The 72,089-nt window shown below is 41.7% G+C and overlaps 1 protein-coding gene and 1 long non-coding RNA gene across 2 annotated transcripts; one reads left to right on the top strand and one right to left on the bottom strand.

Moving 5' to 3' along the window:
- The first annotated feature begins 34,762 nt into the window (after positions 1 to 34,762).
- ccnj (cyclin J) lies at positions 34,763 to 58,828 on the top strand. Its single transcript, XM_034185520.1, has 6 exons — positions 34,763 to 34,970; positions 36,290 to 36,382; positions 39,474 to 39,684; positions 39,772 to 40,071; positions 46,925 to 47,084; positions 57,856 to 58,828. Exons 2-6 carry the CDS (start codon positions 36,314 to 36,316, stop codon positions 58,178 to 58,180), a joined length of 1,065 nt encoding a protein of 354 aa, XP_034041411.1. The 5' UTR covers positions 34,763 to 34,970; positions 36,290 to 36,313; the 3' UTR covers positions 58,181 to 58,828.
- LOC117523899 lies at positions 45,978 to 59,371 on the bottom strand. The gene is made up of 3 exons (XR_004564638.1): positions 59,250 to 59,371; positions 47,425 to 47,430; positions 45,978 to 45,988 (listed from the first exon to the last, which is right to left on the bottom strand). It is a non-coding gene; the product is annotated as an uncharacterized LOC117523899 (long non-coding RNA).
- Positions 59,372 to 72,089: the final 12,718 nt, after the last annotated feature.

Below are 72,089 nucleotides of genomic sequence, written 5' to 3'. Positions count from 1 at the left end.
CCCTCCGTAAAGCTAGGACATCTTTCTACTCATCACTAATTGAAGAAAATAAGAACCCCAGGTTTCTTTTCAGCACTGTAGCCAGGCTGACAAAGAGTCAGAGCTCTATTGAGCTGAGTATTCCATTAACTTTAGCTAGTAATGACTTCATAACTTTCTTTGCTAACAAAATTTTAACTATTAGAGAAAAAATTACTCATAACCATCCCAAAGACGTATCGTTATCTTTGGCTGCTTTCAGTGATGCTGGTATTTGGTTAGACTCTTTCTCTCCGATTGTTCTGTCTGAGTTATTTTCATTAGTTACTTCATCCAAACCATCAACATGTTTATTAGACCCCATTCCTACCAGGCTGCTCAAGGAAGCCCTACCATTATTTAATGCTTCGATCTTAAATATGATCAATCTATCTTTGTTAGTTGGCTATGTACCACAGGCTTTTAAGGTGGCAGTAATTAAACCATTACTTAAAGCCATCACTTGACCCAGCTATCTTAGCTAATTATAGGGCAATCTCCAACCTTCCTTTTCTCTCAAAAATTCTTGAAAGGGTAGTTGTAAAACAGCTAACTGATCATCTGCAGAGGAATGGTCTATTTGAAGAGTTTCAGTCAGGTTTTAGAATTCATCATAGTACAGAAACAGCATTAGTGAAGGTTACAAATGATCTTACGGCCTCGGACAGTGGACTCATCTCTGTGCTTGTTCTGTTAGACCTCAGTGCTGCTTTTGATACTGTTGACCATAAAATTATTACAGAGATTAGAGCATGCCATAGGTATTAAAGGCACTGCGCTGGTTTGAATCATATTTGTCTAATAGATTACAATTTGTTCATGTAAATGGGGAATCTTCTTGACAGACTAAAGTTAATTATGGAGTTCCACAAGGTTCTGTGCTAGGACCAATTTTATTCACTTTATACATGCTTCCCTTAGGTAGTATTATTAGACGGTATTGCTTAAATTTTCATTGTTACGCAGATGATACCCAGCTTTATCTATCCATGAAGCCAGAGGACACACACCAATTAGCTAAACTGCAGGATTGTCTTACAGACAAAGACATGGATGACCTCTAATTTCCTGCTTTTAAACTCAGATAAAACTGAAGTTATTGTACTTGGCCCCACAAATCTTAGAAACATGGTGTCTAACCAGATCCTTACTCTGGATGGCATTACCCTGACCTCTAGTAATACTGTGAGAAATCTTGGAGTCATTTTTGATCAGGATATGTCATTCAAAGCGCATATTAAACAAATATGTAGGACTGCTTTTTTGCATTTACGCAATATCTCTAAAATCAGAAAGGTCTTGTCTCAGAGTGATGCTGAAAAACTAATTCATGCATTTATTTCCTCTAGGCTGGACTATTGTAATTCATTATTATCAGGTTGTTCTAAAAGTTCCCTAAAAAGCCTTCAGTTAATTCAAAATGCTGCAGCTAGAGTACTGATGGGGACTAGAAGGAGAGAGCATATCTCACCCATATTGGCCTCTCTTCATTGGCTTCCTGTTAATTCTAGAATAGAATTTAAAATTCTTCTTCTTATAAGGTTTTGAATAATCAGGTCCCATCTTATCTTAGGGACCTCGTAGTACCATATCACCCCAATAGAGCGCTTCTCTCTCAACTGCAGGCTTACTTGTAGTTCCTAGGGTTTGTAAGAGTAGAATGGGAGGCAGAGCCTTCAGCTTTCAGGCTCCTCTCCTGTGGAACCAGCTCCCAATTCAGATCAGGGAGACAGACACCCTCTCTACTTTTAAGATTAGGCTTAAAACTTTCCTTTTTGCTAAAGCTTATAGTTAGGGCTGGATCAGGTGACCCTGAACCATCCCTTAGTTATGCTGCTATAGACGTAGACTGCTGGGGGGTTCCCATGATGCACTGTTTCTTTCTCTTTTTGCTCTGTATGCACCACTCTGCATTTAATCATTAATGATCGATCTCTGCTCCCCTCCACAGCATGTCTTTTTCCTGGTTCTCTCCCTCAGCCCCAACCAGTCCCAGCAGAAGACTGCCCCTCCCTGAGCCTGGTTCTGCTGGAGGTTTCTTCCTGTTAAAAGGGAGTTTTTCCTTCCCACTGTAGCCAAGTGCTTGCTCACAGGGGGTCGTTTTGACCGTTGGGGTTTTACATAATTATTGTATGGCCTTGCCTTACAATATAAAGCGCCTTGGGGCAACTGTTTGTTGTGATTTGGCGCTATATAAAAAAAATGGATTGATTGACCGACAGCTCCAGTCTACATGACAACTATTACGTTGTTGTAAAAACTTCTGTTACTACATTTTAATGCTAAACACAAACCTCAAAGTGAAAGAATATCATGTACTTACCAATCCAGCGATACTGGGGGTCCCGATGTTTTCAACATTATGGTACTGATGAATCCAACCAAAGCGTTTAAGGAAGCGCTCATTCTCCACCATCATCTGGACCGAGCTGCTTCGTCGGCCAACTTTATCTCGCTGAGATAAAATCGAAAAAGGAGTGCTACGTGGGTCCACAAATTGCGGATCAAAAATATTTTAAAAATCTTAATACACACATACTCAATTGGAGGTGGGGGTGCTATACAATACTCAAAAAACTCACGTTTTCGTCTTCAAATGATGAAAAAAGAGAACTGCTCAGTGTGAGAGCCTCAAGAAGGCTTTTTAATTTAATTTTCACAGAGTGCCTTAGAGCTTTGTTCTTCTTGAGGCTTTCACACTGAGCAGTTCTTTCATTTTTTTATCTCGCTGAGTTTTAAACCAGGTCTGCAGACAGACCTGATTCATCACTGAGGCCCTCCACCCCCAAGTCCCTGGCCTTTTGGACGTATAACTGCTTTTTCGCCTCCCGGTTACTGAAGTCAGAGGATCTGTCATACAACATGACGTGAAGCTGAACCCACTCCAGTTTGGTTTGACTTCTTCTCTTCTGGGGTTTGGATGCAGCTGCTGCCTGTTCGGAGAGCGGCGGTGATGTCTCCACATCACTGGAGGCAGAAGATGTGGGCTTGCTTGTTCTCTGGATTTTTTCAAAATAAAAAATAAGGCAGTCCAGAAGGACAAAAGACACCTCAGAAAAATAAAAAGCAGCCCAGGGGAAAAAAAAAAAGGGGGGGGGGGGGGATCGGCAGCAATGGCGTCTGGTGGAACAACAATCCTCAAAGAGTTTGGTGGGATAAAAACAGCTTCCAAAGCACAGTTGAACAGTCCTCATATGCAATGAATCGAGCAGGATAAAGTGAAGCAACAAACCTTCAGGATTTATAGCTCCAGACTAACAATGGAGCCCAGCGGGATGCATGAAATGGCGTCCAGTAGCGTGGTGCAGCGTAGACGTGCTTACATAAAAGCTTCATGCCTTCAGTGGTCTACGCCAAAAAAAATTTAACATTTAATTTATTACATTTTCTGCATGTAACCCTCAGCATACTGCTCAACGGGAGCAAAAACTCAGCGTAGAGCTGCTTAAAGTGGGCATAAGGCTGCTTAACTCAGCGTAGACGGTACGCTACAATACGTTTGCACCGGTGTGAAAGGGGATTTACTCAAAGCTGACTTCAGTTTGAAAAACAGCCTAAAATTTGGCTGGTTTTCAGCTGCAGGCTGGGACAGAAGAGACGGGCCTTCTCTGCACATCACAGCGCAGTTTTGTTCATCTGAACAGTCTCCAGACGTTTTCCCCATCACACACACGTGTGACACAAACACTGGGAAACATCCGTACCCACGAAGCCCCGCCCACTCAACAACCACCAGCTGCAAGACAGCACGTGCGCTGTCACTCAGAACAACTCACTACAGTTCATTAAAATAACCACATTAAAAAAATAAAAATAATACAGCTCACCACGCAGAGGCGCCGGCAGCGGCAGTGCAAACAGCAGCAAACACCCTGCCCACGGCCACGAGCCGCCTTTTATGAAGCCGCCGCTCACATCAAACACCTGGCGGCTGGGGGCGGGGCTAAAGCCGTCAACCCAACCAACGGTCAACTTCAACCAAAAACATTAAATTAAAAAAACAAAAATAACTTTTTTTCTTATGTGCGGTATAACATTTATGTTATTATTGCACTTTAACAAATAAAAATCTGGAGTAATATTAAAGAGCATAGTTAAATTTTACAAAAATGATAATATCATTATTAATAATTATGGTAAATTTAGCTAAAGGACGCTTTAAAGCAACAAACTGCTGAATAAAAAACTGCTGCAATGAAAACAATCAACATACACAAAGAATAAATTAAAACATTTACATTGAGAACAGTCTGAGATTGTTCATGAAAAGCAGAAATTATGGTATTAATATAATAATATATCCAGGTAAGTGGCATATTCACAGATTTGTTACATATCCACTTTGTAAAGTTTTAATGACTGAAAATGACATATATGAGTAAGATTTACTGCTAATAAATGATGAACATGATAAACTTATTTTCAGATTTCTATGTTCACCAAACATATTTTATTTTTGAGATTGGACATCTTTCAATATTTTAAAAATAATTCTAATACACTGATGAAACCTTTTTCATTAAAGCATTAAACATCCTCATGACCAAAAAGGGCACTCAGAGAGCACACACCTCCTCCAAGGTCAAACAGGTCTCTTTTCACGTGGTCTCTGACATTTTCCATCTTTTATTCCTGCTCCAACCCAGAACACTGGGCTTCGATCCTCTTCACTGCCCCTTTGATCCTGGTCACTCATCTTTCATTCTGATCTGGGATCCTGAGTTGCAATCCTGATGGCCGATCTTTAATCTTGAAACACTCATCTTTGATCTTGATCCTGAAGTGACAGTCTCACATTGACTTTGAGCAATGCACCCTGAACAAGGAGTGAAAATGTCTGTGCAGAAGATGAGACAGAAAACACAGACTTGTGATTGTCAAACTGAAGTGATATTTTCGCGTCACAGGATTGTGTTTGTGTGCCATCATTCTGTGCACAAGCTGCAAGTCCTTTGTCAGGTTCACTGGCTGCCTCTCATTTATGTGCTGTGATAGATGTCAGTGACAAACATCTACTTCAGCATTTTTAGAACGAGAGACGTCTGGGAAGACCTCATGAAGTCATGACATCACTGAACAGAGGAGTTTGGTGGTACTGATACCTTTCCAGGAGAATGAAGGTCAAATTGTTGAAGGTCCTGGTGCTTGCTGTATGACTGTATGGTTGTGAGAGTCACACGCTAACCAGCGACCGAAGGCGACTGTTGTGTGTTGGGGGGTTTGGCTGGATGTTTTGGTGTTCTTTTCTTTTCTTTGCTCTCCAGGTGGTATGCAAACTGATTTATTGTCTGTGGAGAAGGTGCTGGCAGAAGAGTCCTTCACCCTCATCAACATGATGAGCAGCACCTGTGGATGGTGCTCACGTGCAACCTTAAAGACTTTCAGCTGAAGCAGATAATGAGATGGCGTTCTGCATTTAAGTCATGTGTGATTCAAGCAGAATTGCCGGGAACTCGACCTTGTGATGTTCGTTTGTGAGACGCTGAGGACCGCGCCTGGGTTTGACACATCGTGCCTGTGAAGGAGGAAGGGTGAGGACACATGCTGTCAGCACACATCAGAGGTGATTAATTGTTTGACTAATTGTTAATAGTAACCTGGTATTTTGTTACGCAGTATATTTGAACTTTGATGAGAATTGTGCAGCTTGCTTCTCACTGCCGTGGCGTGCGGACTGATGATCCTCCACCTGTTGTGAGAAGCTGCTCATTTACATAAAGCTTAAATACAGACCTGAATGTGTTGCTGATAGTGTGTGCCTTTTGAAGGATATTAGTTGTAGCTGCTGACTTACCTCACCTTTTCTATCCTTCGCAGAGAGTCGGTTTGTCGTGTCCACCTGGGGGGTGTTTGGCGGTAAACGTGGGTCCAGAAGCGCCGGGCTTCGATCCTTTTGGGCACTGGAGAGCGTGCCATCCTTCACTCCGCCAGACTGACGCAGCTTTTGTTTGTACACGTTGTTATGCACCAAAGGGTGAAAAAATAAATTGTTTTGTTATTGGAACCGCTTTCTGGTTATTTTAGCGCTGGGTTCCGTCAGACGCAGGTCCGCTCCTCAACCCGCGTTGACACATAACAGTGACGACTGGATCATGTGTTTGGTTCTCAGTCTCTTTGGAGTGTTCTTGGGTCCAGCTGGAATTATGTTGTGTGAAAAGAACGGCTACTTTGGGAGTCGCAGATGAGGAGTATCGCTAGTACTGTATGGGAACAGACAGGTTCATAAGTATTTGGACAGGTGGGGGGTAGAGACTTTTCCCAGTGAAAACAGGTGTTTGTCAGTGATGTTTTCTGGCTGCTACAATGTTCAGCTTCAAGGTTTTATTATGTCCCTGAAGGTAAATCATGTGTAAGTAACATTTTAATTAGCTCACAGAAAATCATGCAGAAAAAGAGAAGTTAGCTGGATGACCATCACTGATTTCCATGAAATTTTCCAGAAGTGAAGAACAATCATAAAAACTTGGACCCATAACATTTTTTTCACTCCATAAAACGTTCTGAACAACTTTAGACAATTTGTAAAATGATCCACATTGAAAAAAAAAATGCTACTTTGGATCAACTTAAAAAAAATGATGTAATTTGTTACAGCTAATTTTGTGTGAATCTCATATGTGAAAATGCCGTTCATAGACTTCAGTTCTGCATTCAACACCATAATACCACAACAACGAATCTGCAAACTCGACAAACTGGACTCAGCACCTCCCTCTGCAACTGGCTTCTGGACTTCCTTAGTCAGAGGCCTCAAGTAGTATGTGTTGGCAACAACATCTCAAGCAGCATCACACTGAGCACAGGGGGCCCCCAAGGATGCGTGCTCAGCCCCCTGCTCTTCACCCTCCTGAGACATGATTGCACGACAACCTACAGCAACAATCACATTGTGAAGTTTGCTGTAGGGAAACGAAGCCTTGTGAGGCTTTTGAATCTTCTTCCTGATTGTATCACAAATAGGTTAGAGGCATCAAAGCATCAGGGACAACTGGCGTCATCTGGTGGTTTGTTGAAATTACAACAGGCAAAAAAAAAAAAAAAAAAAAAAAACCCTAATGAAACAGTATTGACACATCCGTAGAAATGCAACTTATCTCAACTTGAGAATAAAATGTTATGACCGGGAGAATTCATTGTCTTACTTGATTATTAAAGAAATTGAATCTGTTTACCTGATTGTTTGTTGTTTATCATTTCTTTTATGTGTACTAATTGCAGAAAGAAGGCAATTTCTCTACCTATAGCGTAGAAATGGCCTATAGATTAGGGTTGAAACTATAGCTGACAAATTCCACATAGATGGTGTTGTCATGATGGGAATGAGTTCAGGGTGGGGAGTGCACTTTTAGCCAGTGGGCTAAATATTCACTATAGGTGGCTTGTGGAAAAGTACTTGTGCTATATACAGTAAAGTGCTATACGAATTTATCAGTGTGGGGGAAGTGTGGAATGTGCTTGTGCAACAAAGGGTGATATTGGGGTAATGTGTTTACTGGGGAGTGTTTTGTGGAACAGGGTTACATTTTTCCAAATGTTTATTTAAGAAAAGTATTTGTTCCACAACAGTGGATTTTAAACGGTTTGTCTGTTTACAATTTCCCCAGCCTTGGAGAAAATCCTCTCACAAGGGAAAGAGGTGCTTTTTCCTGGGGGAATGGAACACAGTTAGTAGACAATAGTAGGCTACTGTAGTGTACTATGATTATAATAATTAAAAAGAAAAGAGAAGAAAACAAAGATGAACTTCGATCAGCATTGACATTGAGTCGACTTAGTTCAGGAGCACTGGAGGTTGATGTGGAAGCAGCAGCACCATCCCCATGTTTGGCACATAGGTGCCGCTATAAGATCATTCTTGTGGGCACTGCAAACATCAAACCTTAAAATAATGGGATAGGCTATTGTGATAATTTATAGCCCATATGAAACCTTATTAAAAGCAAAACACTGGGCTATATATGCTTTTAAAATATGACGTGAGCCAACCTAGGCTACAAGCTGCGTATCGGATGTTTAGTATATAACCTCCAATGCATAATAACATGACAGCAGTAGCCTAACATTTTTACCTTACTGGGGGTAATTAGGTTGAAATGTTCCCACACTCGTGATCTTTTCTTGATTTCAGCGTTGTCCATATTAATTACAAAAGCTTAGCTATGAGACGATGTGGCAAGAAAATTTTTTGTGTCTTTTTATCCATTGGGACAGCGGCATGTTTCGGACCTCTCCCAGTGTACCAGTGATGTACGAAGCTCCTCAAGTCATTAGTCACGTGGTGGACACAAGCTCCAACACATTGTGTTGGACCATATTGCTTTGAAAGGAGTGATACAAGCTTCAGTGCATCAGTACAATTGTCACATCCTTAGTTTGCTGATGACACAACCCTGGTGGGTCTCATCACCAAGGGTGACAAGACTCAATATAGGAAGGAGGTCAAACTTCTGACCACATGGTGTGCAAACAACAACCTCCTGCTGAATGTCAGCAAGACCAAGGAGACTGCTGTTGACTTCCAGAGAGAGGTCACACCCAACACCTGCCACTGACCATTGATGGGGCTGCGGTGGAGAGAGTGAGCAACACTGAATTCCTGGGGGTGCACATCAGTGAAGACCTCTCCTGGACCACCAACACTGCATCACTGGTGAAGAAACTCCACCGGCGCCTCTACTTCCTACAAAAACTCCAGCGGGGAAGTGCTCCACCACCCTTCGTGAGCACATTCTACTGAGGCACCACTGAGAGCATCCTCACCAGCTGCATCACTGTGTGTGTGTGGGGGGGGGAAGCTGCACTGACTACAACAGGAAAACCCTGCAGCACATAGTAAACACAGCTGGAAGGATCATTGGTGCCCCACTCCCCTCCCTGAAAGACATATACATCACCCGCCTCACCCGCAGGACGACCACAGTTGTCAGTGATGTAAGCCACCCCGCTCACAATTTGTTCAACCTCCTGCCCTCTGGGAAGAGGTCCTGTACTCTGCACTCCCGCACCATCAGACTCACCAACAGCTTTTTCCACCAGGCTGTTAGGAGGCTAAACTCACTCCCCTCTCCACCCCCAGCTACATAACATCCTGGACTTTTAAACCCTCTGACCCACACAATGACTGTCTTGCACTATTATGCCACTTCAACACTTTGTTAAAAACAGGAAGCACTTCTGCTGCTATTACCTGACTGACTGTCACTTGCACACTTTGGTCAACAGAAATACGTCAGCTGTCACTATTTGCCTTGACTGTCTCTGCACCCTTTTAAGTTCTCTGCCACTTATCACAGTGAACAGTGTGCTCTTAGTTCTTCATTGCAAAAAAAAAAAAACACTTTTTTTTGTCTTCATTTTGTGTCTTCATCACCTCTTTTTTATTGTTTACTTGAATGCGAGTTATGTCTGTCTTATTGACTACCTTACTGTTGTATGGCTGGGGGGCCTGGCTGCCTTTTTGTTTCTGTCTTTTGTTTTTCCTTCCAGGTGGCTTGCATTTGGGACTGAGTGGCTGTGTTGCTGAGGTTATCAGGACCTCACCCTGATCACCTGCGGCTCGTCAGGACTCACAGCTGTGGTGCATCTATATGGATTGGAACATGGTGGCATTTAAGACTGGAGTATACAGTGTGTATTGGCCAGAGACTCGACCTTGTGACCAGACGGGTGAGATCGTCGTCTCGGGAGCCATCTCATCATCAGTGGATGCAGAGAACGTACAGGGTTTGATGCACGGTCTGTGAAAGAGGAGGGGGTGAGGTCTCACGCTCGTCAGCACACTTCCTGAGGTACGTTAGATTTTGTGACTAACATTTATACAGTCAGTAAATGTGGTGTCCCTCACACCTTTATTATATTGAGCTGTATGTTAGTCATGTATCGGCTTCCACTGCAGTGGAGTTTTGTGAACTGGATGTTCCATGCCTGCAGGTTGGGAAGCTGATTAGTAATCAAGCCAGGAAGTGTTTGCTGTTTGTACACCTTTGAGTGTTCTCTCTGTGTGTAGAGTGTGGACTCACATAATGGTTCCTTCTTTCACAGACTCGGTTTGTTGCGGCCACCTGGGGGGTGTCGGCGGGGTCCTTGGGTCCGAACAGCTTCTGGCTCCGGACCGTTAGCGCTGCTGGGAGCGCACCACGCCAGACCGCACTTTCTGTTATTTTTGTATCACTGTTATGTATTAAATTCAGTTAGCCTTTGTACCGTGCTCTGCTTATTTCATACTGGGTCCTTCAAACGCTGGTCGGTTCTCCGAGCTGCGTCCGACACATAACACCTTACTGTCAGTAACATTTCACCGTGGGATGGTGGGAAACGTAATTTCGATTACTTTGTGTGTCTGGTACATGTGAAGAATTGACAATAAAGCTGACTTTGACTTTATAGTAAAAAAGCCAATTTTGAAAGTGAATGTTCTCAATTCTCGATGCCTGTATTGCTGTTCTCTGTGTACCAGAATTTAGGAAATATATTTTTCTGAATGCTTTTGTGTCTGTAGCATAGTGACCTTTCTAAGGGAATGTCAAATTCCCTACTTACTGTCTTTAACGAGCTGTGGGGGTGGTTGGATGACCAACTCTGATTTTGATAAAAATTTTCACCATATACCCTTCAAACAGTTTGATTGGGAATGGAAAAGTTAGTTTTTCCAATCAGGCAAAACTTTACTTCAATTTTGGTCAGTTCACAATATGATGTCAAAATAGCCTCAGATTATGTTACATTAAAATATAGTAAAAATGCCCAACTTTGACATATCAGTTCTCAATTATCGAGAGGTAGATAGAAAAACTGAGTGTGACTCCTCATACGGGGTAGCAGTGACCTTCAAAACCACTGTTTGTTCTGTGGCATATTTCCTTACATTTCTGTAACTGGCACTTTTTTAATCCAGTAGTGCAGCAGTTAAGAGAATATTTAGAGTGGAATCCTGCAAATGGTGATACAAACATCAAATGTGGCACAAATACTCCTTAGACATTACTCTTTTAAAATAACCAATTAGCCACCTGAATTTTCAATAGGCAGCCAGGTAGGGGTCAATTGAAGAAGTACACAAGGGTCAAACTTTTAAAATGCTCCAAGCATGTTGAAAACTATATCTCATTATTTGTCTTATCATAACAATTCCAAAAAGGTATAGTTTGGACTATCTATGGCTGAATTCTAGAGCCCGACCGAAATATATCGGCAACAAAAGACTGGGAAAGTTGATGAATGCTCAAAGAACACCTAATTGGAAACAGGTGAGTGTCATGACTGGATATAAAAGGAGCATCCCCAAAAGTCTCAGCCATTCACAAGCAAAGATGGGGTGAGGATCACCACTTTGTGAACAACTGCGTGGAAAAATAGTCCAGCAGTTTAAGAACAATGTTTCTCAACGTTCAGTTGCAAGGAATTTAGGGATTCCATCATTTATAGTCCATAATATAATCAGAAGATTCAGAGACTCTCGAGAACTTTCTACACGTAAGCGGCAAGGGCGAAAACCAACATCAAATGCCCGTGACCTTCGATCCCTCAGTCGGCACTGCATTAAAAACCAACATCATTGTGTAAAGGATCTTACTGCATGGGCTCAGAAACACTTTGGAAAACCATTGTCAGTTAACACAGTTTGTCGCTACATCTACAAGTGCAACTTAAATCTCTACCATGCAAAGCAAAAGTCATACATGAACAACATCTAGAAACACGGCCGCCTTCTCTGGGCCCGAGCTCATTTGAAATGGACAGAGGCAAAGTGGAAAAGTGTGCTGTGGTCTGAGTCCACATTTCACATTGTTTTTGGAAATCATGGACATCGTGTCCTCTGGACAAAAGAGGAAAAATACCATCCAGATTGTTACCAGCGCAAAGTTCAAAAGCCAGCATCTGTGATAGTATGGGGGGGGGGGGGGGGGTGTTAGTGCCCATGGCATGGGCAACTTACAAACCTGTGATGGCACCATCAATGTTGAAAGGTACATCCAGGTTTTGAAGCAACACATGCTGCCATCCAAGCAATGTCTTTTTCAGGGACGTCCCTGCTTATTTCAGCAAGACAATGCCAAGACAATGCCAAACCACATTCTGCACGTGTTACAACAGCGTGGCTTTGTAGTAAAAGAGTGCGGGCACTAGGCTGGCCTGCCTGTAGTCCAGACCTGTCACCCACTGAAAATGTGTGGCGCATTATTAAGTGCAAATTGCAACAACTGAGACCCCGGACTGTTGAACAACTGAAGTCATACATCAAGAAAGAATGGGAAAGAATTCCACCTACAAACCTTCAACAATTAGTGTCCTCAGTTCCCAAACACTTACTGAGTGTTGCTAGAAGGAAAGGTGATGTAACACAGTGGTAAACATACCACTGTCCCAGCTTTTTTGAAAGATGTTGCAGGCATCGATTTCAAAATGATCAAATATTTGCACAAAAACTAGTTTAACAGTTTAAACACTAAATATCTTGTCTTTGTGGTGTATTCAGTTGAATATAGGTTGAAGAGATTTGCAAACCATTGTATTCTGTTTTTATTTACATTTCACACAACAGCCCAACTTCATTGGAATTGGGGTTGTACACAGTTTTAAGTATCTTCGCATTCCGTGAGGTTATCAAATCGAGCATTCTAAACGCAGAAGAAGTTGATGAAAAACTTGTGATAAATTTTTTATACCAATATACAGTACATTTACCATAAGATATGTCACATGTGTAATCAGAATAGTGCAGTGTTACCTGAGGCCAAGACCTTGTATCTGGGGGTTTGTCTAATTTGTGCATTGTGCTGAGTATCTCTCATTTTGAAATGTCAGGGCCATTTAATTTACAGTCTGAAATCTTGAGATGTATAGTTTGGTAAAGACTGAGGAAATCATTATTTATGAGTTGACTTAGTTCAAGAGGTTGACAAAATTTTGGACTGAGAGGTCACGTTGTTCTTGTCCTGTTCATACCACCATGTTTGTGTGGGGCTTAGACAACCATTTCTTTGTACAGAGCACCAATAGCTACCTATCAAAAACAGAAAGGGAGATGTATCAGTACAAATATAATTTCTAATTAACATGCATTCTTTGGTTTCATAGATATATGTCATTACCTTGGTAAACTGACACAAAATGTATACTAGCTTCAACAGTTTTAAGAGAAAAAATATCTGGAGACTGAATGTAAACTTCTACTTTTACATTTTTGAGTTTGTAAACTTTGCATATCATGGTATGAGTGGAGAAAATACCTCTTTGTAATAAATGTATGTTGGTATAAAAATTAACACAAGTTTTTCATCAACTTCTTCTGTGTTTAGAATGCTCGATTTGATAACCTCACAGAATGCGATGATGCTTAAAACTGTGCATCAATTAACTTTATGCTGACAATATGTTCTGACAGACTGGCGTCCTGTCCTGGGTGTACCCTGCCTCACTCACACTCTATGACTGCTGGGATACGCTCCAGCACCCCGCAACCCTAAATTGGACTAAGCGGTTGAAGATGAGTGTGTGTGTGTGTGTGTGTGTGTGTGTGTGTGTGTGTGTGTGTGTGTGTGTGTGTGTGTGTGTGTGTGTGTGTGTGTGTGTGTGTGTGTGTGTGTGTGTAACAATATGTTCTATCAATTGATGGTGACACAAACTAAATTATATCATTTCAGGTGCTAAAATGTCGTGTTAAGCACAAAAGATGTGAAAAATTGCTAAATTTCAGAATGACCTTGACCTTTATCAATGATTTTGACCTCTAATCACCAAAATAACTGTATTATATCAATTCTGCCTACTGGAAAACACAGGAAAGCACATCTTATTTGCTGAAATAAACAGAATATTGACTGATTTATAAGAAATTTCACATTTCCCGCTTGCCCAGATTTGGCCCTGAAAGTGCTCACCTATAGGATTCAAAAAGTGTCAATTACAGAAATATAAGGAAATATGCCACAGAACGAACAGTGGTTTTTGAAGGTCACTGGCACCCTGTATGAGGAATCACACTCACTTTTTCTGTCTACCCGTCGAGAATTGAGAAGGGGTTTGTCAAATTTTGCCATTTTGTACGACATTTTTAATGTAACAATCTGAGGCCATTTTGACATCAAATTTTGAACTGACCAAACTTCAAGTAAAATTTTGCCTGATGTAAAAACTAACTTTGTCGTTCCTAATCCATCTACTTGAAGGGTATATGGTGAAAATTTCAGCAAAATTGGAGTCGGTCATCCAGCCACTCCCACATGATTTTCTCTGAGACAGCTCGTTAAATACACACACATCCATCCAACTGGAAAACATCTTAAAACAAAATAAAACTTACATAAGAGCTCATTTAAAAAAAAAAAAATCAATGACTGGATGGACAGGGTGTTGGGTATTGTTGTGGAAACCAGCAACGTAGGTGCTTTTGTTGGCGAAGAAAGGTTTACTGACCTTGACTTCACAGATGATGCTGTGATCTATGAGGAATCGATGGTTACTCTGACTGCAGCACTTGAGAAGCCGAGTGAGAAATGTCTGGGTGTGAATGTCCTGGATCAACACAAAGATCCAGGCTTTTAATGACTTCCTGGGCTCAACGATCAGAACAGCATCTGGATGTGGTGAAAGTGTTGAACTTATAGAGACACTGACTTTGCTCAGCAGTGACATACATGTCTGCAGGTCCTCAGCCTTTGACACTGAGAGATGTTTGGGGAGAGCTTGCTGCACAGAGGTGATTGGTGATGTCTTTAGGGTCCTGGTTAGCCAGGCAGCCAGGCAGCAGGAACTGGGAGTCACTAAGCCAGTCACAGTTCCTGCTGCTGAAAAACAGCCCCACAGCATGATGCTGTCACCACCATATTTCACTGTAGGGATGGTGCCTGGTTTCCTCCAAACATGATGGCTGACTTTCACACAGAAGAGTTCAATCTTTGTCTCATCAGACCAGAGAATTTTGTTTTTTCATGGTCTGAGAATCTTCAGGTGCCTTTTTGCAAACTCCAGGTGGGCTGCCATGTGCCTTTTACTCAGGAGTGGCTTTCATCTGACCACTGTACCATACAGGCCTGATTGGTGGATTGTTGCTGAGATCATTGTCCTTCTGCAAGGTTCTACTCTCTCCCCAGAGTAATGCTGGAGCTCTGACAGAGTTACCATTGGGTTCTTGGTCACCTCCCTGACTAAGGCCCTTCTCCCCTAATCACTCATTTTAGACAGGCGGTCAGCTCTAGGAAGAGTCCTGGTGGATCTCAGCTTCTTCCATTTACAGATGATGGAGGCCGCTGTGCTCATTGGGACCTCCAAAGCAGCAGAAACGTTTCTGTACCCTTCCAAAGATTTGTGCCTCATGATGATGGTGTCTCAGAGGTCTACAGTCAATTCCTTTGACTTCATGCTTGGTTTGTACTCTGATGCACTGTCAACTGTGGGACCTTATATGTAGACAGGTGTGTGTTTTTCCAAATCATGTCCAGTCAGCTGAATTTACCACAGCTGGGCTCCAATTAAGCTGCAGAAACATCTCTAGGATGATCAGTGGAAACAGGATGCACCTGAGCTCAATTTTGAGATTCACGGCAAAGGATGTGAATACTTAGGTAGGTGTGATTTCTTAGTTTTTAAATAAATTTGTAAAAAAAACAAAAAACAAAAAAAAAAAACAATTTTTGTTCAATATGGCGTACTGTGTGTGGAATTTTAGGAAAAAAATGAATTTCATCCATTTTGGAATAAGGCTGTAACATACACAAAATGCAGAAAAATTGAAGTGGTGTGAATATGTACTGTAATTATGAGACTTGGATTCTAACCAGTGTCCTGAAGCGAGACTAAGATGAGGCGTGTCACTGACATTGTGAGGGAGCGCCACCTTTGACATTTTGGACATGTATCACATTTCTCTGTGAGTGGCTGGAGGAGACCAATCAGATGCCAACACTTCACCTGGCTGCAGCAGATAGATGGTTATTTGAGAAATGTGGGAATGGACCTGTTGTCTGCCTGGGTAGTTGCCATCCAGGAACCTCAGGGATTCTGTGGTGTCATGGATACAGTGACGTGCAGCACCAGTGCCTGCTCCCAGGCTTTACTTGACTTTAACGATTATCTTTTATTAAAAACATCACTTTTGCAGCCATTTCTCTTGAGAGAAATCAGGGGATGGAAACACAAACATTTTGAAGTATGGATTTATTTTTTTACTCATTGCAGGTTTTCTGCTTTGAATTGTTTTATTATACCATAAAAGTCTAGTTCAGCATATACTGTATTATACCACCTATCTATGTATCTATCAATCACTGATGTACTGGTTTTTAGGGGAAAACATTGACTGCAATGAAACATTTTATTTTGTAAAGATAATTTATTATTGTGACAATATAAAAAAATCAAACACAAAGTGCACGTGCATGCTGTTTTTTGCTGACTGTCAACATCAGGATGTTCTCTCACTTCCAGCCTGCACAAAAAAAAGGAAGAACAAAAACATTCAGACTTTCTACATGATGTCAGCTGCTAAAAACAAGAGCCACGTGTGAGTGACGTCAACATACAACATGTGTGATCTGAGTGTTTCTCACCTTCCTGACGGCCAACCCGTGACCCAGACGGTAGAACACATGTCTTTCCTGGACGGTCAGAGAATCCCACTACAGACAGACAACAAACAGCACACCATCAGTTAACACGCTCACTGACACAACGACAAGATTGTGCACGTGCAGGAGCGTGCACACTCACCATCTGCTCCATCTTTTTGTGGTGGTCGTTTTGGAAGGAGTCTTGCTCGGGTGCACGGCTGCGCTGTTCCTCCCAAAACGCACAGAAGCTTTTCGTGGGGATCCTGACTGAGATCTGAACAGTGTGGCAGTCGTCGTCGTCATCTTTCCTCTTTGTCTCTTCTGTCTGCTTCCTTTTCTTACGTTGTTTCTTTGGTTCTGCAACACAAACAACAAGAACATTAATAATCTCACATCGTTTCACTATTTTATTAAAACTACATTTATTAATTTAAATATGAAAAGACTTTAATTTGAAAAGGCTGCTGTGTTTCTTTAAAGTCTTTTGGGGAAATCTTCTCACCTTCAGTCCGGGTCTGGCCGTCTGCCTTTCTCTTTGTGGACTGCAAAAAAAAAAAAAAAGACACTTGAGACTTTCTACATGGATGAACTGATAAAAAACACATCTGACATTTATCACTGACAACATGTTCGATCTGTTTACTCACAGTGGGCATCCAGTCTGGGTGGAGCTCATAATGTCGCTCGCTCAACTCTTTCTGCTGTCTGCGATATTTTTCTTTTTCGATTTCAGAAAGTGATTTCCACTGCAAACAGACGAAAACACACCGTTAGTCAACACTGACACAACGACAAGATTGTGCACGTGCAGGAGTGTGCACACAACACTCACCATCTGTCCCAGAATTTTGTTGATGGCGGCACAGTCGGTGATATTATTCTGTGCCGCCACAAGGGGGCGCTGCTCCTGGCGAAACAGCATAAATGAGTTTGGCGGTTTTTTAATGTGAGGTCTGGGTGGGGAAGGAGTGCGGGGACGGACTGGTGGAGAAGCGTCGGTGATGGTGGGGATGAAGGATGGTGGCAGAGGAGGATTGGGAGGAGGGGCCTCACAGGTGGGAGGAGTGTCAGTGATGGTGGGGATGAAGGATGGTGGCAGAGGAGGATTGGGAGGAGGGGCCTCACAGGTGGGAGGAGTGTCAGTGATGGCGGGGATGAAAGATGGTGACACAGGATTGGGAGGAGGGGACTCGCAGGTGGGAGGAGCATTGGTGTAGGGAGGGACCACTGGAGGAACGCTGTAGGTGGGAAGGAGAGGAGAGTCTGGAGGGACTTCCAGAGGCCCATCTGTGTCCTCAGGACAGACAAAGTCCGGGATGAAGGAATCATACAAATCCTGGAGAAACAAGCAAACACAACCAGTTATGACAAAATGTCCTCTGTCCATGTTTGTCCTAAATCTGCCTCTCCTTTAATTAAAACTGTTCATTACAACAGCTGCTTCTTTCATTTACAAAATAAAGTATCATTAGGAGCTGTGACACTCTGGCCTCCTGTCCAGGGTGAAGCCCACCTCACGCCCTGTGACTGCTGGGATAGGCTCCAGCCCCCTGTGACCCTTAATTGGGCAGCGCAGTCTCGTTTGAGGGCGGGCGCTAAAGGGTTAAAATATGACACATATGATGTAATAATCCTACATCCTGGGACAGCCCTCTCTGTGTTTGTGGGCAAATTACACAGCAAACAAGTGAAAATACAAAGAAAAAGTGACGATGTGGTGGAAAGTGGACATGTTTTGTGGTTTGTTTATGACCCGGAGCTCAAATGTGTCGAGGCGGTTGTACATGTGAGAGAACGCAACTACTCTGGTTAGCTCTGTAGGCTAACACCTACCGACACGACCTCTCCATGTGTCTCGTCTTCCCTTGGAACCGAAAAAAACCTGCACTTTTTGCGACTACTTCGTTGACTGCAGCCAAAAACAAAACAGTACACATTTACCCGTGTGAAGTTATGCTGTGTTTGTATTGTGCAATGGGAGGCTGTCCCCACAAGTGGTCAAATCCCACGATATCACACAGGGGTTCAAACGAGACTGTGCTGCCCTATTGGAGTGAGCGGTTGAAGATGAGTGAGTGAATATCATTAGGAGTACTGAGAAGTATTTGTACTCATAAGTTTTTTCTCCTGTGGCTGATCTTCTGTCAAACCTACATTCATGTTTTATGTGTCACTGAAATAATTGTTTTTATGTGTTGCTTTCGATTAAACTGAAGACAAACTTACTTTCGATTAAACTGAAGACAAATTTCCTGCTTTTATGACATTTTAAAGTGCTGCTTCATTTGAAAGAATAAACCTTCATGAATGATGTAATAAGGTAACACTCCTGCTGACAGCGCATTCTGTCCAGCCTCACCTGTGCCTCCTCAGGAGGTGCAGGAGAAGATTCCTGGTCCAGATATCTCTGGAACCAGTCCTCCAACGTGGTGTCAACATAAGGGTCCTCTAATACTGAATTCTTCATGAATTCAGCCTCTTCCTTCATTTGAATGAATCCAAGGAGAATGTCGTCCAACATGTTTGCTGTAACATGGAGAAATTAAAAATAATAATCACTAAATTAATAGAAAGTTACAAAGTGCTTTACACGATAAAAGCATCAAACAGAAAGATTAGAAATCAAAACAATTGTTTCCACGAGTGATGTTTCTAAATATAACAGCACTAAGAATCGCTCTCTGGTGTTACTGGCAGCAAAGTTAAATAAGATCATGTCTCCAACAACACTTCAAATAAAAGTTTGAAAACCAAAATCCTGTAGAAGACTTTTACTGTGAAAGTCACAGCGTCATTGTTCAATAACACTGATTCAAACTTGACAGCACCAAGAAGACGTTAGCTAAAATTACCTGTTTTTTTTTTTGTTTTGTTTTTTTGTGCTAAAAATCTGTTCTTTTACTAAAAACGACCAGCAGTGACAATCCGAAGCTTGTATCAAGTTTCAGTAAGTAGTTCAGCTTAAAGAAATCTTAACTTTGTTGTCAGGTCCACTCACACTTTACTGTTTGAAATATTCTAAATGTTCTGTTTAACATCTCAGTCCCTCCAAATAATCTGTATACTATGAATTATTTTTATTTTTTAAAACAAAAACAGCAACAGACTTTAGACGGTTTTTACAAACAAACCTACAATTTACACAAAATACACTTTGAAATTAACAGTAATATGCATATATATTTTTAAAAACACTTAAATGTAAAGAATCTCACCTCTGTGGTTTGTAAACAAGTTAAAATTTCTGCTCCTGTTTTTCTGTCTTCTCTCCTTGGGGTGATGGCAGAACTGATTCCACAGTTAATCAGTTAATAAGTCAAGAGATGACGTTGGAGCGTTAAGCCCCGCCCACTTCTTGGCGGGCGGGGTTTCATGTTTCACAGATGGCAAAAAAACGTTAGTAACAATCACTGATCTGTTTATTTTACTGTGTGGCTCATTGGTCCACAGACTCCATACTATCCGATGAAGCAAACTGGCAGTCATCTTGCTACTCCCAACTTATGCAGACAGCACATAGACAGTTTATTAGAACATCAACAAGTTCAAGTAATAACTGAGCTGATTCTCTCATTTACTTATTTTTGTTCTTTGCAGATTGATCCCTCCTAATCTATGTCTGCCACAATTAGTTATTTAGTTATTATTATTATTATTATTATTATTATTATATTTGCCTATATTCTGGAATAAGGGATAGAACTCTTCAAATCGTTGTTCATTACAACCTGGTCTCATGGCAAGTCGTAATTCAGCAGCACAATATACGATAATCTATTGGTTCATGATATTGTCACGAAAAGCGCCTCATTTTCGTCACAGCAGCATGAATTCTTTCTAATTCATCCCATGATGGCTGCACGAAATTAAAAGTGAATTGGGGGTAGGGGGTCCGTGTGGTTATGGTTAGGGTTGGAGGAAGGAGTAGGATTAGGTTATGGTTAAGGTTACGGTTGGGGGTAGGAGTCGGGATAGTAATAGTGAATAAAAAAAACCCTGTCATGAAAATTTGATTCATTTCGTGAGGGAAACATGAAAAAAAAAAAAAACGAGAGACTGGGCTGTTCATTACTTCCCATTTCAATCATACTCATAGGTGAAATGTTTGTCCACAGCCTTTGATCTGGCGATTTGCGCAAGTTATAGGTGCACATGAAGGTATTTTTTTCACAAAATTACACAGAATAAAGTTGCATGCACCTCATTAAAGAGCAATAGAAAAGAGCGATCAGGAGCGGAACATCGGAGTGGTAATATGGTGGCTGGTTTGCTTCAAAAATATTGGCCAATCAATCATTTTTGAGACAATAAATTTTAATTAACATGAGAGTCAGTTTAAATGGGGAAAAAATAAAAGCTGAAACAATTTAACTTTTATGACTAACATTTTATGAAATAAAGAGAAAATTTATCAAAGTTCAATTGATTCCCTTAGTTCTGTTTGGTTTATGAAAAGAACTTGTTGGGAAAGTGTCGTTACATGGACCCACAACAGGGGGCGCAAAGGAACGGACAATGGAGTAGGTCAAATAACAACACTTTACTGTTGTGAATGTGCACAACAAATACAACAGATTACAACAATAGATCAGAATCAATCCACAAATGTGTCGTGTGGGCAGGCTCGAAGATAGGAGACACCTGTCCAAAGCAGAACCGGAACCACACGATTTCCTCCGCCACCAGACCCCGGGAATACGGGAGCCGCCAAGTCCCGAACTCCCAGGTGGCCACTGCCTCCGCGTGTCGGACCTGGTACTGCTGGCGAGGAACAAAAACACAATTAAAGGTGGGCGCGTTTGCACCCAGTAATCCACACGGCAGGAAAGCTACCTCCACCTCTCGTTGGAAAAAAGGTCTGTTATCACTCACAAAAGTCACAAAAGGTTACTGTCAAGCAGTCAGCTGAGAATATTACCTTCCAGGTAGAACGATATCTCGGCAAAGAGGTGGAGACGTTGTCCTGCTGATGTACCCCTGCTGATTGGTAACAGCTGTTGCAGGTGATGCGTGACAGCTGTCACCTTAGCTGCTCCTGTGAGGCGGCTGCGCCCTCTGGTGCCTGGAGCCCGCACTCCAGGCAGGGCGCCCTCTGGTGGTGGGCCAGCAGTACCTCCTCTTCTGGCGGCCCACACAACAGAACTCAACGGTTGAATGATATATTTAGAAAATTCATGAAAATCAGGCTGATAATAAACTAAATTTTCCTGTTTTTATGTCTGTTTTCCATGTGTTTATTTTTAATATTTAATCATTTTATAACCTCTGATCCTAAAAATTGGTTTATAAATCAGCGATTATGATGAGCAGATTAATCTGATGTCCTTAAAACATTTGATTCAAATGATTTTTCACAAACAAACCCAGAAATTACACAAAATGCACATTACAGTGCAACAACTTCATTATCATTTTGCAGTAATATTTTGTCTGTATATTTTATTTTGTAACATTGTTAAATGTAAAGAGTCTCACCTCGGTGGAGTGTTCGCAGTTTTAAATTTATAATCTTGTGTTTCTGACTTCTCTCTTTGAGGTTTGTAGCAGAAATGATTCCAGAATTCATGAGAGCTTAAATTAATATGATGTGTATGTGTTAAGCCCCGCACACATTACGGTCATGAGGTGGACATCACAGCTTCATGTTACAAAGAGGGTGACACAAAATCTTCAAGTCATAAAAGATCATTTTTGATTAAATAAATTCAGTTCCAGTGGAGCAAATAAAAACATAAGAGATAAAAGTGTAAATGACTCATTTAGTTCTACTTGATTCATGAAGAGAACAGAGAAGATTCATGATCTATTGTGAAAATTCATTAAATCTGGAAGAGCACTCAGACAGCACATACTGTAATATACCAGATAATAACAAACCAACTTTTATTCTGCTTTTATGTGTCTGTATTCTGTTTTCAATGTTTTTAATTCTTACTCACTTTATGACCTCTGATGCTGAAAAATAAACCTTTATGATGAGCAGATTAATCTGATGTCCTTAAAGCATATGATTGGATTAAACTGTTGAGGTCCAGTCAGACTGGAGGTTACCGGTGGTCACAACCCGGTTATGATCTCCCTGACACAGGTTCAGTCAAAATGTTACAGGTGTGCACCCCTGAGCAAGCTGTTTCAAACTACTTTCCACCATTTTGGTTGATTTTGTTCAAGTGAGATGCAAGCTGACATCATGCTGCCTTTCTTTATTCTGATTGGCAGTCACCGTGTTCTTCCCAGCATCCTCGCGGTGATCAGTGGGAGCTGCCATGGGATCTCTGGCATCACCACCAAATGTAAATCATGGTGTCTTATTGCTTGAATTTCTCTCCTTCAGGGATCGAAATTTGACATTGTTCCAAAACAGCGTGAAGAAAGGAAATAAAATGTTGTTGTTGTCAGTTTGGCTGCTCCCGTTAATGTTCAGGGTCGCCACAGCAATACAGCCAGATCCGCATTGGTATTTGGCACAGGTTTTCTGCCGGATACCCTTCCTGACGCAACTCCAGTTTCATCAGAAACACACACAGCTGCTGGTGTTCCGAAGAGGTCCCTCACCCAAGTACGAACCAGATGCTACACTGCTTAGTTTCTGAAATCTGATGGGATCAGTCTTACACAAAGCAGACCAGCTGCGAAGAAAGGAAATAAAATAAAGGAATAAAATTATAGTGGTGCCAAAGAAAATTTTTTTCATGACTTAAATAACAGAAGAATGAAAATCCAAGTTTTGAAGGTCCTGCTCCTTCTTGTCTCATTGTACAGTTGTCAGACTTGGGTGATAACCAGTGACTTAAGATGACAACTCATTGTCCTTGGTACAAGATCCTTGGGTACTGCTGGAGTGATGATGCATCAGTCGAGCAGTTACTGATAGAGACTCAGATGAGAAGCATCACTGACATCAAGAGGGAACATCAGCTACAACATTTTAGCCACGTGGCACTTTTCTCTGAATATAAAGCATCAAACAGGTACCTCAGTGTTGAAGACCCAGCGATGAGAAGACAATGGACACGCCCACATGTCACCTCACATGCAGTTTCCCAACCCTTTGGACCCAAAGTACTGCACATTTTGCATTTCTCCCTGTCATCACTCCATAAAATTAGACAAATCAGGAATATTCCATTGTTCAGCCACCTGGTGATTGGCTGAACACACCTTGGTGAGCTGGTCTGAGTAGATCGGGGACAAGTGGAAAAACATGCAGTACTCTGGGTCCTGAGAACCAGTACTGGAAACACCTCTTAAGAGAAGTGGGAAATGACCAGTTCTCTGCCTGGGTGGTTGCGATCCAGGGCTTAGGATGGCCCTGCAGTCTGATGATGTGGTGGCATGTGGCACCAGTGCATGCTTCCAGACCTGACCCAATTAAAATTAAAAGAAAAAGAGCATCACAGGATGTGGACAGGGTGAAACGTGCTTTCTGTAAGTCACAATTTGAAAAATAATCTTCATATGGGATCTTTGGTCTTTCTCTGCAACATAAGATGAACTGTTTCTCCACAAAGAGTGAGACAGCACAATTGATGCAACTTGTGATGGACGTGGACCAGTGCACGCTCGTAGACAACATTTGTACTGGACCATGGATCAGGATAGAATCAAGCAGCAGGATCACAGTAACTGAAGCTTTTATTTGAAAATGTGCAGAAAGGTGAAACGGGTCATTCTTCCCATTGGTTGAGTTCAGTTTAGCAGTTTGTGGAGTTGGAGGCCACACTCTCACGAGCGCCTCTAACGTAGCTTATGGCAAGCTAAAAGTGGACACCGTCGTTTTGGCCGAACTTCTAGCCAGTTTCTGGGTATTCTGTGTTAATACGCGCCCGTGGCCGACGTGCTTGATGAATTCCTGCGCAAAAAGTAGTTCCCAGATGATTGTGATATATTCCTGTGAGATAATGGGGGAGGTGATGGTCTTGTGGTTAAGGTGTTGGGCTTGAGACCAGAAGATCCTTGGTTCAAATTCAAATCCTCGCCTGACTGGAAAATCACTAAGAGCCCTTGGGCAAGGTCTTTAATCCCCTATTGCTCCCGGTGTGTCGTGAGCGCCATGTATGGCAGCACCCTGACATCGGGGTGAATGTGAGGCATAATTGTAAAGCGCTTTGAGCATCTGATGCAGATGGAAAAGCGCTATGTAAATGCAATCCATTTAATGAGTATATCTCATCTAAATCAATTCTAAAATTTGCCAGTCATAAAATTATAAAGATAACTGAAGTTTTAAGCGTGGCTGTAATAAATATTTAAGAAACTTAAAGTTTATGAGCACCTTCACCTGTTATTGCTCAAGCACATTGTAAACGTTGACACGATGGAGTTTGATGCGGAAGAGTTCAAAAAGATACAATTGGAATGGTTTGATTACCATTTACAGTTGGCGATGAAAGACTTGGGTGTTAACTTCGTGTAAAATTCAGAACAAGAAGCTGCACTGAAAGATATTTATCTGGGAAGAGACACATTCTGTATGCTGTCGCTCCAATGAGAGCGGCACTCTGAGCACGGTGGCGAAAGTAGTCCGGCGAGCTCAATCTGTAGGTGCGAGATGTCCCACAATTCCAAAATAGCAGAGATGTCAGTCCAATGAGAGCGGCACTCTGAGCAGGGTGTTTGGAGGCTTCTGAAGCTGAATCCTGGGGACCCAGTCCATGTGGAGCACATGGGTCGGCTGTACAGGAAGTCGTCTGACTGCAGGATTTTCAAACAGAAGGACAGAAAAAAACAACATTTTTGGTCACATCTTTGAGAGTGATTGAATGGCATCACACAAAATAACATGGTCAATGCTTAGACCATGAAAAGTAGCAGAAATGTTTGGGGAGGATCCTGTTTATAATCTTGCTTTTTAACATATGATTTTTTTAATGTGTTAAACAAAAAAATTGTTAAAAATAAACTTTTACTAGAGATGTAGTTCGAACAGTCGACTAGAACAGTTGTTGAGCAAAAATTCTGTATGAATCCATCCATCTTCTACCGCTTAGTCCAATTAAGGGTCGCAGGGGGCTGGAGCCTATCCCAGCAGTCATAGAGCGCGAGGCGGGGTACACCCAGGACAGGACGCTAGTCTGTCGCAGGGCCACAAATAGACAAACAAACACAGACACACCCACACACACACCTACGGACAACTTTAAAGATTCCAATCCACCTAACCCGCATGTCTTTGGATGTGGGAGGAAACCGGAGCACCCGGAGGAAACCCATGCAAACACGGGGAGAACATGCAAACTCCACACAGAAAGGCCACGGGAATTGAACCCACAGCCTTCTCGCTGTGAGGCAACAGTGCTAACCACTAAGCCACCGTGCTGCCCTCTGTATGAATCAAGCTGATATGTTACTCGATCAATAACATAATTCAGTCTTGCAGTGTATTAAAAGTTTAATATAATGGGATATATTAAATAGCATTATCAAAAATGGTAATAAAAAACAGAGTTACCCTCAGTATTTCATTGATAATAATGTCAAGAAGGAAAATAAGGATGAGGTAGTCAACGGTTTTAATAATTTTTTTGTAAATATTGGACCAAGCTTGGCAGAAAAAATTCCCGATTCCTAACCTGAGGATTGGGATAATAATCTCATAGAAAGAAATCCCTGTTCAATGTTCCTCACAGCAGTGGATGGAAATGAAATTATAGACATTGTGAATAATTGTAAATATAAAACATCTACCGATTTAAATGAAATTGATATGGTGGTGGTAAAACAGGTCATTGAATGGATTGTAGAACCATTAACATACATCTGTAACTTATCATTTCAAACCGGTAAATTTCCCAATCAAATGAAAATAGCTAAGGTTGTGCCGCTGTATAAGACTGGGGATAGACACTACTTCACAAATTATAGACCTGTTTCTTTGCTTCCACAATTTTCCAAATTATTAGAAAAGTTATTCAATAATAGATTAGACAAATTCATAAATAAACATAAATTACTTACTGATAGTCAATATGGATTCAGAGCACATAGTTCAACATCACTTGCATTAATAGAATCAGTTGAGGAGATTACAAACGCCATAGACCACAAATTACATTCAGTTGGAATATTTATAGACCTTAAAAAGGCTTTTGATACAATTAATCATGACATATTAATCAATAAACTTGAACAGTATGGGATTAGGGGGTTGGTGTTGCACTGGGTGAGAAGCTACTTAAGTAACAGAAAACAGTTTGTGAAGTTGGGGGAATATACATCATCATGCTTGGACAATGCTTGTGGCGTCCCACAGGGGTCAGTATTGGGTCCAAAACTGTTTCTAATTTATATAAATGATATTGTCAATGTTTCCAAAATATTAAAATTAGTATTATTTGCAGATGACACAAGCATTTTTTGTTCAGGGGGGGATTTGCAGGAGTTACTGAGGAGGATCAGTATAGAAATGGGAAAATTGAAAATATGGTTTGACAGAAACAAATTATCATTAAACTTAAGTAAAACAAAATACATGTTATTTGGCTATTGTAATACAGAAATACAGGTTCAGTTACAAGTCGAGGGGGTAGATATTGAAAGGGTACATGAAAATAAGTTTCTGGGGGTGATAATAGATGATAAGATAAACTGGAAGACTCATATAAAACATATACAAAGTAAACTGTCAAGAAGCATTTCAGTTCTAAACAAAGCGAAACATATTCTGGACCACAACTCACTCCGCATTCTTTACTGCTCACTGGTTTTACCATATTTACAGTACTGTGCAGAGGTATGGGGTAATACTTATAAAGGTACAACACAATCACTATCAGTAATGCAGAAAAGAGCTATAAGAATTATTCATAATACTGGCTATAGAGATCATACAAATCCACTATTTTTACAATCCAAATTCTTAAAATTCACAGACTTGGTTCATTTTCAAACAGTACAAATTGTGTATAAAGCAATAAACAATTTACTTCCAGCAAATATTAAAAATATGTTTTTTAACAGATCAGGGGATTACAGTCTGAGGGGGAAATTTAATTTAAAGCATCAGTGGGCACGAACAACATTAAAAGGTTTCTGTATTTCTGTCTGTGGGGTGAGGATGTGGAACAGATTGGGAGTGGGGCTCAAGCAATGTCCAAGCATGAACCAGTTCAAACAGCGGTACAAAAATATGTTTTTTTCTGGGTATAGGGAGGAGGAAGGGTAATGAGGGTTAGGGTGTTTTTGTTTTTTGCTTCGGCTTGTAAATATATAGTATTTTGTATGTAAGTAGGTATGTGTAGGTGTATATTTATGTTTGTGTATATATGTGTATATATGTATATGTGTATATATGTGTATGTATATGTGTATGTATGTTGATGTGTGTATGTATATATGTATGTGTATATGTGGCAAAGGGTATTACTGGTTGTGGGGAAGAAGGGGTAGGGATAAATAAGCTGATGCTTCACCCTACTCCTTTTCAGACATGTTGGGTACACAGTAGGAACTTTTTTGTTGTTGTCTTTACTGATCTATCTTGTAATTGTTGTTGTATCAAATGTTCGAAATAAACAGTTTTCATTTTCGTTTTCATTCATTTTCATTCATTATAATTGCATGCCTAAAAATAACAGCCACATGGGGTGTGCAGCCAGTACATTCTGAGTGCCGGTGTCACTGACGGAATGGTCTCTCCTAAAAACTGGTCCACCCTGCCTGCACTGCGCATGTTTCATCAGCCGCGGTTCACAGATTATCACCTTGTTTCTGCTTCAAACTGCACTCCAGTCATCATCTATCTCAGTGACAGATATCTGAAGCTTTTGGGCAACAATTATTTCCACATAAATTCAGCATCATTTCATCAGAAAAGACAGAGGAAGCGATCAGAGGGCCACAGCTACATGAGCTGCTTGGTGATGCGTTCACTGCGCGTCAGTCATTTCAAAGCGTCACCAAGTATCGCCTTGTTTCTGCTTAAAATGGCCTCGTTTCTGTTTAAAACTGCCTTTAAAATGATTTAAGAGGTTTTACTGGTGAAAAAAGTATTGGTGGGGCTGCTGTGCCAATAGATTTCCTTGCCTTGGCTAGTACAGGCATTAAAATGAACGGTCAAAAAATTCAGACAATAACCACAATAATCATTTCATGTCCTCCCTTACCAAAAAATAGTACTTATAAGTATATAAAAAGTAAACTAGAAGTATACTTGAAACATACTTGCATATACTACTTTTTGGTAAGGGCTTCTCAAAATCAGCAGTTTCACAGATAATGTTAACCATTTGCAGCTATATTAGGCCTCATTTATATTTGGAGAGGAACAGTATCAAATACAATACCACACTCAAGTTCTTGAGCAAGGAACATTTCACCATTTGACACCAATTACACACACATTACACCAAACTGTACCACACTGCCATTATCTTCAGCCAAACACATGGGTTTCACAATGACACCCTTTAACAGAATAGAAAATATCACCAAATTTAGACTTTCAAAATATGGAAAAAAAATCATTAATTGACAAAAGAACATTATGCACATACTACAATGTTTAAACAACCTTCAGAGAGAGAGAGAGAAAGAGGGAGAGAGAGAGAGAGAGAGAGAGAGAGAGAGAGAGAGAGAGAGAGAGAGAGAGAGAGAGAGAGAATTAAGGTAACATTTTGCATGAACATTACTGAGTGGAATGGAGGAAAAATAAAGAAGCTTGAATAACATAAAGAATTTGGCTAACTAACAAAACCAAAATCTTTAAATTAAATAGTTTAAAATTAATTAACAGTGTAGAGGACAAAACAAATTAACTATACAAAACCAGATAATTAAATGCTTTGCTAAACTTGAGTTAGTCTGACTATAAGTGTCTTGTGTGTACTCAGTGGCTGAGTTAGAATTTCTTTAAAAAAAAAAACATGCAAATTGCTATTTTAGGGGGGGGGGGTTTAAACTGAGCAAATCATTCGTTTTAGACTGTAGAATACTCCAAAGAATATTGCACTTCTGTGGGCTGATCCTCATCAGGTAGAAACTGAAATCAAAATGCCAGCATGGCTGCTGCTTTGAACACTGTTACAAACAGAACCCGGCCTCCCCTAACTGGTCCGCTGTACCAATAAAGATCACAGCTTTGACCCCCTAAAACAAACAAAAAACATCACTCATCCGTTTTATCTTAAGTTTTCATCCTCATTTCCACACCAGGAGCAACATTCGGGAATAAATCCTAACAGCTCGTCAGTTCACCTGAGCTGAAGTGCGATCCAAAGGCGAGTCAGTCCGCAGCTGAAAACCTCTGCCATGATCTTATAAGTCTTCCAATTGAAATGACATAGAGTGAGTAGAAACTGCTAAAAATGTTATACTTTGATGCACCAGATCGAAAGAAAAAAGTAAATTTGCTTATTGAGTACACCATACCTGTACATTACCTGGATATGTCTGGGCTTGTTGCAAGGAATGAATGATCTTAGAATCACATTCATTCATATTCTCTACCTGCTTCCAATCAAGGGTCACGGTGGTGCTGGAGCCTATCCCAGCAGTCATAGAGCAAGAGGCAGGGTACACCCTGGGCAGGACACCAGTGCATCGCAGGGCCACATTCAGACAAACACGTTCACACCTATGGTCAGTTTAAATTCACCGAACCTGCATGAAAAAGTCTCCCATTTTGAAAGTTAACTGCTTAAGTTAAAGTGTTCTGCAGTGTTTAAAACAACCTGTTTTAAAATTTTCTTCCAAAAATTATGCAGTAGCTCACATTAGATACCTTATGATACCTTGTGATGATTCTGGGTGCAGGTCAAGCCTCAATGCCCAGATCTTCTTAGTTGGGGTTGCCCCTCATACCTCTGCCTCAATCATATCAATGTGAGTGGTCCTTCCCGAGTTTATCTAGTCTATTTTTGAAAGCGTTCAAGCTGCGGGGTTATCATCACTTCTTCTGGGAGACTGATCCACGTGTTGTCTACACGATACTTGAATGCTGGTGTAGCCTGAGCCGGGCATGCTGCTTCTCCAACTTGAAACAGTATCCTCCAGTAGATGTCCCACCAGCTACCTTGAGTAAGGGATCTACCTGGTCATCATACACTCATTAAAACGTTTATACACTTCTATCATGTCCCCCCCCCCCCTCAGTCTGTGGAAGCATAAGTTAGGCAGCTCCAATTTAGGAGAGTCCTTTCAGGGATGGGATCTGATGTGTTCCTCTTCTCTGGACATTCTCGAATATTGCTACATCTTTTTTATATACTGGCATCCACACTGGTGCAGCATACTCGAAGATGGGGGCGGACAAGGCCTTTGTAAAGCAATTTTAAATTCTTCTCGTCTAAATATTTGTATGATCTTTGTACAGTTCCCATGATCTGGTTACTCTTGTTGACTCTTACACAGATGTCAACCCTGAACTGCAGGTTCTCATCTACTATAACTCCAAGATATTTCTCTTTGTCTGTGGTTTTCAGTTCTTGTTTGCTTTCACTGGAGTTGAAGTAGAATCTGTCACTATTTCCTCTCTCAAGCTTCATTACCTTGCATTTGTTGGGATGAAACTTGAATAACCATCTTTCAGACCATTCAACTAGTCTGTCCAAATCTTGCTGGAATGTCCTCTGGGTTATTTACCTTATGGAACAGTTTTGTGTCATCCGCAATTAAATAAACATCTGAGTTCACACTGTCCGGCAGATCGTTAATGTATATGGCAAACAGCAGTGGTCCAAGGGCTGAGCCTTGTGGCATGCCACTTGTGACATCTCTCCATGTTGATTTTGCTCCATTTACCATTGTTCTCTGTTGTCGATCAATCAAGAAGGACTCAATCCACTGGAGAATACCCCCTTGTATGCCATGAGACCTTACTTTGGATACCAATCTGCGGTGAGGCACTTTGTCGAACGCTTTCATGAAGTCCCTATATACTACATTCAAGCTTTCACCATTATCAATTAATTCGGTCCATTTGTGCAAGACATAGAAGCTGTAGTGTTGTGGACCTTCCACCTAAGAACCCAAACTGACGGTTGCTGAAAATGTGTTGATTTTTCATATGCTCCATGATTTCACTCCTTATGATGGACTCAAGCAATTTGCATGTGATACGAGTTAAGCTTACTGGCCAGTAGTTTCCAGTGTCTTTCTTGTCACTTTTTTGAAGATAGTGGCAACGTTTCCTTCTTTCCACACCTGTGGTAGAATATGTGAGTTGACTGACCGACTGAATATGAGAGATAATGGGACACACAGGGTGTCCGCCAACTCTTTCATTTGGCTCGGATGGAGATTATCGGGTCCACAGGATTTCTTCACATTGAGTGCTTTTAATTTCTTTTTTACCGTATCTGGAGTTTTGTCAATATGCTGAAGCAGACCATCCTTAGAGGTAGCTCCTGGATGTGATCTATGGGCTCCTCAGTGAATACGCTAGTGAAGAAATTTGCCAGCACTTCGGCCTTTTCTTCATCAGTCTGGGTAGTCTCCTTCAGGTCATTTTTGTACAACTCTAATATTCTTTCTTTTATTTTTGATTTTGTTGTTGCATAGTGAAGTTGGCCCAGTGTAAAACTATACATTTTGTCTGGATTATATTGTAACTGCTGGTACTCTTCCTCCCAGTTTATTTCTGCCAGGGAATTTGCTGTTTTTGTAAACTCCGCCTTTTCCTAAAGGAACTTCTTTCTCGGTTGAATTGATTTATCCTTCTGGCATTTAAATGTACATTTCACACATGCATGGTCACTTTTCCTATCGGGCTTTCTATCTGAATGTCATCAACAATGTTCTCTTCATTGGATATGATCAAATCTAGTGTTGTTGGTTGCTGATCAGCTCTTGCTCTGGTCAGGGTTATCACATACTGGAACATGAATGAGTCTCGTAGGCCCTCAATAAACTTGTAAGCAGCTGATGATTTGCCTTCTGGGGTGTTTTCCAATCTATGTCTCGATAATTGAAGTCTCCCATGATTATGTTATGTGACATTTGCAGGTCCCCAACTTCTCTTATCAGCTTATTCAGATTTTCAGTATTGACGATAGGTGAACTCAGACTGCGGTGCACTGCCCCAACAAAGAACTTCTCTAGATTTTACAGACTGATCTGGCCATAAACAGCTTCCTCAAAATCTGTGTTCAAACTGAATGGCTCTTAGTCAAGGTCTGTATTGATGTAGATAATTATGCCTCCACCATGCTCACTTGTGACATTTGTTTGAAAGATCTGAAATCCATCCAAAACAAACTCGGCTAGTGTTGGTTTATACCTACAATATTTTGGTTTCACTTCTGTCACAACTATGATGTTGGGTTTCTCCGCAGCGCTTGAGATTGGCACAATAAATTCTGTCATCTTACTCAGGGAATCTGCATTTGCTACTAGGCATCTTAGATTTTTCGATTGAAATCTCTAGATTCTCATTTGATGTTGTTTGATTGCTGTTACTGTGATTTAGACTCACTTCCTTTTCACTTGTCCATTTCACTTGTCTTGTTTCCGTTTTGTGTTTGCTTTTATTGTTATAGCTTATTTTCTTCGTGTCACTTGTTATTTTCTGTGTTACGCAGCCATATGCAACTAATTCTTGTTGGTCATAATCTACTGCCAATACTTCTAACGGAGTGGCTATACACCCAACCATTGGATCAGTAAAGTAAATTCGCCAGCATATACGCCCAACCACAACTGACCAATGAGCGCGCTTGTAAGCTCACTTCCGGTTTCAATGCGGGAGGGAAAAAAGGCGGATATTTTGTCGCCGGCTGTGGGCGGATTTGCAGCCCGCGGAGGAGCTGTGATCTAAAGCGGTTCTGTTTGGCTCATCTCACCCAGGGAACAGTGTCAAACTACCACCATCTTACAGCCAACAAGCAGCATTTTGTTCAAAAACTGTTTCGTCGTTAACAGGCTTCCACTCAAAATGCTTATGAAGTTTGTCTGTTTTCATCCATTGCGGTGTTTTCGCAGTAATTAAAGACGGCACCATTAAATGTGTCAAACATACGCCGCAATAGAGCCTTAAAAAGTGGTGTAAAAAACGTAGTTTAGATGCACAAAACGTGCCAAATACACAATCACGGTTGGGCGAATAATATAAGACATTATATTTGTAAGAGTAGAATGGGAGGCAGAGCCTTCAGCTTTCAGGCTCCTCTCCTCTGGAACCAGCTCCCAATTCGGATCAGGGAGACAGACACCTTCTCTACTTTTAAGATTAGGCTTAAAACTTTCCTTTTTGCTAAAGCTTATAGTTAGGGCTGGATCAGGTGACCCTGAACCATCCCTTAGTTATGCTGCTATAGACTTAGACTGCTGGGGGGTTCCCATAATGCACTGAGTGTTTCTTTCTCTTTTTGCTCTGTATGCACCACTCTGCATTTAATCATTAGTGATTGATCTCTGCTCCCCTCCACAGCATGTCTTTTTCCTGGTTCTCTCCCTCAGCCCCAACCAGTCCCAGCAGAAGACTGCCCCTCCCTGAGCCTGGTTCTGCTGGAGGTTTCTTCCTGTTAAAAGGAAGTTTTTCCTTCCCACTGTTGCCATGTGCTTGCTCACAGGGGGTCGTTTTGACCTTTGGGGTTTTTACGTAATTATTGTATGGCCTTGCCTTACAATATAAAGCGCCTTGGGGCAACTGTTTGTTGTGATTTGGCGCTATAAAAATTGAATTGAATTGAATATTTATCTGCCCAATGGTTGTGCATGTAACGTTCAATGTATGACTTATCTGCCCAGCGGTTGGGCGTATAGCCTTTGCCTACTTCAGATGGGTTGGAGAGGGTTATGTTGGAGCTTATGCATTGGGATGGGCCAACTTCACTATTCTTAGATCCCAGGGAGGGCTGTGCACTTCACATTAACTTAACATATATGTCTTGTGAAAGAATTTGTTTAATATCACACATTTTAAACAGTGTATCCTGTCACAATTCTGCTGAGTGAGACAACATGGGAGCAATGGACCAGGGGAAGTTGTTAGTAAAGCCTGACTGGTTGTGGTTCATCAAAAAAATACAATAAAACAAAGAAAAGTTTTCACTATAAATGTATTTACATATGCTGATGCTTGTTTTTCACACATATTTTGCTCACGTGATATTAAATTTGTGAATCTATGGTTTTAATGGACTTGTTGACCTTTACGCGATCATTCAAACTCCAGTGCAGTAGGTGGCGATAAGCACCTTAAACCTGTTAGCAATCGGTCATAAAAAAAACAAAACGTAAAAGAGGGTTGGGAAGAAGTTTGGGAAATCAAAGAAGATGCAGAAATGAATTAAACAAGAAAAACAAAATGTTAAAGGGGCGTGAAGTCGGCTGCGCTACACAATTTATAAGCTAAGAAGAGGTACAAGTGGTGAAGTGGTGTTTTTCCACCTTCACTTGAAGTCAGCAGCCGCGTCACGGTGACGAGCAGAAGCGTCGCTGTCTTGCTGACAATCTTCTCTGTATTTGGTGAGTCGCCTCCTAGACTCTAAAAATATTAATTTACAAATCGGGAGATTCATACGAGCAACATGGAAATGATCACGGTGCTCGCTACTGATGCGCTAACGTGAACTTTTAAGTCTTTTTTTGACATCTGTAATGTGCAGAGCACGTTGACTGACAGAAATGAACCAGTTTTGGTTTCTTGAGCTGCAAAGATAAACTGATTGCAGAAAATTAATTGAGAGCTATTTTGATGATCGCCGAATTGTTTATCTTTTATCAAAAGAAACTTGCAAACATGCCATGGTTCCACATTCTCTAATATAAGAATTTGTGTTTTGTTTTATTTAACTGTCTTCTGAATGTTATTTGGTTTAATCGTTTTAAATCAATATGTCCCATTCATTTCTGTGTCATGAAATACAACTCCAATTATAATAAAGTTGGAACGTTGTATAAAATGTAAATAAAAAAGTTATGTATAAAAAGTTAATTAAAATAGAATAGAATGATTTGCAAATCCTCTTCAACGTATATTCAGTTGAATACACCACAAAGACAAGATATTTAATCTTCAAACTAATAAACTTTATTGTTTTGTGCAAATATTTGGTCATTTTGAAATGGATGTATGCAACATGTTTCAAAAAAGCTGGGACAGTGGTATGTTTACCACTGTGTTACATCACCTTTCCTTCGAACAACACTCAATAAGCATTTAGGAACTGAGGACACTCATGATTGGGTATAAAAGGAGCATCCCCAAAAGTCTCGGCCATCACAAGCAAAGATAGGGCGAGCATCACCACTTTGTGAACAACTGTATGAAAAAATAGTCCAGCAGTTTAAGAACAATGTTTCTCAATGTTCAATTACAAGGAATTTAGGGATTCCACTATTTACAGTCCATAATATAATCAGAAGATTCAGAAAATCTGGAGAACTTTCTACACGTAAGCGGCGAGGCCGGAAACCAACATTGAATGCACGTGACCTTCGAACCCTCTGGTGGCACTGCATTAAAATCCGACATCATTGTGTAAAGGATCTTACCCCGTGGTAAGATCCTTTGTATAAAACAATAAAGTTTATCAATTTGAATGTTAAATATCTTGTCTTTGTGGTGTATTCAATTGAATATATGTTGAAGAGGATTTGCAAATCATTGTATTCTGTTTTATTTACATTTTACACAACGTCCCAACTTCATTGGAATTGAGGTTGTATGACACTACCGAAGTTTGTGTGTGTGAACATATATTTTTCTTCGTATTGTCGCACAGTTTTCATTTAGTATGCATTCAATATGAATTCATTGTTATTTCATACATCTTCCCTTTCAGAGGTTTCCAAAGCACTGCACCAAAATGGAACTAGAGGAACAATGGTGGCAAGGACAGCTTGCTGCAGATATTCACCAGGCACTACGTTTCAAAGTAAATCAGATGTTGCAGTGACTTCAAAAATGGACAAGCTTGAAAGTAGAGCCTGACTGATATATCGCTTGCCCGATATTATTAGACAATACAAGCCTTTCCCCAGCTTAACTATGTCAGCATTATTTATGCAGATATGAACACTTTTTTAACTTTACTGAATAAACAATGCAGAAAAACACTTTAGTTGTTGGAAATTGTTTTCATTACATGGCTTGTCCAGCAGAGTGCTTCTGCAGCATTGTTTACAAGGCTGTCAGACATGGCTGGGATTCCATCACCAATTGATCAAAATTAGCTAGAAGAGACAGAGGCAAAGTGACTAGCTGCCATTTATTTTCAGTGGCCCTTTTAGAGCATGTTTTTTATGTACATTGAGGCAAATAAGTATTTCATCCACTGTTGTTTGCCCACCTACAAAGAATGGAGAGGTCTGTAGGTTATTTTTTTTATTGTAGGTACACTTAATTGTGAAAGACAGAATCCAAAAAAAAGACAGAAAATCATATTGTATGATTTTTAAATAATTAATTTTCATTTTATTGTATGAAATAAGTATTTGACACAATATAAAAACAGACCTTAATATTTGGTACAGAAACCTTTGTTTGCATTTACAGAGGTCAGACGTTTTCTGTAGTTCTTGACCCAGTTTGCACACACTGCAGCAGGGATTTTGGTCCACTCTTCCATACAGATTTTCTCCAGATCTTTCAGGTTTTGAGTTTTAGCTCTCTCCAAAGATTTTCCATTGAGTTCAGGTCTGGAGACTGGCCAGGCCACTCCAGGACCTTGAAATGCTTCTTACGGAGCCCCTCCTTAGTTGTCCTGGCTGTGTGTTTGGGGTCATTGTCATGCTGGAAGACCCAGCCATGACCCATCTTCAATGCTCTTACTGATAGAAGGAGGTTGTTTGCCAGAATCTTGTGATACATGACCCCATCCATCCCCCTTCAATACGGGGCAATTGTCCTGTCCTCTTTGCAGAAAAGCACCCCCAAAAATGGTGTTTCCACCCCCATGCTTCACAGTTGGGATGGTGTTCTTGGGGTTGTTCTCATCCTCCAGACACGGTGAGTGGAGTTGATTCCAAAAAGCTCTATTTTGGTTTCGTCGGACCACATGACCTTCTCCCATGCCTCCTCTGGATAATCCAGAGGGTTACTGGCAAACTTAAAATGGGCCTGGATATGTGCTGGCTTCAGCAGGGGGAGCTTGTGTGCCCTACAGGATTTTAAATTGTGACAGCATAGTGTGTTACTAATGTAATCTTTGCAACTGTGGTCCCAGCTCTCTTCAGGTCATTGACCAGGTCCTTCCGTGTAGTTCTGGGCTTTCACAGAATCATCCTTACCCCACAAGGTGAGCTCTTACATTGGAGCTCCAGACTGAGGAAGATTGACAGTCATCATGTTTTCCTTCCATTTTCTAATAATTAATGCCAACAGTTGTTTCCTTCTCACCAAGCTGCTTGCCTCTTGTTCTGTAGTCCATCCCAGCCAGTCTACAGTTTTGTCCCTGATGTCCTTAGACAGCTCTTTGGTAATGGCCATGGTGGATAGGTTGGAGTGTGATTTATTGAGTGTGTGTGTCTTTTATACAGGTAGCAAGTTCCAACAGATGCAATTAATACAGGTAAAAAGTGCAAAATAGGAGGGCTTCTTAAAGAAAAACTAACAGGTCTGTGAGAGCCACAATTCATCAGAATCAGAATCGCCTTTATTGTCATTGTAATTTGCATCACAAGATTTGAGTGCAACTCCAAAAAGGTACTTTCTGTGGTGCGAGTAATTTTTAGCCAAATAAAAGATAGTGAAATTTAACAGTAAATTATTCAGAGTATATGTACAACTAATGTAAACATAAGGTAAAATGAAATGAAATGTGGACCAAGTAAAATGTAAAATGAGAATTATATACAACTGGTTTGATATTGCATGGGAATATTGCACATGGTTTACAGATATTGCGCAAGAAACTTGAAAGGTGCGGAATTAGAGCGATTTGTTTTTGTTCAGAGCAGTGATCACTCTGGGGAGAAAGCTGTCCCTGAGTCTATTTGTCCTAGTTTTGATTGACCTATACCATCGGCCGGAGGGTAATAGGTCAGACAGGTGGTTGCTGGGGTGGGATGTGTCTTTGCTGATGCTGGCAGCTCTGCTGAGGTAGCGAGAGCTGGCAATATCTTCCAGGCTGCGCAGAGAGCAACAAGTGATCCCCTGGGCCGTTTTGATCACCCTCTGCAGCACTCTCCTGTCTGCTGCTGTGCACCCCCCCTGTACCATGCTGTGATGCAGTACGTCAGGATGCTCTCGATGGTGGCTCTGTAGAACAACACCAGCAGCTTCTCCTCCAGATTGTTTCTCCTGAGCACCCTCAGGAAGTGGAGTCGCTGCTGGGCTTTCTTCACCACCACTGTGGTGTTGGCAGTCCAGGAGAGGCTGTCAGAGAGCTGCACTCCCAGGAACCTGATGGAGCTGACCCTTTCCACACAGTCCCCTGGATGTAGAGCGGGGCTGGGTCAGCCCTGTTCTTCCTGAAGTCCAGGATTATTTCTTTTGTTTTTGTGGTGTTCAGCAGCAGGTTGTTAGCTGAACACCACGCTGTCAGTCGATTTACCTCGTCTCTGTAGTCGGTCTCATCTTGCTGGTTGGTAGGTGATCAAATACTTGTTTCAGGCAATAAAATGCAAATTAATTATTTAAAATCATACATTGTGATTTTCTGGAGATGTGTGTGTGTGTGTGTGTGTGTGTGTGTGTGTGTGTGTGTGTGTGTGTGTGTGTGTGTGTGTGTGTGTATTCTGTCTCTGAGTTGAAGTGTACGATAAAAATTACAGACCTCTCCATTTTTGTAGGTGGGAAATCTTCCAAAATCAGCAATGGATCAAATATTTATTTGTGTTGCTGTATATATCGTGAGATATCCCGGTATCATAATGTTTTTTGTTGTTGTTCTACTCCCTAATATTTGTACCACCCCGCCCCCTGAAAAAATAAATAAATAAATAGAATTCTAATAAAAATTGGCCGGGCTCTACTTGATATGCAGCAATCTTTTATGTTTTGAGATCAATTTTTGTCCTTCATAGGAGCTCCAGTTACCATTATACAAAGGCCAGTCCCCTCAGCTCAACTTGAGGCGATACTTTGCAGACCTTATAGCCACCATCAGTAACAGCTTCAGACTATGTCCAGCAGCAAGACATCTTGCAGTCTACCTGCTGGACCTCTTTATGGATCGTTACGATGTCACAATGCAGCAGCTTCACATGGTTTCTCTGTCGTGTCTTGTTTTGGCCAGTAAGTGTCAGCTTTATCTTGCATTCTAGCATCTGTCAAACCTCCACATTGCTGTGATATATAACAATACCACCTTCATTCTGTTAGGTAAGTTTGAGGAAAGAGATGATCGTGTGCCGAAGTTGGACACATTGAACAACTTGTCCTGCATGAGCTCGATGAACTTGATTCTAACCAAGCAGGGCTTACTGCACATGGAACTACTACTCCTTGAAACATTCCAGTGGAACTTGTATCTCCCGACAGCGGCCCATTTCATAGAATACTACCTCTCTATTGCCGTCCATGAGGGAGATCTCCATGATGGCTGGCCCATGACCTGCTTGGAGAAGACTAAACGTTACATGGCCAAGTATGCAGAGTACTTTCTGGAGGTCTCTTTGCAAAGTAAGTCACATTTCCTCCCATCTCTAATATGTCACTGGTAGCTTGTAGTATATTCCTAAAAGTTGTCAGAGGTAAACTGAAGTATGCTCTAAAGGAAGAAATGACACATTTATAAAGTGTAACTTCCTAGGTTGAGGGTAACTATTCAGCCCTCAATGAACATCTGATTATTCACATATATGGTTAGAGATGAATACCAAACCAGATGCAATCATTTGACCATTTTTTTCACTGATATTTTGTTGTTCAACGTCATATTGTTTTACTAGTGGCCACCCATTCGCTACGCTCACTAACTGGACAATAAACAATGCACATGTTTATGTCGTATCAGTGAAACTTCAGATAAATCACTTCAGTGTAAGCCTCATCATGGGGACTCAACGTGGCTTGTTGCATGGAGATAGTGTCAATAAGGGTTCTATTGTAACCAGGCTGGAACCTGGTTGCTCTTGGCAGCACACAGTTAAACAATTCTTTGCAGATTTAATTGCTGTAAACACAAACTTGAGGTTTCAACATGTACTGCATCATGCCGTGGTGCTATCCGGGTGCAAGTCTTGTCTATAGCAGTAAAGGTTGAAGCTGTAATAGATCAGCAGCTGCATCCTGTTTTCCACTACTCTCTGGAGTAAACAACAGTACTATACTTAAAGCATGGGGGAAATATCCCTCACTTCTCACAGGAGGAATGGAGGTGAGCATTAAGATCTAAATACCCTCGGCCACCCTGTGAGACATGATGGATGTTGAGGAAAGTTTGAACCCTGTTTTCATCCCCAGCTACAGACAGAGTCTGTAGCTACAGACAGAGTCAGCAGTCATTATTAGTAACATGTTTAAATTAGTTTGAAATCATTTAAAAATGTCCAAGTGTAATTAACATGAAAGTAAATAAACAGGTGTCAGTCATGTAAATAGGAATAAATGGACTGTAAATGGACTGCATTTATATAGCACTTTTCCATCTGCATCACATGCTCAAAACGCTTTACAAATCAATGCCTCACATTCACCCTGATGTGAGGCTGCTGCCATGCAAGGCGCCCACCACACACCAGGAGCAACTAGGGGATTAAGAACCTTGCCCAAGGGCCCTTATGTGGTTTACACATAATAACGGCAAGTCACCAATGCCACGAAGTATACATTCTTCGCCGCTGATCACGAATGTGATGATTTGAGGAAGAGGCATCAGGTGTCCTCAGGAACTGCTGCAACCTGTTAACCATGCATTACGATTAATGGTACGTGTTGCTGGCAAATTATCAGAAAGCATTACACATGGTCAAGAGTAGTGTTGCTATTGCACGGAACAGCGCATCGTTACGTTCTGTCACATTGTGAATGAGGCGAATTGTCTCCACAAACCCATATTCATCCTACCATTAGCTGCTGAATAGTTCAAATCGCTCCAGTTTGCTCCTCAAAATCTAGATCAATCCACAGCAGAAGAACTTTGTGACTACATGCTTAGTTGAGCTCTGTGCCATGGAGTGGCGCAGAGAGGACGAGGAGACGGAGAAAGTCAGATGTGTGGCTTCACGCGGCTCTCGTCTCCCTCATTTTCCCATCGCAACGTTACGTTCTGTCACGTTGTGCATGAGGCAAATTGTCTACACACACACACACACACCCATATTCATCCTACCATCAGCTGCTGAACAGTTCAGATCGCTCCAGTTTGCTCCTCAAAATCTAGATTAATCCGCAGAAGAACTTTGTGATTTTATGCTTAGTTGAGCTCTGTGCCATGAAGTGCCGCAGACAGGAGGAGGAGGAGACAAACAGAGTCAGATGTGTGGCTACACGCGGCTCTCGTCTCGCTCGTTTTCCCACATATCAGGCACAGCAGCAGCAGGTGAAACATCTGTAGGAGCGCTGATGAGCATTGGAATGAGGCTTTTAGCCAACTTGGCTTCACTGTCCTTCTTCGGCATATTGCAGCAATGAAACTGAATGCGATGCAGCAGGGTTTAATTGTGTGCGCGTCAGAGAAGACCGCTGTCACGCTGTATTAAGGGTCACCACTAATCAAGACGGATCAACACACTCGGTTGTGACTGAGGCAAAATGAGGGTGGTGCGTGACCTTCATGGAAGATTTTTTTTTGACAGCCAAAAACATGCTTCACAAAAATCACAAATATCACGCACCAACACACACTATTAAGAAACCTATTTAGATGCGTTAAGTCACATTAAGAATGTCAGGAATATGCCAAGAATGACGCAAATATGACATCTGTAATGCGTCCTGCCTGTGTGTAAACGCAGCATTAGTGATTTTTCCGGTCAGCCTGGGATTCGAACCGAGGAGCCTCTGGTCTCAAGCCCAGCGCTTTAACCACAAGACCTCCGCTCCCCTTAATTGTAGTTCAGTGCTTAGAATAAATACAGTACAGTAAGTACAGGACAATCTGATAGTGAAGGAAAATCAGTGAAAACAATGTCTAAAAGAATGTTCCGAGGCAGTCGCGAGCACACTTGGTGAACCTGACCAGACATTTTACGTCTCTGTGTCGACATAATGACTCAGTGCAATACCCCAACGCTTTGTTTACTCTTGCTACACAGATGTCATTTAAAAGCTTGTTGTATACCATCACATTCTGTAGGGGAGCAGTATCTTTGTACAACCCCTGGCAAAAATTATGGAATCACCGGCCTCGCAGGATGTTCATTCAGTTGTTTAATTTTGTAGAAAAAAGCAGATCACAGACATGACACAAAGCTAAAGTCATTTCAAATGGCAACTTTCTGGCTTTAAGAAACACTATAAGAAATCAGGAAAAAAAAAATTGTGGCAGTCAGTAAAGGTTACTTTTTTAGACCAAGCAGAGGGAAAAAAAATATGGACTTACTCAATTCTGAGGAATAAATTATGGAATCACCCTGTAAATTTTCATCCCCAAAACTAACACCTGCATCAAATCAGATTTGCTCCTTAGTCTGCATCTAAAAAGGAGTGATCACACCTTGGAGAGCTGTTGCACCAAGTGGACTGACATGAATCATGGCTCCAACACGAGATGTCAGTTGAAACAAAGGAGAGGATTATCAAACTCTTAAAAGAGGGTAAATCATCACGCAATGTTGCAAAAGATGCTGTTTGTTCACAGTCAGCTGTGTCTAAACTCTGGACCAAATACAAACAACATGGGAAGGTTGTTAAAGGCAAACATACTGGTAGACCAAGGAAGACATCAAAGCGTCAAGACAGAAAACTTAAAGCAATATGTCTCAAAAATTGAAAATGCACAACAAAACAAATGAGGAACGAATGGGAGGAAACTGGAGTCAACGTCTGTGAACAAACTGTAAGAAACGGCCTAAAGGAAATGGGATTTACATACAGAAAAGCTAAACAAAAGCCATCATTAACACCTAAACAGAAAAAAGAAGGTTACAATGGGCTAAGGAAAAGTAATCGTGGACCGGATGAAAGTCATATTCAGTGATGAATCTCGAATCTGCATTGGGCAAGGTGATGATGCTGGAACTTTTGTTTGGTGCCGTTCCAATGAGATTTATAAAGATGACTGCCTGAAGAGAACATGTAAATTTCCACAGTCATTGATGATATGGGGCTGCATGTCAGGTAAAGGCACTGGGGAGATGGCTGTCATTACATCATCAATAAATGCACAAGTTTACGTTGATATTTTTGACACTTTTCTTATCCCATGAATTGAAAGGATGTTTGGGGATGATGAAATCATTTTTCAAGATGATAATGCATCTTGCCATAGAGCAAAAACTGTGAAAACATTCCTTGCAAAAAGACACGTAGGGTCAATGTCATGGCCTGCAAATAGTCCGGATCTTAATCCAATTGAAAATCTTTGATGGAAGTTGAAGAAAATGGTCCATGACAAGGCTCCAACCTGCAAAGCTGATCTGGCAATAGCAATCAGAGAAAGTTGGAGCCAGATTGATGAAGAGTACTGTTTGTCACTCATTAAGTCCATGCCTCAGAGACTGCAAGCTGTTATAAAAGCCAGAGGTGGTGCAACAAAATACTAGTGATGTGTTGGAGTGTTCGTTTGTTTTTCATGATTCCATAATTTATTCCTCAGAATTGAGTGATTCCATATTTTTTTCCCTCTGCTTGGTCTAAAAAAGTAACCATTACTGCCACAATTTGTTTTCCTGATTTCTTAGTGTTTCTTAAAGCCAGAAAGTTGCCATTTGAATTGACTTTAGTTTTGTGTCATGTCTGTGATCTGCTTTTTTTTCTACAAAATTAAACAACTGAATGAACATCCTCCGAGGCCGGTAATTCCATACTTTTTGCCAGGGGTTGTATATTCATGTGCACATTCACTTTTGCTGTAAACCACGATTAATTAGATATGAGGGTACTCCCCCTTTGGACATGGCATCATCACCCCAGCATGAAGTTTCGGCAACTGTTTGTTTGTGTGTTTGAGGGGCAAAAGAAATTGACTTTATAGGGGCTCACATGCAACAACATCAGGTAGATGTCACATGATGAATAGGGGAATAATGAAACAAAGGAGGAAGACTGGCACACCATCAAAATGAGTTCTTTTCACACGTGGTATAGTGCACAGGCCTGATCATCTTCTTCTTTCGGCTACTCACATTAGGGGTCACTAGCTAAATTGTTTCCATCTCACCGTGTATTCTGTATCTTCCTCTGTCACATCAGCCACCTGCATGTCCTCCCTCAGCACACCCATAAACTTCTTTGGCCTTCTCCTCCTGCCTGGTGGCTCCATCCTCATCCTCCTTACTGTTCCATTCTTGTACAGCTCACTATATTGTATGCCTTTTCTGTACTTCTCCTTGTACTCCTACTTTCTTCATCTCTGACTATCCCAATTCTTTTTCGCCAGCCTCTTTTTCCTTATGCTTTCCTGAACATTTTCATTTCACCACCAAGTCTCCTTGTCTTCCTTCAGCTCCAGATGTCACTCACAGTACCTTCCTACTTGTCTCCCTCACCACATCTACAGTACTTTTCCAGTTGTCCAGAATTGCTTCTCCTCTATCCAGTGCCTCTCACCTATTCACTGAATTTCACACAGTCTTTGACACAGTCAACACCATTTGTCTTCCTATTCACACCATGATACAACAACTTGAACCCACCGCCTATGCTCCTGGCCTTAAGCCCCATTTACACATAGACGGTAAACTCTCCCAGAAGCGTCCCGGCAGAGATTTTGCCCACTCCGGGCCGTTTTAGGGATCAAATGCCGTAGTTAACGCCAGCGCACGGGGGCGTGGTTTGGTTCCGGCTTCACCGGGAATCGTCGAAAAAAATTATTCAACATGTCGAATAATTCCGGGAGTGCTCGCGGAGAAGTGGCCTGATGACGGAGACAACGCAAACAACGGCGTTTGATACTTTTTAATCTCCGTGTCACCCGCCCCTTCCTGTAGTGCCGCAGTTTACACCGCCGTAATTGGAGCCGGCGTGGTATCCCTAACCAACGGCGTGTAAAACAGCGATAGAGCCCACATCGGCGTCCTCAAAGGCGTTTTACCCGGCGACAGAGGCAGACAAAACGGCTGCGCTAGCGGACAGTACGCTGTTCTAAACGCCACCTCCCGGTTAACGGCGTTCCAAACGGCCGATAGGCGGCGGTCAGTATGAAAACGCTAGCGCGCTGCATGCAGGTCTCTCACTCGCGGTCAGCTCCAGATATTTTTGCAGAGAAGCTCCAGTATACCTCCTAAAATAAAATTGGCAGCGGCAAGGACTTACCAAGAGGTCTGGTTCAGGGGTAGCCCTGTGGTGGAAATGAGCAACATGTTGAGGAGGGGAAAAAGAGAGAAAAGAAAAGGCTGAGAGGTGAGCTCCCTGTCACTCCCTCCGCGAACTTCGGTCTACGTACGACCCGTGGACAAAACCGTCTATGTGTAACCTGGGCTTTACTTTCCTTTCTCTTGGTCTCTTGCAAACACAATATGTCTACCTTGCTCCTCTCCATCATATCAGCCAGCTCTCGCCCTTTACCAATCATACTGCCAACATTCAAAGTTTCAACTCTCACGTCCACTTGTTTAGTTTTCCTTTTCTCCCACTGTCTCTGGACATGTTGTCCTCCTCTTCTTCTTCGCCCGGCAGAAGCTCAATTTGCACCGGCACCCTGTTGGGCTAAGGCACCGGTCGCAGTCATTGTTAACCTGGGCCTTGACCGATCCCATATGGAAATTCAATTTGTACTCTGTAATCTTTATTTTTGGCTTGTTTTACGCCAGATGACCTTCCTGACGCAACACTGCTCATTTATCCGGGCTTGGTACCGGCACTCAGAGTGTCCTGGCAGCAGACCCCATGTGGCTGAAATATGACAAACTTTTTAAGGTTAATGCCCCAGGGCTTCCTTCTACCCTCCTCATTTATTCAGGCTTGGGACCGGCACTCAGAACGTACTGGCTTCACACCCCATGTGGCTGAGTTATACGCTTGATCCTCTCACTGTTTATAATATGAGTGATGTGGCCACATTGTCCAGTCAATGGTCTGTTAGGGCGTGGTCTTTGAGAGAGTGGTACATTGTCTTAAAATAGGTAAAACTCAGATTATTCCACTTAAAATATTCAAAAACAAAATCCTGCTTTGAGAATGTGTAACTTTTACTGCAGCAATGTTTGGGTAATTTCATATTTCCAGATATTAGCAGTGCAGGTATAAATTAATGTAGTCAGTCAGTGAACCATTGGGCATGTCCATAAAATTTACTTAAGTAATTCTGCCAAAACTCTTGCATATTCAGCTGTAAAATCTTGGGTAGGATCAGTGAATCTCCTATTTGTGGACCATGTTGGCATTGTTTCGTGTTGTTGACACAGCTGAATTACTGTGTTTCTTCCCACAGATCATGTATTTCTGAGTTTTGCTCCGTCACTGGTATCGGCTGCATGTGTGGCTTCCTCCCGCCTTGTTCTTCACCTGTCGCCGACGTGGCCTCCCCGACTGCAGCGCCTCACCTGCTATACTTGGGAAAAGCTCATCCCTTGTGCTGAGAAACTGCTAATGTATGTATTTTTTGCTTCTGCAGTAACTGCAACAGACAGTTGTTAAGTAATCCAAGATTTTCCCTGTGATTAGCGGAGTAAGCAGAGGTTTGCAAATCAATGCTCTGCTTGACCCGCAAAATTCCGTTCATAACTCCATAAAAAAGTAGTACATATTAAGATCTAAAATGTTGGGTTCTGGTGACAGATGCACTTATTCATTTATCTCTGTCTCCATCAAAATTAGGGTTGGACACCTAAACCTAGTTTTAGTATGGCACAGGTTCCCCTACTAGCTATGTCTATCAGGCTGTCTGTCAGAACACTGATTGTGGTGCCACTGTAGTGCCTGAGCAAGAACTGAGCTCTGTGAATGCAAACTAAACAATGGTAAATATTTGCACATCATACGAACAACATACATCACAGAGGGGTGTTTCAAAATCGGGTAAAATGCACTACACTTGATGCTAAGTTGAGGACAAAAGTCAAGTGAAAACTGTACATGTCTGTTTCTGTTGTTACTGATAACATTTTGAATGGATGAATGAATTTATTTCAAACAAAGAAAAATGGAAGAAGTTCACGCTTATAAATCAGCCCCCCGTACTATTCATATATTAAAATAAATGACAGTTACATCACCACCCAAATCCAAGATAGTTACAGTCCAATACCCATCTGGTGCCTAAAAAAATAAACAAAAAAGCATAAATAATTAAATAAATCAAACAAATATATAAATTTAAATTTTTAATGTATGTTTAATCCTTCTTGTCTGCATACGTACTTAGTGTTTCTTCTGTACATTTTTTTTAAAAGTGCTCTATATACTTTTTGGCAATTCTTCATCCAGCCCATTCCACAGATTCACCCCACAAACTGAAATACACTGTGCGAACACAGTGTTTGTTTTGTTTTGTTTTTTTGTTTTGTTTTTTTTGTTTTTTTGGTTTAACCCATTTAACCAGGTTAGTCCCATTGAGATCATGAGCTCTTTTACAAGGCCTGTAACAGATCTGGACAGTTATGAAGTTTCCAATTCACCTAACTTGCATATCTTTAGATGTGGGAGGAGGCCGGAGCACCCGGAGGAAACCCACGCAAACACGGGGAGAACATGCAAACTCCACACAGAAAGGCCACAGGTGGGAATCAATCCCATGACCTTCTTGCTGTGAGGCAACAGTGCTAACCACTAAGCCACCGTGCCTATAATGCCTGACCCAAGAAATGTCTCAAAAAACATTTTTTGAATATTTTGTGGAAGTAAATTATTCTTTGCTTTATACATAATCTGTGCCGTGTTAAATTTAACTATATCCTCAAATTTCAGTACATGTGATCTCAAAAATCATGTGTTTGTGTGCTCCCTGTACCCCATGGTTGTGAGTTGCTTTTTTGTGAGCTACTCCAGACCTCCACACAGTAAGGTTAGATAAATATGCTTCACATTAAAATGTATTTAACTTTAAAGCACAGCCAGCATGATGCCAGACCTCCACTGTGGAAGTCACAGCCTCATCGTTCCACAGGACTGCTTGTAATTTCACAGTGCTTAGTTGATGTGAGCTGAAATCTGTTGTTTGCTTGCTTAAAAAAGGAGCAGGAGAGAACCACTGAGGTGAAGTTTTGCACAGTTTGGATCATGTTATGTAAGTAGTTCCGTTTCATTCCTTCCTGTTTGCTTGCTTGGCTTTTTCTTTTTAAGTAACATGCTGAGAAGACTGTCTGCTGGAGGTTCCATCCGAGTGCTGTGGTTGTGTCACTGTTCACGCTTGGATTGCCTGGTTGTGTTTGCAGTTCAGAGGTACACGCTAGGGGTGAGAACTTTTAGCCTGTTAGCGATTCTTGTTTTCTGGTTTGAGTGCGCGCTGGTCTGGCATTGCATAGGGCTAGCTTAACTTTGACTGCTCTGTTTGTATTACACTCTGCTGGAGGTTCCATGTATGTCTTGTGGCACAGTCACAGTTCTCGCTTGGAGTGCCTTTTGTCTTTGTGTCTTTTGTCTGTGGATGTTTTGAAAGTGTCCTGTGGCTGAGTCACAGTTCTCACTTAGATTTCCTACATTAACGCCCTCTTGTGATCCCCATGATACAGCTGTGCACCTCCTTGGTGCTCGACATGAGGTTCAAGAAGTGTTTGGGTGCAGCCTTGCCTGACCCACATATTAACTGTAGCATTCTGTCCATCTTAATGAGAGAAGAATGGCTGGAATGAGCCTGGTGTTTGGGGACAGCATCCTTCCTCTCTTCCGCCATGGTTGTGACAGCTCTGCTTCCTAAATGTACAGGTGAAACGCAAGCGACCGCCTTGTGAGGAACATGGAGACCCAAAGCATCACAAGCTATTGAAGCTAGGTATGGGACCGACCCGATTACCGATCTGGGATCGGAGAATTCATGTAGCGAAGTGTGCAACGCATCTCCGCATGCGTGGGTCAAATGGGGGCAAAAATTCCAGCTCCCAAACTCACACCGCTCCCATTGAATTTCGTATACAGTAGCATTAGCGGACTGTAAAAGTTAAGGCTTTTACAGGGATCGTTTCAAAGGCTTTAAGCCTTAAGCGACACATACAATAATGACAGGGGCGCATTGTGCTGTTTTCAAATGCTCGAACGGAATTTATAGGTTTGAAAGTTGGCTGAAAACACACAATTGCAAAGCTCCGCCGAGTCCACACAAAGACGGAAAGAAGAAGAAATGTGGTCGTAAACCTCCATTCATTATACACAATTTTGCCACAGAAAAGAAAGATCCAGACGGATGTAAAAGACGGACTAAAATTGTAAGATTCTTGCACACATTTATTTTGTCAATATCCTGAAACCAGCGGTTGAAATGATCCAAATCACAGCACTCCTCGCTGCGTTCTGCCACCATAGCTTGTGGGTTGGTAGTCGCAAAATTTAGCCTATCCATAATGCACCGCACAGCCTGAGATGCGCACTTCGCTTATACAGATCCAGCCCGCGACATTTTCTGATACTGGAGAAGAGCCGCTGTGAATCCTCTCAACTGCTGTTGTTTGTTCTCTGCTTGTTTACTGCCAAGCAGGAGGAGGAGAGAGAGCTTTTTGAATCCGGGCTGTTTGAGAAAGCTGTCTTCCGCAATGTTCTAGCTGTGGTTAGCGGCAATTTTCTGCTCGGCTCTGTTTTAAATTGTCTGTTCGTCGAGCACAGATTTTCCAAAAAATGAACTGAATTGTTGTGTGCTAAAAAGTTAGCCGCTTCACTGTCCCGAGGCTGTGAAATGCCAGCTTAGCATCCATTCGAGGAGGAGCCGGACCCGTCATGCCAGCACAGTGCTCAGCCGCTTCAAAATCCTTTTTTGTGTATGTGTGTGTCATTGGATCGTTAATGAGATTTGTTTTTGTCGCAAGCAGAACGCTGAATGACAGGTCGCTGTGAACACTGATTGTGAATAAATGGAGCACTGTGGCACTAATAAAACTTTTACAGCTTTTAAATTAAATTATTTTTGTCCTTTTTGTCGGTGGTGAGACAAAGCGGTAGCAGGACGGAAAATGCACTTGGAGTACCGTAGTACACAGAGAGACTTCTTCAAAAATGCTGCATTTATTCACATACAGTTTCCACCATAAGGATTTCAAGTATTTCCAAAAGAAGGACATCTTATTGGGATACCAGTGTGTCTGTGATGATAGATCTGGATGAAATGAAGCAATAACAGGTCAGATTAAAAGACTGTATTTACTCTGTGTGCTCAGGTCTACTTCACATGAGGCAAACATCTGTTTTTGTTAAAGGACATGTCGCATGTGTTTTACCGTCCCACTTAGCAACACAGCATCAAAGTACTCGTGATTGTAATTTTCTCTGCGCACATGCGCTCATAATTACTGGCTTCTGATGTTTTTTATTCCTCTTCCAAAGCAAAGAAACAGGTGCATTTCCGGAAGACATCTCACTCTGCAATTCTCGGCATTTCTCTGCGTGTGACATAGTTAAGAGCAAAACAGAAACATCCCAGACAGAGACAGATGGAGGGAAACGAATGAGGTTGTCCAGTAACGAAGCTTTGGAGCTTGTCTTTGATAGCAGTGGCTCGGATTTACTGAGGAGACGACACACTTTACCTCAAAACTCTTAACTTTATCAGAGTCTGTCGGAACTTAAAGTGTCGTGATGCTGCTGTTTGTGTCACAGCTGCTGGTTTACTGCTGCAGACGTGCCTGGACATGCAGGTGTATGTCTCTTATTGGAAAAACTCAGAAGGCGCTATTTTCAGGAGATAGTGGACTATCTAATGCGCCACGATCCTGACAGAAGTCGAGTTGAAGGCAGAGCTGTGATTGGACATTAAGCACGCACTCCTGAGAACCTGAGAGCGAGTGGACCTGGACATTATTCTCTGGCCAAGTGGAACTTGAAAATGATCCGAGTGTGGATCCGTCATCACTTGGATGACGAGTGATGACGAGTGGACCGTTCCACGGGTGGGGATCACAATTGCGATCGCGCGTGCGTGACGTGTGCGTGGGGGCTTCTTTTTGTTGTGGACTAATTTGGAAATCTTTACACTGGGTGAGTGGAATAGTTTTTTTTTTCCATCTTTTGCTTTGTGTTCTTTTCAACGGAGCTTTTAAAGAAAGTACTTTTTTAACTTTGGGAGTGAGTGTGTGTGTGTGTTTGTGTGTGTGCACGCAGCTGTTTTAACCCCTAATTTAGGTGGACCTCTGGCTGAATTTGAACAATATATAATCAGTATTAAGCTTGTAGACTCTCTCAAATGTCAAAAAACTGTCAGTCTCTATAAGGAACGTTTTAGAAGATAATATTGAATAATGCCTTAATTTAAAAAAAATCTGACATGCGGGTTGAAATAGCTGTTACGCTATTTTAACCCACATCAGCTGTTTATTGCTGTTTAATGGACATGGAATGTCTCCGTGATGACAAAGATATATATATATTTATTAGCTTTTTCACACTTTTATACAACACTTATTAGCTTTTCTAACAGGCTGTGTTTATGACTAATTGCTGCAGGTGCAGAAAATCTTCTCACAGCTGCTCCTTTTACTACATACTAATACATTAAAATGAACAGTTATCACTTAAAAACGAGTCGTCATAACACAACATTACACTTGTGTAAACTTTGGAATTAATCTGTGCCTCAGCTCTTAACATTAGTAGTTACATTCCATTGAAACACACGCTGGAAAGCTTCTAGTAACTACGTTACCTGTCGGAAACACCCGAGTCCTCACGAGTACTTTGTTTTTGGAAGTCTCTGTTGCCGTTTGCTGCGAATGCCATATACTTTGAAACCAGTCACAGAAGTGCACAAAGTAATCCCCGTAGATCATCGAATGGCCACGAACAGCCTAAATCTAAAATCTAAATTATTATGATTTCAGTGTGACATGTCCTTTAATTAAAAAGAATGAAAATACAGATTCTAGTGGCTTTATTCCTGTTTACGAGGATTTGTTTCGGATGGTAATAATAAGTTTTGACAGAAACATTCAAATGCCTGTAGGGTTCGAGTCTGGTTTGGACAGGATTATGAGTCTCGAACCCAACTTTAATGCCCTCCAGATCCAAGACCGACAGCTCTCTGATACAGGCACTTGGGTTTACAATAAATTCAGAAGTTGTCTGAGAGCTGCTGGGAACAGACGAGAACAAGTTAAGTGACCCCGAGACCTCTGAGTGCAGGCATAAAGTTTGAGAGGTGCGGTCAAGTTAACCTGCGTGCAGTGTGCCCTTTACTGTTTTTAAACACCTGAAAAATATTGAGTTGGTGTTTTGTTTTGTTTTGTTTTTTCTTTTCATGATAACTGGATTCACAAACACAATAACGTCTATAAACCCAGAGAATACAACCCCAATTCCAATGAAGTTGGGATGTTGTGTGAAATGTAAATAAATAAATAAGAACAGAATACAGTGATTTGCAAATCCTCTTCAACCTATATTCAATTTAATACACCACAAAGACAAGATATTTAATGTTCAAACTGATAGACTTTTTTGTTTTTGTGCAAATATTTTCTCATTTTGAAATGGATGCCTGTAACACATTTCAAAAAAGTTGGGACAGTGGCAGCAAAAGACTGGGAAAGTTGATGAATGCTCAAAGAACACCTGTTTGGAACATTCCACAGGTGAACAGGTTAATTCGAAACAGGTGAGTGTCATGATTGGGTATTAAAGGAGCATCCCCAAAAGGCTCAGCCGTTCACAAGCAAAGATGGGGCGAGGATCACCACTTTGTGAACAACTACATGAAAAAAATAGTCCAACAGTTTAAGAACAACGTTTCTCAATGTTCAGTTGCAAGGAATTTAGGGATTCCATCATCTACAGCCCATAATATAATCAGAAGATTCAGAAAATCTGGAGAACTTTCTACATGTAAGTGGCAAGGCCGAAAACCAACATTCAATGCCCGTGACCTTCGATCCCTCAGGCGGCACTGCATTAAAAACCAACATCATTGTGTAAAGGATCTTACCGTGTGGACTCAGGAACACTTCAGAAAACCATTGTCAGTTAACACAGTTTGTCGCTACATCTACAAGTGCAAGTTAAAACTCTACCATGCAAAGCGAAAGTCATACATCAAAAACATCCAGAAATGCCGCTACTTTCTCTGGGTCCGAGCTCATTTGAAATGGACATATGCAAAGTGGAAAAGTGTGCTGTGGTCTGATGAGTCCACATTTTAAGTTGTCTTTGGAAATCATGGTCACCGTGTCCTCCAGACAAAAGAGGAAAACGTTCATCCAGGTTGTTACCAGCACAAAGTTCAAAAGCCAGCATCTGTGATGTTATGGGGGTGTGTTAGTGCCCATGTCAACTTGGGCACTAACACACCCCCATAACATCACAGCTTGTTATCTTAGTCAGCTTGGGACTCCGACGAGGGTGGTCGCATCTCCTCCACTCTCCCTTATCTCTGTTCTCTGCTTTTAACCTTCAAGTCCCTACTTCACCAGACTGTGAATTCCTCAAATTATATTTGATTATGGATCTATTGGACTACTATTGGATTAACCATGGAAATGATCAGCTGGTCTCTGAACGCTATTGACACCATTTTTTCTACAAGAAGGTCAGGACCGGGGGATCCTACCTGCCTAGATGGAACGTATCCTGCGGGCTATGTCCTCGACTCCTGAGGGTCTTAGCATGTTGCATGCTTGGCGCCTTTCTCCGTTGAGGACGTCAAGGATTTATTCATTTTTGGTCGCATGGTAGCAGGGCTGGTACTTTTTGGCTTATGTGCTGCCCTGATCTACCGGAAAATTGGCAAGACGGCGGGATCAAGAACCACGGGCCCTCGCTTGTCCGTCATGATTAACGAGGTTGGCAAGGCAGTGCATTCTCAGACTGCGATGACTCTTGAACTCAGATGCAAATTGGATTACATCTGGAAGCAGATGCGTGCCTTCTTAATTCATGATTGGGAATATTCTTAATTCATAATTGGGATTTGGTTGTGCAAGTGGAACTGTTAAAAAGTGTTTTTCACTGCTGTAACCATAACATTACAGGCTTATCAAGCCTGAAGGTCAAATTGCCCAACTGTTTTTCCTCCAGAGGGATTTGTTTCGGCCTTGGGAACATTGGCTGTTTCTTATCTCACAGAGACAATAAACTGCTTTTCACAGGACTGAAGCATGTTCCATTCCCCTCCCCCACCCCCTCCTTCCCCCATCAACACCTCCCCTTTCCGGCGCCCGCTAACGTCATTCCTCGGCGGGGCAGTGCAGTTTTCGCTGCAACCCACGTTCCCCCCAAAGCTGATGGCGGCGCATCTCAGGGTGGCTGCGTGGCCTTCACCCACTTGCCTCAATTCGGATAACGGACTTCTTCAAACTTAGTGCACATAAACAATGTCAAATGTGTATGTGTTGCCTTTAATTCTGATGTGTGCCATTATTATGGTAAACAAATAATAATTGTGGACAAATTGCTGTCTGAGGTAACTGAGTGTAAATGTCATTTCTCCATTGTGAGATCAATAAATTATATCTAATCTAATGGCATGGGCAACTTACACATCTGTGATAGCAACATCAGTGCTGAAAGGTACATCCAGGTTTTGGAGCAACACATGCTGCCATCCAAGCAACGTCCCTGCTTATTTCAGTAAGACAATGCCAAGCCACATTCTGCATGTGTTACAACAGCGTGGCTTCGTAGTAAAAATGCGGGTACTAGACTGGCCTGCCTGCAGTCCAGACCTGTCGCCCATTGAAAATGTGTGGCGCATTATGAAGCCCAAAATACGACAACGGAGACCCCGGACTGTTGAACAACTGAAGTCGTACATCAAGCAAGAATGGGAAAGAATTCCACCTACAACGCTTCAACAGTTAGTGTCCTCAGTTCCCAAACGCTTATTGAGTGTTGTTAGAAGGAAAGGTGATGTAACACAGTGGTAAACATACCACTGTCCCAGCTTTTTTGAAACGTGTTGCAGGCATCCATTTCAAAATGAGCAAATATTTGCACAAAAACAGTAAAGTTTATCAGTTTGCACATTAAATATCTTGTCTTTGTGGTGTATTCAATCGAATATAGGTTGAAGAGGATTTGCAAATCATTGTATTCTGTTTTTATTTACATTTTACACAACGTCCCAACATCATTGGCATTGGGGTTGTATATTCACAACAGTTTTAGGCACAATATACAGAGTTTATGTTGCGATGTTAATGCTGTTGTCCGTGTGCAGCGGTTAAAGTGCAGCCTGATCAGAGCATCTCAGTGCAGTTCTCAGTGTAACTGACATCTTGCAGTGCGGTGACCTCTTCGAAGTTTTGCAAGATTTTGCCGGATTTGAAACCTCAATAGGGCGAATACGTTCACACGTTGTTGTAGTAATATTGAATGATGACAAAAATGTACGCAGTGTGCACTGGATTACCGTGGAAATGTTCTTTGTTAAATATTGTCTCATTATTACGTCCACCACGGACGGAATAAAATCAATCAATATAATAATTTGTTTGTCTGTTGGCAAGATTACGTCACAAACTACTGCACGGATGATGACGAAATTTTCACCACAGATACATATTAGGCCATGAAAGACTTAAATTTTGGAGGTGATCCAAATCTGGATCCAGATTGTTGATCAAGATTTCACTTTATATAGGCTTTTGAAGGATTACGTCAAAACTACTTCACGGATTCTTACAAAATTTGCACCGCAGATAGATATTAGGGCATGGAAGACTCCACTAAATTTTGAAGGTGATCCAGATCCAGATTGGCAAACATCGGAAATCTCTGTTTGCCCTTGTTCAGATTGTCACATCTGGGACTTTGTCCACTTTTCTTTGGCCAAATTATGAACATTTGTCAGTGTTATCCGTAGATTCAGTCATGTCCGTGTATTTACACAGAGGATGCATGCCCACATTAAAATGTGCTGCACCCCATGAAGTTCTACATGAGCAACTTGTGGAGTACTCAGCACACATGCGCCAAACAATGTAACAATGGTGTATTTATCTGAACATTTCTCTACCCTTCAGTGATACGTGGATTGTTCCAAACTATTTATCGTTGTTATGGAAGTTTCCCAGATGCCTACAAAGTGGTATGCAGACCACTTGGTAAATCTGACCACAGTATCACGCGTCTCTTACCCAAATACAAGGCTGTGGTGAAGAGAGAGAAACCGGTCAACAAGCAAATCCAGATGTGGTCTGAGAACTGCACAGACACAACACACTCAGAGACTGTATGGAGGAGACAAACTGGCATATTTTCTTTCAGTCCTGCCAAGATGCTGATGAACCTACAGACCAATCGTGTCACATGTTAGATTTTGTGAAGAGTGTCTCAGACAAAAAAAAAATATATATATAAAACAAAATTTGCCAAATAAGCCCAAGGTGTCATAACAGATGAAAAACTGCCTCTGTGAAAAAAAGATAGTGTTCTGTTTCGCTAATATGGAATTATTGGGTGAGACAAGGGAGACCATTAAGGGGAAACATTCTGAAGGCAATAATCGATTTACAAAAATAAACTAGAGAGCAATGTAAGACTAGGTGTGGGAGGGGCTAAATATATTAATGGGCGGTCCAGTAAAGGGAGTGATTGCCCTCTGAGCAACAGTCAAATTTTTATTAATAAACTGAACAACTGCTGTTGATTTGACACCATGGACGACACAGAATAACATGATGAAATATGCAGATGCCACACTGTTGATACATCAGTAGTCATTAAAGAATATGATGTTGCTGCCAGTCTCTCTAAACTGAGTCAAATAAGGCTACGGCACCAGATGGAATAAAAGCCCGTTATCTCAGTCTTCTTTTCACTGAAGTTAAACAAGCTTACATTTTTGCAAAATAAGAGACGTACTATCTTTCCTCGGGGTGTAACAGATAGCAAAAGTGTGAGACAAATGTCACTTTGTGTTCATTAAAAAAAATAAATTAAAGAACATTGAAGACTGCAAACTTTTTCCTGTGGTCGTGAATCAAAATAAGGTCTCCAATGTTTAATATTTTAAAGGTTGGGCATGTCTACTCTAAATTAACATAATTATCAGTGGCATTTGTTTACCTGATTGTTTTACTGATTGATGGACTAAATATTTTCTGCCCGTCTAAGAAAGTTAGAGTTGGTGAACATGAAGATGGAAAATTAGGCAAAGGGGCAGAGATATTTGACATTAGATGTGGACATGCACTGGAGAATTATAATAAGCTCTCATAGACATTTGGCTGTTTCATGCTGGGGAATCTTTTCAAAAATCAACAGTGTCACTCTGCTTCTTTCTTATGCCAGCGCACATGACAGTGATGTCAAAGAAGCCAGCAAACCAGACGGCCAGCTGCAGCAGCCTGGCCAGACGGCGTTCCACGGTTCATGCCAGGCAGCCGCTGTGCCCTCGTATCTGCACCGGTCCGGCATGCAGTATTCGCAACAGGCCCCGAACTCCAGGCCAGCCCCCCATCTCAACCACTCCATCAGTCTGCAGGCACCGAACGCTGCCCAGCACAGCAACACGCAGGCCATCACCGCCATGTTGGACCCAAGTTCCAATGTTGTCAACAGAGCGTACCAAGTCAGCATGCACTACACCTGTGCTGCTCCGTGCTTTGACAGATGATGGGGTTTTGTTTTTTAGGAAGGAGCCAATAAGACGTGTTAACTGTTCACCATGAAGTGAAAAGGTGTTTTTAATTTGAAGAGACTCCATGAGGTCTGTCCAGCACTTATAGTGTCCACAAAGTGCAATATGCATACTCTGCTGTCGTTTGCAGAGGAGAGCCTGCATGAAAGTTTGTTTCATAAGATGTTTGGGATAACTGGAATGAATGTTGTGCTGAAGTGCCTGGAAAGCAGATTTTGCACCGCTGCAGTGGTTAATGTTACTGTGTAGTCTAACTGTGCTGCTGACCAAATATCGTTCTCGTATTTATTTAAACCATGTTACCTCAGAAGTATTGAACTCTTAAGTTCCTTGTTGTCACCGCCATTATGCCTGCTACAATGCTAAGATGGCTTTAAAAAAGTGAAGGGATTCGCATCGGTTTGTGCTAAACAAGCGGAGAAAAAAAACAGGTTGTATTGGTGCTACTGTACTTGAGTCATTGTTTTTCTTACTGAGGATTGAATGTGATTTCTGTCAATAGGAGTTATTGTCGTTCAGACGTCAGTTTATTTGCAGAAAGAATTGTTGCTCTTCTGTACACAGAGCATTTCAGTCAGTGCTGTGCACGTCTATCATTTTAAATAAAATAAATGAGTTCATTGATTTGGTTTCTTTATTGTGAAAAAAGTACATAGCTTAGCAATAGTTTTAGTTACTATATTCAAAGCCCCATACGATTGACTACAGCTTGAAATTTATTTATTTTTTAACCTTTTTAGTATTGAGGAGCCACATTTAATTTAACTAAAAGTAATTTCTATAGCAGCTGTTACCAAAAACACAGTTAATAGAAACACCTATAAAGGTGCAGCTTGGACACATCCTCAGTGATGAACCCAGGGTCACAGGGTGTTTCGGGTCTTAGCTCATCAGACACCCTTGCCTGGGCGACCCAGCCGGGGTTGATCAGACCCCGACTTGTGTCCAAGCAGCGCACTAGCCAATGTGTCGCCCCTCTTAATCCACAGCCACCTTGAGGCTCTCTCCGCTGCCTCGCTGATGTTCTTCATGGCTTTCCTGTAACCCTCTAATCCCAAGAAGCCTGAGTGTCCGGTGCAGGCTCTGTCCTGGGAATCCCCTGCAGCCGACCTCGATTGGCTCACATCGGGCCCTCCTTCCATTCCGCCTGCAGGCCTCCTCCAGTTCCAGGTACTTTGCCTTCTTCCTCTCCTGTGCCTCCTCAATGCAGTCTTCCCAGGGGACAGTTAGTTCCACCAGCACCACCTGCCTTGAGCTCTCGGATGTTAAGACCATGTCTGGCCTGAGTGTTGTGCTGGTGATGTGCTCCGGGATTTTCAACTGCCTCCCCAGGTCCACCTTCAGCTGCCAGTCACGTGCTGAAGACAGCAGCCCAGTTGGGACTTTGACTGGGGCTTCTCTCCAGCCCTGACAAATGTGATGTTTAGCCTTGCTGGAGGCTGGTGTCTGCTCTGCTGGATTCCATGCAGATGGTGTCAGCAACTGCCTTCAGCACCTGGTCACGGCGCCATCTGTACCTCCCCTCTCCCAGGGCCTTTGGACAGCACCTTAAAATGTGCTCCAGAGAACCTCTAGCAGGGCACTGTGGACATGCAGCCCAGAAGGGGATGGGTTTAAAGAACGTAGGCCTCAGTGAACACAAGAATACAGGCAGTTCTTAAAAAGGCTCACAGATAGAACACTGCGTGTCTGATGGGATAGCATTCCAAAGAATCTGAGGTAGGATGTAAAGATGAAGATCAAATGGATACTGAGGGACAATAGCATGTGTTGGGCAACTATGCCAGAATCACGGAGTCATTTGGACCTGAGGCCAACAGCTTGCTACAGTCTACAAATAAGGGATGTTTGAGTTACATATTTGTTCCATTGAAAAAATGAAAAAACATTTATTTGTTTTACATAACAGCGAAAATAGAGCCTTGTCATTTGATATTTTATTTATAAACAGCAGAAAAGGGACTTAACATTTTGGTGTGCATTGCTGGTGCTTTGACGTCAACAGTCCAACACGAACTTTCTTTGACGTCAACAGTCCAACACGAACTTTCTTTGACGTCAACAGTCCAACACGAACTTTGCATAGGAGTCCAAAATTGTTCTCAGTCAACATGGAAAACAGATAGTTCAAAAATAATTCTGAAAATGTAGTCCATGATGCTGTGCACTGACTTAGTGTACTTCCAAAAAAAAAATATATATAGTACTGTGTACTTCCTCAGTACAGTGAAAAATCACTTAAAAAATTAGTCCATCTTTTCATCCTAACTGCATCTTCTTCATACCTCTAGACAACTTACAGCGTAGTGGATTTGTTTATGTGTGAGTGTGTGTGTGTTAGAAGAATTAGCAGCATCAATTAACTCCTAATAGTTGTCCGTCAGCAAAATAAACTCTGCCATGTTTAGCTAAACACCGCCCCTGGTAGTGTGAGCATGCACAGTGGTCAGAGCGTGCAATAGCACATTTCATATAATACCAAAATTGCATGTTTAAAACTATTGCATGGTAAATGGAACACAATGGCAAATGGTATGAACAATCCATGTCAAGTGACATACAAGTCACCACTCAAATTACAAGGATCCACTCAGCCATTATCCAATAGCTGCATTCAAAGATACTAGGGGGCACTGTGGTAGGTTGCTTGTGCGCATGCACCACCAACATAGCAACAAGCCTGGCTGGGCATAACAACCCGCGACACCATTTGGAATCTATGTTTAGTTGGGGTGCCGGAAAAAATCGATTCACGTCCGAATCGCGATTCTTATTTATTACGATTCTGAATCGATCCAAAATGTCCAAGAATCGATTTTTAAAAGCATTTTTTTAAACATTTTCTTGTTTACTCACTGCGTGTACTGTTTGTCAGGCAACAGCTTCCGTACTACAGCGTCCCTGCGAGGGGAGGGTCCGGTGTGCTTCAGACATTCAAAGAGCTAATTCAGCCAGCACCGTCTTTGCTGAAGGCAAATGTTTGGGCGCATTTTGGATTTTATTATTTGCTGCGTAAGAATGAGCTTGACATGACTTATGCAGTGTGCAAAATCTGCAAAATGAAAGTCAAGTACTTCGAAAACACTTCAAATCCGCAAGCCCACATGCTACGCTATCACCCGGAGCTAAAAGAGGGGAGCAGCGGTATCTGCCGACTACTGACCAGCGCTTCGCTAAACTGCCAGCCAACTCTGAACGGGCAAAGCAGATAAGTAAATTTACATCTAGAATCACTTGATGAACCTTGTAAAGCTGCATTTTCTTAAACATAAACATTTTTTAGGTAATATAACTATTACTCAGAGCTCTTTGAATCGAAAATCGATTCCAAATTGAATTGAATCATGAATTGTACGATTCACATCCCTAATGTTTAGGCAGTCGAAGTAATGCCATGGCCGAGAAACGGACGATTAAAAGCATCAGAGAGCACTTAAAAGATAGGAATGTTTTGAGCAAGGGTTGCAGAAAACAGGAGCTGTTAGATTTGGAAGAGAGAGCTGACCAGATTGGCCAGAAAGAGAAGACGATAATCACCAACAGGAATACCAGTGATGTAGAACTGTTGCCCACAATGGTGAGTCACACATACTATGGGAGTTAGGGGAATGAGGAAGGGGATAGGGTTACAAATAGTAAAAAAACCCACGTTATGAAAAGGGTGACTCATTTTGTGACGAGCATGAAAAAAAATTAATGTGAGACTGGGCTGGGCTTTTGCTGCATCCTCCCAGGTATTGCAGTTGACGTTGCAGCGCTGTATGGAGGCCTTTGGAGTGTCCTTGTACATTTAAGTTGACATCATCAAGATCACTTGCCTTCCTTTAGCCCGCCATACATCAATCTCTTTGGCAGTCAATCGCCAGACATACGGCATACGTTGTGCACGAGGTAACCTGTTTCAGTTGAATCTTCTTGCCGTAACGACTCTGAGAAAGTGTCACGATTTGGCCCTGATCGGTGCTTTGATTCTATTTTTCCACTCGTCTGCCCCAGCTTTGATTTATTAGGTGTTTTATTTTCATCATGTGTTTATTCTCTGTTCTATTTTGCTTTGCCACTTTGTTTCTTTGTTTCTTTTCATATTTTGACCATAGTTGAGTTCCGTTCTCGTTTTGTTCAGCCGGTTTGTCATCTTTGTACACATTCCAGCTCTTGTATTCAGTCCTGTTTTTGCCTAGCTGTGTTACAGAATCCTGCTCTGTTTTCCTCGACCGTACCTTCTGCCTTTTCCCTGATGTCTGTGTTTGCTCGTGCCACTGAGGTCTGCTTGTCCATGACTGCGTTTTTGCCTAATCCTGATTGTACCTCAGCTTTGCTGACTGAACATGTGTACTGTACCTGGGCCTGGAATAAAGACCATGATTTCTTTTACACCTAAACCTAGTCTGACAGTCTGCAGTGCGGGTCCAGCCGCTTCGGATGCCTGGCACCCGCCCTCCATAACAGAAAGTAAACACTTGGAGAACTTGACTGAGGCATCAAAGGGCCTTGTGTGTGCATCAACATGACGAGGATAATCTCCAACCCTGCCATCCGGAGCACCTCTATGTTAGGGACTGTCCTGCCATTTGATCATATGATGATAGTAGAAGTTATGAATAAATGAGAGTTGCACAAGAATGAGTTGATCTCTCAGGACCTGACCTGGAACAAGAACACTCTTGGGATCAGGAAGCGAGCATAGCAGAGACTGCACTTTCTGAGGAAGTTGAAACGAGCCTCTCTCCCGACTACCATCCTCAGGACCTTCTACAGAGGTGTGGTCAAGAGCGTTCTGACATACTGTATCTCAGCATGGTTCTCCAGTTGCAGTATATCAGACACTTAAAGCCCTGTAGAGGACAGTTAGGGGAGCTGAGAGGGTCATCGGAGTTTCCCTCCCCTCTGTCCACGAACTCTCCTTGAGCCGCTGCAGGAGCACGGCACTGACTAATGTCAGGGACCCCTCACACCCTCTCCACAACCACTTTGAATTGCTGCCATCAGGCAAATGCTTCCGCAGTGTCAATACCAGGACTACCAGGCAGTTCAACAGCTTCCTCCCTCAAACTGTTAGATTGTTGAACAACTGACTGGGATTTTGTCACCACTGCACTTTAGACTTTAACTTGGCACTTTAACAAGAAGCTCTACTTGGACACTTTAACACACAATTCTATTTTCATGTCATTTCATTTTCAGTCTGACATCTCAGGGATATTTGTGTGTGTATGTGAGGGGTTGGGGTGGCGTGGGTGGGGGGATTGGTGTGATAGTGGTGTGTTTATACAACCCCAATTCCAATGAAGTTGGGATGTTGTGTAAAATGTAAATAAAAACAGAATACAATGATTTGCAAATCCTCTTCAACCTATATTCAATTGAATACACCACAAAGACAAGATATTTAATGTTCAAACTGATAAACTTTATTGTTTTTTGGTCAAATATTGCTCATTTTGAAATGGATGCCTGCAACATGTTTCAAAAAAGCTGGGACAGTGGTATGTTTACCACTGTGTTACATCACCTTTCCTTCTAACAACATTCAATAAGTGTTTGGGAACTGAGAACACTCATGATTGGGTATAAAAGGAGCATCCCCAAAAGTCTCAGCTGTTCACAAGCAAAGATGGGGCGAGGATCACCACTTTGTGAACAACTGCATGAAAAAATAGTCCAACAGCTTACAAGCGGTGTTTCTCGATGTTCAATTGCAAGGAATTTAGGGATTCCATTATCTACAGTCCACAATATAATCAGAAAATTCAGAGAATCTGGAGAACTTTCTAAACATACAGTCGTGTTCAGAATAATAGTAGTGCTATGTGACTAAAACGGTTAATCCAGGTTTTGAGTATATTTCTTATTGTTACATGGGAAACAAGGTACCAGTAGATTCTCACAAATCCAACCAGACCAAGCATTCATGATATGCACACTCTTAAGGCTATGAAATTGGGCTATTAGTAAAAAAAAAAGAAGTAGAAAAGGGGGTGTTCACAATAATAGTAGCATCTGCTGTTGACACTACAGACTCAAAACTATTATGTTCAAATTGCTTTTTAGCAATCCTGTGAATCACTAAACTAGTGTTTAGTTGTATAACCACAGTTTTTCATGATTTCTTCACATCTGCGAGGTATTCATTTTGTTGGTTTGGAACCAGGATTTTGCTGGTTTACCGGTGTGCTTTGGGTCATTGTCTTGTTGAAACATCCATTTCAAGGGCATGTCCTCTTCAGCATAAGGCAACATGACCTCTTCATGTATTTTGACATATCCAAACTGATCCATGATACCTGGTATGTGATATACAGTAGTGTTCAGAATAATAGTAGTGCTATGTGACTAAAAATTTTAATCAGGTTTTGAGAATATTTCTTATTGTTACATGGGAAACAAGGTACCAATAGATTCAATAGATTCTCACTGTTGTGTGGGCCGCTGAAGAGGAGGTACTGCTGGCCCACCACCACCAGATGGCGCCCTGCTTGGAGTGCGGGCTTCAAGCACGAGAGGGCGCCGGAGCCACTTGGAGTGACAGCTGTCACTCATCATCAGCACCAGCTGTCACTCATTCAACTCATCACCATCACCATAAAGGCCGGACTGCAACTCCACCTCCTCGCCGAGAAATCAGCTACCTTGGAGGTAATTTTCTCTGCTAAACCGAAAACACTGACTAATAGTCTGAACTTCTTTGCAGCCGTTTTCCTGTGGGTGTTGCCATATCTGTGGGATTGGCGTTTGGTGTGATCAGCGACGGCTTCGCTTCACACCCCAACCAGATAAGTGGTTAGACAGGAGCTGCACGAGTGTGTGACTGGAGGTGGAGGTGCTCCCTCCCAAAAGAACACAGACTGTGGGATTACTGAGTGTGCGTACTCACACTCACCTGTACTGTTTCTGTTCTCTGCCAGCAGTACTAGGTCTGACAGCTGGAGACGGTGACCACCTGGGGACCCAGGACTTGGCGGCTCCAGATCCGTTGGCGGTGAGGGCTGTGTGGGATCCGGCTCGGTTCTGGACGGGCGTCTCCTATCCTCAAGCCTGCCCACACGTCACCCAACGTAATTGACTGTAGTTCCAAACTGGTTGTTTTCTGTATTCCGTTGTGCACAATTTACAACATTAAATTGTTACTGTTTGGCTTATCCATTGCCCGTTCTTTTACGCCCCCTGTTGTGGGTCCGTGTTCCTACACTTTCACAACACTCACAAATCCAAGAAGACCAAGCATTCATGATATGCACACTCGTAAGGCTATGAAATTGGGCTATTAGTAAAAAAAAAAAAAAATAGAAAAGGGGGTGTTTACAATAATAGCAGTGTGGCATTCAGTCCGTGAGTTCGTCAATTTTGTGGAACAAACAGGTGTGAATCAGGTGTCCCCTATTTAAGGATGAAGCCAGCACCTATTGAACATGCTTTTCTCTTTGAAAGCCTGAGGAAAATGGGACGTTCAAGACATTGTTCAGAAGAACAGCGTAGTTTGATTAAAAAGTTGATTGGAGAGGGGAAAACGTATATGCAGGTGCAACAAATTATAGGCTGTTCATCTACAATGATCTCCAATGCTTTAAAATGGACAAAAAAAAAAAAAAAAACAGACGCGTGGAAGAAAACAAACAACCATCAAAATGGATAGAAGAATAACCAGAATGGCAAAGGCTCACCCATTGATCAGCTCCAGGATGATCAAAGACAGTCTGGAGTTACCTGTAAGTGCTGTGACAGAAGACGCCTGTGTGAAGCTAATTTATTTGCAAGAATCCCCCGCAAAGTCCCTCTGTTAAATAAAAGACATGTGCAGAAGAGGTTACAATTTGCCAAAGAACACATCAACTGGCCTAAAGAGAAATGGAGGAATATTTTGTGGACTGATGAGAGGAAAAACTGTTGTTTTTGGGTCCAAGGGCCACAGACAGTTTGTGAGACGACCCCCAAACTCTGAATTCAAGCCACAGTTCACAGTGAAGACAGTGAAGTCTTTTATTTAACAGAGGGACTTTGCGGGGGATTCTTGCAAATAAATTAGCTTCACACAGGCGTCTTCCTACTGTCACAGCACTTACAGGTAACTCCAGACTGTCTTTGATCATCCTGGAGCTGATCAATGGGTGAGCCTTTGCCATTCTGGTTATTCTTCTATCCATTTTGATGGTTGTTTTCTGTTTTCTTCCACGCGTCTGTTTTATTTATTTATTTTTTTTCCATTTTAAAGCATTGGAGATCATTGTAGATGAACAGCCTATAATTTTTTGCACCTGCGTATAAGTTTTCCCCTCTCCAATCAACTTTTTAATCAAACTACGCTGTTCTTCTGAACAATGTCTTGAACGTCCCATTTTCCTCAAGCTTTCAAAGAGAAAAGCATGTTCAACAGGTGCTGGCTTCATCCTTAAATAGGGAACACCTGATTCACACCTGTTTGTTCCACAAAATTGACGAACTCACTGACTGAATGCCACACTACTATTATTGTGAACACCCCCTTTTCTACTTTTTTTTTACTAATAGCCCAATTTCATAGCCTTAAGAGTGTGTATATCATGAATGCTTGGTCTTGTTGGATTTGGGAGAATCTACTGAATCTACTGGTACCTTGTTTCCCATGTAACAATAAGAAATATACTCAAAACCTGGATTAATCTTTTTAGTCACATAGCACTACTATTATTCTGAACACTACTGTAAGCAGCAAGGCCGAAAACCAACATTGAATGCGCGTGACCTTCGATCCCTCGGGTAGCACTGCATTAAAAACCATCATTGTGTAAAGGATCTTACCGTGTGGGCTCAGGAACACTTCAGAAAACCATTGTCAGTTAACACAGTTCGTCGTACATCTACAAGTGCAAGTTAAAACTCTACCATGCAAAGCGAAAGCCATACATCAACAACATCCAGAAACGCCGCCGCCTTCTCTGGGCACGAGTTCCTTTGAAATGGACAGCCGCAAAGTGGAAAAGTGTGCTGTGGTCTGATGAGTGCAGATTTCAAATTGTTTTTGGAAATCATGGACATTGTGTCCTCCTGACAAAAGAGGAAGAAGACCATCCAGATTGTTAGTAGCGCTAAGTTCAAAAGCCAGCATGTGTGATGGTGTGGGGGTGTGTTAGTGCCCATGGCATGGGCAACCTACCCATCTGTGATGGCACCATCAATGCTGAAAGGTACATCCAGGTTTTGGAGCAACACATGCTGCCATCCAAGCAACGTCTTTTTCAGGGACGTCCCTGCTTATTTCAGCAAGACAATGCCAAGCCACATTCTGCACGTGTTACAACAGCGTGGCTTCGTAGTCAAAGAGTGCGGGTACTAGACTGGCCTGTCTGCAGTCCAGACTTGTCACCCATTGAAAATGTGTGGTGCATTATGAAGCGCAAAATGCAACGGAGACCCCAGACTGGTGAATAACTGAAGTCGTACATCAAGCAAGAATGGGAAAGAATTCCACCTACAAAGCTTCAACAGTTAGTGTCTTCAGTTCCAAAACACTTACTGAGTGTTGTTAGAAGTAATGGTGATGTAACACAGTGGTAAACATACCACTGTCCCAGCTTTTTTGAAACGTGTTTCAGGCATCCATTTCAAAATGAGCAAATATTTGCACAAAAACAATAAAGTTTATCAGTTTGAACATTAAATATCTTGTCTTTGTGGTGTATTCAATTGAATACAGGTTGAATAGGATTTACAAATCATTGTATTCTGTTTTGATTTACATTTTACACAATGTTCCAACTTCATTGGAATTGGGGTTGTATTTAAATCTTTGTTTTTTTTTCCTTTAGATCCTGTGAGAAACGCCCTTTCATTTTGCCTGCACTACAACTGTATGTACAGCTAAATGACAATAAAGGTTGATGTGATTTGAAGAACACCAGTCTCACTCTCTCATCTGGGTAATAGGTTTGGATGCAGTGGATGGCCAACAGTGTTCTATTGTGTCTCACTGTGCCCTAGTGGCGCTCCACCATACAATGCAGGGTCAGACTTCCTACTCACTGGATTATCAGGTGATACTTTCCGTGGAGTCTGGTGAGTCCAGTCTTCACAAGTATGAGTAGACTAACCCCGGTCAGAGACAGTAACATATTGTCAGCTACCCTCACCATGGTTTGGTCAGCCAGGTTGTATGGAGTTATGGTGGGAGGGGAAGCACCTCTAATGGGGTACACGTTGTGCTCTTCAGAGTTTTCACCAACTTTGGTCCCCACTTGGCCCCCAGCTGCCCCCTGTGGTTCCCAGCATCTGTTCGCATTCAACAGCGACCACACCCCAGAAAATTATACAGGTAATGTGCAAGTAAAAGTCAACACACTAATAATCAGTGTAATGATTTAAGTTCTCCATGTCATGTGCAGTGAACCAAGGGAGGGGCGTCTTCCCCAAAACCAAAGCCAACACCAAACCAAACAAAGTACAATAAATTAACAATGGCAGTAATATTGTCATGGTTTATGTTGTGCAGGTCATGTGGAGCGAAGCAAAGCCGGACATAATCACCAACAGTGAAACAAAGCAAGTCAATTATAAAGACCAATAAACAAAAACTTAAAATGACTCAAATTGTACAGGTCCTTTGAATCTTCTTGGCAAAACAGCTCTGAGAGAAACACCTGTTTCTAGTGGGGGAAAAACTTGCAGAACTTCACTGAGGCATCAAAGCACCTTAAATTCTCACATAAGCAGACCATGCACACTCTCACTGTGCATGCAGTGTCTTCAACAATGCAAACCACGGCCTGTAGAGGGCAGCATGCACCATATTGTTTCAGTATCTCAGCTTCTCAGCTGTGTTGTGCTCCTGTTTGTACTAGAAACATAATCTTTACTCCAATTACCACTGCACATATTTGACCCAGAACATTAACATGCTTGCTGGCTGCACATTTCAAATTTTGCATTGTGCTGCTCCAGACCAGCACACGGTGCCCATGGAACCAGTTTTAAGGACAAACCCCAATCATACAGATCTTTTTTTTTTTATAGCGTATCAAGGTATTTAGAATAAACTGTCAATTTTGCCATATCTGTTATCACAGTTAAGATTTCTGTCCTGGCTGGGCTTGCTTTCTTGGATCTGGATTTCAATTTAATTGTTGGAAAAAGCATGAGGAGGAATGATGGAAATATTTATTTTAGTAAACGAAGTCTCCCAGACATCATAGAAGAGCAAATTTAGAATCACAGACACAAATTATCACTTTGTGTTCTGTTACATAAACTCAGTTTGTTTTGTTCTTTTTTTCCTCCTTTGTTCAGTCTTGAAACTGAAATCTGAACTTTTAGGCCTGTGGGTCTTGACAGATTCTGACTGAAGTGGGTTTATTTCATAAAACATAGCAGTAAAGCTTCATGAAAGGCCTTTCTAGGAATGTTCTCCTGATTCGAACATGATGTGGCAGGCGTTTCCCAAAATAACACTGCCATTTGTTGTGGAGGAGTATCAGCCTACGAATACAGTTCAGTAGCCAGATCATCAAGATCTGCACATTTACTGTGTTTTCAGGAGTGTAAGTCTTACTAGTTTGCAACTTATATTCCATAAATATTGGGTCTCTGTTAATCCAGAGGCTTTGGTGTGGTCAAAATAATACTACAGTAAAGATGGACACAGTACAGAGGCTGTTAAATCCATATAGTACACTTGATGTTTTAAGTTCACATACACCTTGGCAGTGGTGGGCACAGCTAAGCAAAAAGTTGGCTTCGATAACCGTTAATCCGCTAACTGAAAAGTTGACTTTTATAAAACTAAACCGATAAACCCTTAAAAAAAATTTGCGGAAGTTACAGCTAAAAGCTAAACCAGTAACTTTTAGTATTGACTCCAGTACACTAGCAGCTATTGATACTTCTGAGTAAATTCAAAGGCAATCACAAACAACAATGAGCCAGCGCTTCTGTCTAAGATCAGTCTTCTCTCAGCAAAAGAGACCTGGTGACCATAGAGGAGAAAAAAGGGGGGAGCAAACAAAAGGTAATTTATTTTCACACCATACAATCTTGCAGACATCTAGCAGGAGACATGCACAGCAAGGTAGTTTTGACTCATGTTTAAAATTTTAAACAAAGTAATTCTGGACAGGTTATCGAAATTAACATCACCTCTGTTGTTTTTACAAAGTGAAAAATATCACCTGTGTGTTTCAGTTTTAAAGTAATGCACTAATTTAGAAGGTTTGATCGTTTACAGACACACATGGCAAAAGGCATTATGGGAAAATGAGTTTCGTCAATTTATTCATATGTAAAAATGAACACACAACTTACTGTAACGTGTGTGTTGGTTTTTACAAATAAAACTATGTGAAGAGTTCAGGTGCAAAAACCTGTATCTCCACCAGACCACTCTTGTTTTAAATAAGGATATTTACCTGATGAAAGTTGTACATCTCCATGCATCATTCTTTCTTGTTATGAAATGGTTATGGTGCACTGAACAAAATAGCAGAATCTCAAAAATCAACCTTTATTCAGAAATGTGTTAATTAGCAACCTTTAATAGATTTGGCTGCAAAACCTGGTATCTCCACCTTCAGTTTGTTTGCAAAACTCAGTAAGTCCATGACTTTAATGTATGCTAATGCTGCGTTTACTCATAGGCAGTACGTGTTATGAATGTCATATTTACGTCATTCTTGGCACATTCCTGACATTCTTAATGTGACTTAACGCATCTGAATAGGTTTCTTAACAGTGCGTGTTGGTGTATGATATTCGTGATTTTCGTGGCGCATGTTTTTGGCTGTCAAAAAATCTTACACAAATGTCACGCACCACCGTCATTCCGCCTCATGTCGTGAAGGTTGCAGCTCAGCGTATTGATCCGTCTTGATTAGTGGTGATCCTTAATAGAGCATGACAGCGTTCTTCTCTGATGTGCGCACAATTAAACCCTGCTGCACCGCATTCAGTTTCATTGCTGCAGTATGCTGAAGAAGGACAGAGACGCCAAGTCAGCTAAAAGTTTCATTCCAGTGCTCCTCAGCATGCTCCTGCAGGTGTTCCAACTGCTGCTGTGCCTGATGTTTGGGAAAACAAGCGAGACGAGAGCCTCGTGAAGCCACACATCTGGCTCTCTCCGTCTCCTCCTGCTCTCTGCGCCACTCCATGGCAGAGAGCCCAACTAAGCATGCAATCACAAAGTTCTTCTGCTGTGGCTTTAAAGGAGCAAACTGGAGCGATCTGAATTGTTCATCAGCTGATGGATGAATATGGGTGTGTGTGGAGACAATTCGCCTCATTCACAACGTGACAGAACTTAACGATGCGCTGTTACGCGCAATAGTGTGCAACAGCATGGAACATTATTGTTGACCGTGTGTAATGGTTCCTGATAATGCTCCACCAACACGTTACATTAATCATAACGCGTGATAACAAGTTTCAGCAGTTCCTGAGGACGCCTCAAATCATCACATTCCTGATCAGCAGCCAAGAATGTATACTTTGTGGCATTCGTGACGTGCTGTTGTTATGTGTAAATGTAGCATCAGAGAAGCTCTCGTGGGCGCCGCAATCTTTGCGTCACATGACCGAGATACATGCCAGTGAGTGGTGCGCTGTTCACTATGTGGTTTTGCACACAAACTGGGATGGAGCTTATGAGGTTCTGCATACACACCGCAGTTTGACTTGCATTTACCATAGGATTTATGGGGTGTTGCAGCAGAATTGATTTTGTTATCGAATACGAGCCTCGGTAAGCTTTCACTTGCAATGGTTATCTCATTTTCCATGGGAGTGGCGTTTACGGGGTTTTGCGCCTAAACTCTTCATATGGTATCTATATATACCATTTGCCACACATTAGCTATGTGCTGAATGAATCAGACTTAAAGAGAATTTTCAGTTTTCAAATTGCCTTTTTTACAAATGAAAGAAAATG

The sequence above is a fragment of the Thalassophryne amazonica genome, chromosome 13 (genome assembly GCF_902500255.1).
Source record: "Thalassophryne amazonica chromosome 13, fThaAma1.1, whole genome shotgun sequence".
In the NCBI taxonomy this organism is placed as follows: Eukaryota; Metazoa; Chordata; class Actinopteri; order Batrachoidiformes; family Batrachoididae; genus Thalassophryne; species Thalassophryne amazonica.
Note: the sequence above shows the minus strand (reverse complement) of the source record. Positions and strands in the feature narration are given on the sequence as shown.

Coding starts and splice junctions, on each gene's coding strand:
- ccnj (XM_034185520.1), top strand. CDS start 36,314: ATGGAACTAGAGGAACAATGGTGGCAAGGACAGCTTGCTGCAGATATT. Junction 36,383..39,473: donor ACCAGGCACTACGTTTCAAA/GTAAATCAGATG, acceptor TGTCCTTCATAG/GAGCTCCAGTTACCATTATA. Junction 40,072..46,924: donor TCTGGAGGTCTCTTTGCAAA/GTAAGTCACATT, acceptor TTCTTCCCACAG/ATCATGTATTTCTGAGTTTT.